Source organism: Hippocampus zosterae, chromosome 6 (genome assembly GCF_025434085.1).
Source record: "Hippocampus zosterae strain Florida chromosome 6, ASM2543408v3, whole genome shotgun sequence".
Classification (NCBI taxonomy): Eukaryota; Metazoa; Chordata; class Actinopteri; order Syngnathiformes; family Syngnathidae; genus Hippocampus; species Hippocampus zosterae.
Window position 1 is genome coordinate 19,239,042 of NC_067456.1, and position 72,089 is coordinate 19,311,130.

The 72,089-nt window shown below is 41.6% G+C and overlaps 2 protein-coding genes across 4 annotated transcripts; one reads left to right on the plus strand and one right to left on the minus strand.

The window, feature by feature from the left end:
• The first annotated feature begins 3,238 nt into the window (after nucleotides 1-3,238).
• Nucleotides 3,239-30,954, plus strand: gnb1l (guanine nucleotide binding protein (G protein), beta polypeptide 1-like). 2 transcript variants are annotated; one of them, XM_052067038.1, is made up of 7 exons: nucleotides 3,239-3,369; nucleotides 10,606-10,755; nucleotides 11,036-11,161; nucleotides 11,258-11,420; nucleotides 15,619-15,711; nucleotides 24,009-24,224; nucleotides 30,486-30,954. In XM_052067038.1, exons 2-7 carry the CDS (start codon nucleotides 10,646-10,648, stop codon nucleotides 30,762-30,764), a joined length of 987 nt encoding a protein of 328 aa, XP_051922998.1. In that variant the 5' UTR covers nucleotides 3,239-3,369; nucleotides 10,606-10,645; the 3' UTR covers nucleotides 30,765-30,954. The 2 variants fall into 2 exon arrangements, with proteins under 2 accessions (XP_051922998.1, XP_051922999.1); XM_052067039.1 differs by having other exon boundaries at nucleotides 3,282-3,479.
• Nucleotides 30,955-36,940: 5,986 nt separating this feature from the next.
• On the minus strand, nucleotides 36,941-44,550 carry tbx1 (T-box transcription factor 1). Of its 2 annotated transcripts, none has more exons than XM_052067010.1 (8): nucleotides 43,931-44,550; nucleotides 42,457-42,835; nucleotides 40,605-40,706; nucleotides 40,233-40,404; nucleotides 39,861-40,016; nucleotides 39,002-39,069; nucleotides 38,333-38,433; nucleotides 36,941-37,939 (listed from the first exon to the last, which is right to left on the minus strand). In XM_052067010.1, exons 1-8 carry the CDS (start codon nucleotides 44,112-44,114, stop codon nucleotides 37,557-37,559), a joined length of 1,545 nt encoding a protein of 514 aa, XP_051922970.1. In that variant the 5' UTR covers nucleotides 44,115-44,550; the 3' UTR covers nucleotides 36,941-37,556. The 2 variants fall into 2 exon arrangements, with proteins under 2 accessions (XP_051922970.1, XP_051922971.1); XM_052067011.1 differs by having other exon boundaries at nucleotides 42,457-42,784; nucleotides 43,931-44,549.
• Nucleotides 44,551-72,089: the final 27,539 nt, after the last annotated feature.

The window sequence follows — 72,089 nt, forward strand, 5'->3', positions numbered from 1 at the left end:
ATCAAGTCATCTGGCCATGAGAAAACGTTTCACCTTTTAAGAGGAGGGTTAAAAAAAAGCTGATAAGAATATTAACTGCAGTCTCTTGGTTGCCTCCCTCATTACCATTCCAAGGGAGGATGGTTGAGCCATGCTGATAGTGCTGCGCATAAGCTGCCTCTTTCAGCATGATACGTATTTATTAAAGTTGTGTGATGTACTCCTCCTCCTCAATGGGCAAGCCAGTCACTCCTCACTCTCGTCGGTCTCTTCATTCACACCTGAAAAGCTCCCCAAGGAAAACAGGAAGGGGAGTGAAAATCACGAGACGATACAATGCTCATCCAACACACACTCCAACACATGCTATCCTCTCTTCCCATTCTGATAGCACAACGCAGTGCTTGTCCGTGCACACATTACAAGTTTTAAAGGAAGGCAAAATGAAGGTTCGTGCAATGTATTTCAGTGTATTTAGCAGGGTAATTTAGAGTTACCGTGACTGGGATCCTTGTGACCTCACGTTACTTTCTCATTCCTTTGTTCTCTAGCAAATTCCATTAATGCAAAATGTCAAGCCCTAATTACTGCATCTGTTACCTGTGCAGAAATTCGCCAGCACAAGTCCTGTGCATGTGAGCGAAGAATGCGATGAATAATACCATCAAAATATTCAATATTCGGGTGTACAGAGCACAGTACTGTATTGCATTTTATTTTCAATTTGTCTAATGACTAAAACCAAGTCTTAATCTTCATCTGCCTCACATCCTCAGTCAAATTAAATTATGTGACATCTGAAGTTGACAAGCAGAGTATGCGATATTCTTCCTTGGGCTTGTTCCTTCACGGCAATTTAATGCTTCAATGCCAAGAGTTGAAATGTCGGTGGCCCATATACAATACCGTATTTTCCGCACTAAAAGGTGCATCTAAAAGCCTTTCATTTTCTTAAAAGCGCACAGCGCGCCTTAAAATCCGATGTGCCTTGTGTATAGTTATTACAGTAATATGTTGATCTAAAAATGCCTCCTTGCCAGAGACATGATACAACGCAGAGTTCAAGCTTAAGGCAATCGGGTTACGCAGTTGATCACGGAAATAGAGCAGCGGCAAGAGAGTTCAATGTTAACGAGTCAATGTTATAACTTGCTGTTCGTTAAGTGAACTGTGTCGCTACTTTATAAATAAGTTTAACTGACATTTGATCGTTCTGTAGCAACGCCACTCAACAGCTAAGTTATCTTAACTGTTGTCATTTGTTCAAAGCTTCCTTGATCTGTGATGTGGGTTGCATCGGCGCCGATTGGTTGAACCACGTGCGTACGTGCTCGCGGTTACGCACGCACAGCAGAGAGTAGTGGACTATGGACTACTGAGGTGCGCTTCACTCGAGCTGCGTTGCTACAGTTCTGTTGGCATTTCCTTGAGTGTAGCTCCATCTAGTGTATGCATTGTAGATTGCATCTTATAGTGTGATGCGTCCAATATATGAAAAGAAAATGACAAAACAGGCCATTCAGTGAAGCTGCGCCTCATAATCCAGTGCGCCTTTTAGTATGGAAAATACGGTATGTGTATCACACAGTGGTCCGGCTGTTACTCAGCCTTCTAATTCGGTGATGAGCTGTAAAGTGACCTGTGTGTCAGACTGTGTGACTTTGTGAAGGAGAGTGCCATTTCAGGGATTTCCTTACACACAGTCCCTTGGGTGAATATTTATACACAGCCCAATCTCTAAACCTCAACGTCACTGGCTCCTCAAGGGGGATCTGTCTCTCAAAGGCACAGTGACGTTGTCCCAAGTATCATCCTTGGCCTCGAGTAAACTGAGATGCCAGGAATAATTGATGATGATCTCGGCTAGGCTATCTGGCTATTTGTGCTCATGACAGGGCTGCCAACACTTCCTCCTATCTCCTGCTCAGGAGTTAAGGGCCTAACTCCATTTGCACTAATTGACTAGTGGTCCAAATCAACATCTCAATTTATGGGGCATGCTATTTTGCATGCATTATACTAACAACCATTCAAGTGAATCCCCTATTGCTCAACATCTATGAAATGATGAACTGAAATGGTTAGGGTTAGGGTTAGGGTGGATGTATTTGAGGCAGCTGGATTTTTGTTTCAACTTCACGTCTCCTGATTTTCAGTTATAATATACCAAATCACGCCTCTTCTAATTGCTTTTTATGCTTCTTGGGATAATACCTTCAGGTTTCCAGCTGTCCCTGCCTTGCATCATCTCCCACTGATCCACCATACCCTTTATTGTTTCATTTTGGAGTACAGGGACTGCCTGACTCTAATCCATGGCCACAGAAGAGGTTTAAAACACTCTGGTTTCATCTAATCTTCCAGCTCAAACCAATCCAAGCTTGAAACCTTCCTTTCTCTGTGATTGGAATGGACAAATAAAGGTCTCTCCCAGAACTCTTGTGAAAGGGTTCTGTGTGCTCTGTGGATTTAGGGCGGTGCATGTTTTCTCTCTCTCTCTTTCTCAATTAGACTGAAAAGAATGCAAAATTACTCACTTGTTCATATAGTGTGACTGTTACTGCTCTTCTCATTTCAAGAGCTTCTGTAGTTTTCAGGAATGATGGATTATAATGCCATAAAATGATCCAAGGAGTCAGTGGTCATTTCATGAGGCAATGAAAAAAGGCAATCAACAGAAAATGCAAGTCGGGCTTATAGTAAACATTTTCATTCTTACATTTCCATAAACCTTCAATTCGGTTTATCTGTGCAGGACTGCTGCAGCTTAACCCAGCTGACTTCTGGCGAGATGGGGGTACACCCTGGATTGGTCACCATCCAAACACACATTTACACATCTCACCTCACACTCACATTCACACAATTTTGTTTTAATATTCTTCATATGAATCAACCAGTCAAACTTTATTGATACAGAACTGTCTACATTTCAACTCAAAATTCTTGACATACAGTATTGTGGTTCTCTCTCTCATACTCTCTCACGATAACTCTTTCTCTCTCTCTCTCTCTCTCTCTCTCTCTCTCTCTCTCTCTCTCTCTCTCTCTCTCTCTCTCTCTCTCCAAACCACATTCTCTTGCACGCTCTCTCTCTCTCTAATCTCTCTCTCTCCCTCTCTCTCGCTCACTCGCTCTCTCTCACACACACACACACTTTCTCGCTGTCTCGCTTTCTAACACGTACGCACGCGCTTGTGCACAAGCACACAAACGTTGTGAACTGGAAAAACACTAAGAAGCGCGCGAGATAATTTTGTACAGGCATTCTAAGGACAGCTTACGTAATGTAAATAAGGGTCCTTTCAAACTGGCGCATGTTTTGTATTGAGCCTAGCTACGCTAAGCGGGTCCTGACAACTGTCAAAACAGCATTGTCGTCCAGAAATGGTAGAGTGCTAAAGTTTCTTTACTACCGTCATGTCTTTATTTCATCTAAAGGCATGCTGCGCTGTCTGTGCGTTGTTGTTGTTAGCTCATTCTGCGAGTTGTCTTGCAAGGTCGTGTCGGTGTTTCATATACACAGAATAATATGTGAAGTTTATGGACCGCTTTCTAACGTGACTTGTAATCTACGAACAGAATGGCAATAGAGATGTGTAAAAACCGAAAATGAATTGCTTGAAAATGCACGCGTTTTTTTTTTTGTGGTTATAAACGACCAAATACACTCCTCGACACCTGTCTTTGCCTTTGTCTCTGCCAATGTTTACATGATGTTTGTATTTTATTCATTTTTCTTAGTCACTGGTGTATATGATGCAGTCCTCCAGCATGGGTTAATACAGTGCAACTGTCTAATTTAAGTGTTCTGCCAATGCACATTTGCATGCACAGACATGCACGATGCAATATGGGCCTCTTGCTCTGGGAATGTGTGGTGCCTTTTTCAAGGGCACATCAATACTACCCAAGAAACAGACGAGCATATCATATTGTTTGGATCATTCTGTAATCATATTCAATGTGTTTATTTGTCATATGCACAATAGAAGCTCAGCAGTCGCGGCAAGCAATACAATTCGAACTCAGCTTGTCTCTGTCTACTGTGAGAGTAGTAGGGCTTTGCAATATATTGGAAAAAAATCATTTCGATATTGGCCCGTGCAATACGCATAGTGCAAAGACATACGTTCAGTTTCATTTGGAATTATATGCTTTTATGTGACTTTGACCAATCAGATGCAACCATAAATGCTGTTCACCATCTAGTCGGTGAACAGTATCAAGTGGCATTACTAATACGAAACTACTTAAATATCCGTCCGTCCATCCATTATCTGAACCGCACAAGGGTCAAATTAAATGAATGTCCTGTTTTTGACTAATAAATTCAAAGACATTTAATCAATGTTTTTTAAATCAGATCAATCAATTCATTAAAAAAAATCAACAGCTTCATTATTTAAGAAAAATCCATACTTGTAGCTCTAAAATAGAATATTCATTCATTCATTCATTCATCTTCCGAGCCGCTTGATCCTCACTAGGGTCGCGGGGGGTGCTGGAGCCTATCCCAGCTGTCTTCGGGCAGTAGGCGGGGGACACCCTGAATCGGTTGCCAGCCAATCGCAGGGCACACAGAAACGAACAACCATTCGCACTCACACTCACACCTAGGGACAATTCAGAGTGTTCAATCAGCCTGCCACGCATGTTTTTGGAATGTGGGAGGAAACCGGAGCACCCGGAGAAAACCCACGCAGACCCGGGGAGAACATGCAAACTCCACACAGGGAGGCCGGAGCTGGAATCGAACCCGGTACCTCTGCACTGTGAAGCCGACGTGCTAACCACTGGACTACCGGGCCGCCCTAAAATTGAATATTTTATACCAAATCCAAGTGATTTCTATCAGTACTGGCCGATCACACTCATGAATGATTGGTATTGGCAGCTTATAACCCTCATCGGAACAACCTATAAGTCTGCGGTGTTGATGAAGTTGAAAATTTGGGTGCACCTAACTTGTGCCGGTGCACCAAAGAAAAAAAGTTGGGCGCACTTGCGCAAAAAGTTAGTCTAGATCACTGCTTGACTGTGACCTCCCATTTCATTTCGCTGCATATCTCCATAGCAAAGCTAAGATATTTCTTCTTAGTGACTTACTGTCTCTGTACAATTCTGCCCACGTGCAAGCAATCGAGTGATTGGGAAATAAACTTGATTTGAAAGCTATTTTTGCAAATGCGGCAATATAAATTACGCTGATCAAATAGTCGCCTCTTTGGTTCAACCCGTCGAACACATTGGATTATTTTTTTTACTCACAAATCCCTGCTGATCCTCAGGCCATCACACTGAAATAAGTGTTGATGTATGACACTAAAGCTATTGACCCTCTTGTGTTCATCTACCCCATAGTGTCCAGGTAAATGACTTTATGGAGGAAATGGGTGATAATGCAAACAGATAAGCCCTCTGGTACCCGTTGACCACAGACGGGACCTGCTAAATCAGGACCCTGTGACATGGTACTCCATCAATTCTTGCCTCAATGACACCCACAAGGCATTGAGGCCTTATCTGCCATGGCCCCTGCTTAGCATTCACGCTATTCACGCAAACAATGCCACCTCTTCCCGTTCAGTGGATCTGTGACTGACAGTGGGTGTTGGTGCACTTGTGTCCGACTTCAGCATCTATCTGACGCGGGACTGTTTATCCAGTCCAGATCTCCCCACCAAGACACAATAATGGGTGTGTGGCTTCCGAACCACTTCCCACGTTGTTTGTCTAACTGGACTTTAATAATGGACCTGCCTCTACTTTCTGCAACTTGGTTTCCTCCTCAGAACTATCTATGGTGGGAGGTCAGGGCAAAAAAACTGCTCAACAACAGGACAACCTCTGCAGAAGTGCTCCCTGGTTGATTTACATGCATTGAAAAAAAAAACATTCACCCAATTGGAACCAGATTTTTTCAACCGTATTAACACACCCTGACAATTCGATTAGAAGGCACATTTCTTTCCACATGTTTACACTGGATGCAAGAAAACATACCTGTTAAAAAATATCTAAATATATTGCAAAAATATGTCCATTATAAAAAATAAAAATGAAGCCGGTAAGCAAGCAATATGTTCAATCGTGCCCCTCGATACCCAACTGAAAATTAGTATTAATAATATTTTAAGTGAGCATTATTCAAAAGATATGAGCAAGAAGGAGCATCGGACATTTTATTTGTTATTATAAACCAGAATATCCTCTGTAGATTATTGTGCAAAAATAAATCCTCGTCACTCATGTGGTAGTAGTACCGAGCTGTAGAGTTACCGATATACTTTAAACCACTTGACTTGTACCAGCTAGCAAGCAATAAGTCACTAAGTCAGCGAAACCTATGCGGCCAAACAAATGAGAAGGAGCATTTGGGTGCAGATTGAACTGCATCCTGTCAATGGATTGTAAACTGCTACATCACAGAGTAATGTGAAATAGTGAAGAGAATGAACTTTTTCAGTATCCCACTTAATATGTGCATGTAAACATATGCAAATTGAGGCACAGACTCCAACACAGAGTCACATAAGACGGTTGATGAATAGAAGAATGACTAATATTTGGACGTGATAAGATACCGTGTTTTCCGCACTAAAGGCGCACCTAAAAGCCTTCCATTTTCCTAAAAGGTCACAGCTCGCCTTAAAATCTGATGCGCCTTGTGTATGGTCATTACGGTAATATTTCGACCACCCAAAATGGCTCCTTGCTCGAGACATGCTGATCACACAGAGTTCAAACTTAAGGCGAGTTTAACGCAGTTGAACACGGAAATAGCGGAGCGGCCAGAGAGTTCAACGTTAACAAGTCAATGTTAAAACTGTTGCTGTTGGTTAAGTGAACTGTGAACTGCTTTATTAAATAAGTTTTACTGACATCTGATCGTTCTGTTGGTTTTTCCTCGAGTGTAGCTCCATCTAGTGGATGCATTGTAGATTGCGCCTTATAATGCGGTGCGCCCAATGTATGAAAACAATTTACAAAATAGGCCATTCATTGAAGGTGCGCCTCCTAATCCAATGCACCTTTTAGTGTGGCAAATACGGTATGCAACTGTTGCTCCTGCATTTGGGTCAGTGTGTCAATTAGCTTTATTTTCCTTTCTAGTATTTTATATTCCATTCAGCATTGCATGAACGGGTCATTGGGGTTACATTGTAAAGCACTTTAAGTGCCAAAAAGGCCGAGACAGCTGTGGCTCATTTGCAGTCCATGAATTAAATGATATTAGGTCATTTTTTTCTCCTGTCTTTCCATTCAAAGGGCAATATATAATGCATTTTTTTCAATGTTTATACAATCCCGTGTCATTTGTTCATCATGTCGCTCAAATCTGTTTGATTGAACTGATATCAGAGCAGAGGATCTCGGAATTCAATGCCTTCATAATGGTGCCTGTGAAGTAGGGCCAGAATGAAGCTTCTCTATTAAGGCCCTGTGATCAGCATAGGCCTCCTGCCCGCAGTTATTTATGATTGGCAGACAAGGCTTCAGCTCAGGTGGGGAGCTGATAATGACGGTGATACCAGCACCAGAGTAAAAAAAAAAAAGGAATGTGGATAGAACCCCCGCATCACTTCTACCTCCAAAACCCCAAAACTTGAGTGCCTGGCCTGGCATCATAACGCGACCTCCTCATGTGAGGAGAATAAAGGGTGGGGCAGGCGCACAGATAGTGGCAATGTTTGATCTGAAGGTCGCCAGCCCCTTACTGGCGTTGAGAGATTCTTGGCAGATGAGGTAGGCTCTTATTTAATAACATGAAGGGGAAGCAGGCCTTTTTCTCATAATTAGGCCTAATTACACAGTAGGTGTGGACAGACAGCCCAAGAAGAGACAAACTGCCTTTATCCACAGACTTAGACTCAGATTACCCAGAGCTGTTTTATCTGTTCGAGGCAGCAGAAGCTTCGACCGTCCTCTACTGCCTTCTGCCCCTTTCTGACATGTTCTTATTAGGACATCTTGAATGAGAGAACCAGACAGAACTTACGAAATACATATTTATTATGTAAGTAAATTATTATTGAGCTGCGGAATGATGGAGATCAATAAAGTAATTTCTCGGCCTCTGCTTACAATTATAGCTGTAAAGTTGCTTTGTTTTAATCCACTGGGGTCTGGTGTTATTGCTCAGGGGTCTTGATGTATAGATCTGAGTGACATCCAGCTGCCTTTTTATTCACCTTTGGATAGCTCCCCGCCAGAGCTGTTTGTATTTGGGTTTGTGGGTGACTGGAGCTGGCGCCACAACAGGGTCATTGGTCAGCGATGCTCAGCAAATGGAAATGCTGCCGCTTGGTTAAACCCGGGAAAGTGGCCATTGTACTCATCTTATAAACATGCTGCAATTTAGTTGGGCAGCCCACAGCCACTGCACAGTGACACCAACATCGCTGTCCCCTGCTGTTGTGTTTATGTGAGCCGGAATTGCCAGTGGAAAGTTGAACCCGAACGCCCACCCACCCTATGTCTTCCGACTGTGAAAACAAGCTACTCTGGCCATGAATAACAGCGACACATGGCCCTTCTACAAGGGGGACAATGAGTAAAGCCTAATCCACCTGTTATCAGGGTGAGCCTCCTCCTGCCACGCACTCACATAGACGCGAGCTCGGAATGCAGATTTAACCACCCATTGGCTTAAGCCATAGACCCTCACAAAAACACTCGTTGCTTTTTTCTATTTTCCTCATACCACACAAAAACCAGTTTGTACAGTTGTTGACCGAGACGTTTCTTATCAGTTTTGCAGAAAGAATTTTGTCGGTGTCCACCCACTTGTTTTGTGCATAGCTCATTGTGCTAATTGTGAAAAACCTCTCAATTAGAAAATGCCCCCAAAGACCGATGTAAAACTCCATCTCTGCTCTATGGCAATTCCCCTTTCAAATGAAAATGGGTCTTCCACTACAAGATTTTTTTTTTTTGAGAAAACAAAAGGTTTCCAAGGATTTGTGTGTGTGTGTGTGCGTGTGTGTGTGTGTGTGTGTGTGTGTGTGTGTGTGTGTGTGTGTGTGTGTGTGTGTGTGTGTGTGTGTGTGTGTGTGTGTGTGTGTGTGTGTGTGTGTGTGTGTGTGTGTGTGTGCGCGCGCAAAACTTCTGAATAAGAATGTAATTTTGGAAGGCAACCCTTTTTCAATGAAGGAGCTGTTATACTCTAAGTAAGAACAGGGCTTTCCATTGCATTGACAAATTCAAAGCCCGCTTCTAGCAAGAACGAAATTTAAACAGAACCTGATCACTTCTTACATGTCAGACTCACCGTTTGTAACGGTACTCACGGAGATGCAGTGACGCATTGTCAGACAACAGTGTCAAGATCTGTTCTTTGTGCATTGAGACTTGTACCATTAGAGATGTATATATTGCATTTTAAAAATTATATTTTGGTCCACATTAGCCCTCTTATCTAATTATTGAAAGGTGCTTATGTGATCCCACAGCAATGTATCGTTTTCTGGCAGCTTACCTGCAGTCAGATGGGTTTCCTCAGCTGCCCAGCTAACAGACGACATAAAAGCCTCAACTCTTACATGTGCCTCTAGGAGTAAGAACCCAGAATCTGTTTACTGTAATTAAGCTGTCTCAGGTTGTGATTTATGACGTATCGGGTAAAAGAGGTGTCATCCTCTAGACTGGAAGGAGGAAGTCAACAAGAACGAGAATCTCTGCAGCAAATTGCCGCAGGGTTTGTAGCCAGTAAAAATAGGGAAAATACAGACAGGACATGAGCGTGTCTGGTTTGACAAAAAGATGTTATATTGTTGTTGCAGTCTTTTCTGAAAATGCTAGCGAGTGATCTATTTGCACCACACTGTACGGGTTGCTTCATAATATGAAATGTTTTCAACTGTTTTCAAGGGTACCGTCTTAACTGACCCATGTTGTATGCGCATTTTCTCTGTCTCGAATACTCGTTTCACTGGTACAGTACCTCACGATTGGGGGTCGATAGGCTGCTCTCAGCTGATTCGCCAAGTTGCCCGTCGAGTGATGAGCATGCGATGAAATGGGAGGAAATAGGGACTTTCTGTATAGGCTTGGTAAATTACTTCCACACGTGATTCCCCATTTGAGTGTGGAATGTGTTTACCATTCAACGCTCTGGGCCTAATTTACTAAAATCACAACTTCCTAAATTGCATTGTCACTCACACCAATAAATTATGCATGGTGTTGACAGAAAGTGTAGAAGAATTTTGGAATTTTTTTGGTTTGTTTCTGAGGTTAAAGAAATGTTTACATGAGTAGAAACGTTTTCCCCACCGCCTCTTATTTTGCCCGTGCCATGTCAGCACTCCTGTAGCATGCCGATTTGCAGCTGCCTTTCAGATGTGATATTTCATGAAGCAAAAGGACCACTTCATCAATTCAATTCAGATTTGATGACTCACATTGCTCGTGCTAAATCATCCAAAACATGCAGAATGCACCGAAATGTTGTGCATTTTGTAAATGCATTTCTGAGTGCGCCTTGTTAGCTTATACATCTATCTGCACCCATTTCTACACTTGCAAGCCTGAAGTCAATCACGCCAGTTGTTGTTCTATTCAAACCACTTCACAATAATTTAACCGCAATATTACTTTCCGTTTTGCTTTTGCCTTTTTCAGTGAGCATCAAGATTTGGCTTTGTTGTGACTTCGTGAACTGATGTCTCGGCCAGCCCCGTCCCCAGTCTACACCCTGAGGGGTGCCAGTGGAGCCTTCAACGCCCTCCACTTCAGTTGCCATGAAGGGGACACTCCCCTCCTCTTCTCTGGGTAACACAGTACAGTAAATTTGTGTCTGGGCTAAACATTTTTAACCTTTTCTTCTTTAAATTATCCACTGAGCTCGACTTTACTACATTTTCTCGGCATCAGGTATTATAATGTGCTGCTTAATTAGGCCATGTTGAAACTCTTGGTCAGCAATTATTAGATAACCCCAATAAATGAAACACAGGTCGGAATCAAAATGTATGGAACATAACTGAACATTCATTGAAAATGTGTTTGGCTGTGACATGAAGGTGTATTTTTTTCCCCTCCGTTTTTGCAGCTCAGGAAAGGGTGTCATTCATCTGTGGAATTTGAACAACAGAAGGGCAGAAAGAATTATAGAAGGTCATTCTGGGAGTTCAGTCATCTGGGTCAATACACTTCACTCAGCAGATACACTCATTAGGTCAGTATGCTGTTGTTGGTTCTGTGCTCCTGGTTCCCTTCTATTAATTGACTAAACATCTGTCCCTTTAATATTTTTTTTTTCTGGATGGACAAGTCAGGGACGGGACATGAGGGTCTGTCTATGGAATCTCAGTCAAGGTCGTAGTGAGCTAATGGACTCTCTGAGTACAGAAAGTGTTGGATTCTGTCAGTGCTCCTTGCTGGAGACTGGAGAGAAGACCTGTTTGCTCGCCTTTGCAGGACAACAAACCGAGGAGGTGAGAACTCATGATATTGAACTACGAGATCACCTTCTCAACATGTACAGATTGATTGGCGTAGAACTTTTACAAGATGAATTTGAAGCAAGTGATCAGCGTTTCATTTTTATTTTCAGGCATTTACATTGGCTACATCATATCCACAACTTAGAAAATAGCATTATTTGTATTTTGTCATTTAATTTTTAAAAAGTGCGTGTCTGCAAAAGCAATGGAACAGATACTTAAAACATGTGCTACTAAATAAGACTTAAACAAGAAGACACTATGTAATTTTTTTTCTCCAGAGTTTAAATGGTTCCACGGTCTTTGAAGTTGTCATCAAAATATACCCCAAGCAATGTTTCCTCTCAGTGGCGTGCGTGCGCAATCATGCACTGCTCTCACCCGCTCATCACACAACAAATGTATACAGTGCATTATCAAAAAGAAGAAAAAAATGAAACTTGACCTGTATGGTGCCCAGTGTGGGACAAATAAAGGATATCTTATTGGCATTTTTTAATTTTCGTATTCCCCACATAAAATGAAATTTAAAAGTTGACTTGGCGCATGTGGTTGACAGAGCATGAAAGAAGGAAAATAGTTAACGTGTGGGAGCATTTTTAACCCACTTGGTTCATTTTACCTAGTCTGGGTTTCTGTACGTGGCTTCTTAACAGTTTTGATGTACCTTATTAGCACAACATTACCCCTGCGGAGGGCTTGGTCTCTACTAATTATATGACTGCAATCAAGTTATGGCTTGTTTATATTATTACCATGGTGCCGCACACACAAATGTTACCCCTGCAACACTTGTTGCATAGGTGAAACAGGTCGAAAAACAGTTGAAATGTGTTTGACATGTCGCGGCGTTGTCCAGCATTCGTGCTGTCCGCTCATCATTTCACCATTCCAGCATAGCCGACCGGAGAAAATTGAAGCATATTACTTTGAAGGACACATGAGCTGTCAATGGCCAATGTGTGGTGCAAATTGCTAAGTTCTTGCAGCACCCCTCTGCCTCACATCATCAATGAATGAGCTGCAAATGAGCACACTTTGACTGGCTCAGTCCAGGGCTGCGGCTAGTCCTTTGGGGGTCGGTCCTGAACAAGGAGGTGGTTATTTGGTGATCCACAAATCTCCCCCCCCCCCCAACCAAAACCATCACTTTTATTTTCAGTAATGCAGACATCAATGGTTGTGTTAGCTATGGTCATTAGGGGTGTTCACACAGCACACATTTGCTCCGGCGCTGCACCGATGTATTTTGTTGCGATATATTTTGCACCGCAGCAAATTGTGTGGAGCGTTCACATGTACCAAGCCCCTGAGTGTGTCAGCACCGGCACAGCGTCGGTGCAGCCCCACTTGCGTTCACACGGCAGTTTCTGCAGCGGAGCAAAACGACAGAAAACAAATGAGCTGTCGTGTTGGTTCTTTTTAAAACGTACTGTATATACACAACTCAAGCGACTACTGGACAGGCACGTCCTTCTCCTTCTCGGTCTCCGTGCCTTCTGCTCGAGAGTGACCACCCCCGAAAACGTAAATCAACGATGACTTCAATGAAACTCAGAAAAGCAAACACGTAATGCGCCAAACAGAAAATCAAGAGAGGAAATCACAAAATAAATTATATGGGGGCCGGGGGGTTGTGAACACACAACAAAGGAACAAACTACACAAACAACTCCGAGACAGTCCAGTCTCCTACAAAAGGAAAGATGTTACCAGCCAAGTGTTGTGTCGTTATTAAACAAACACATGACGGAAGTCCGACAGAGCACGAAAGCAACGCATTCTCGCCGTACGTACTCTTCACAAGCATTTGCTCTGGAGCAAATTTAACCCAGTTGCGTTCATGCGTGCAAATTTACACCGGTGCTGCTTCGCAAACAAGCATTTGCTCCGGAGCAAATTTTTAAACCACCTCCAAGAGGTGGATCAAATTTGGTCCGGTGTAAGCTGTTTTCTAGGGCTACGCCGCAGCTAATTTGCACGTGTGAACGCTCTACTGGGGCAGCCCCGGCGTAGCACCGGACCGAATTTTGCCGTGTGAACACCCCTAATGTTTGTGCAGTGGCTCTGAGAAGTACTTCTCAACTTGACAATTGCTCATTTTTTACCCATTCGCAGGTCTCGCAAGTCTCTGCTTTTCATGTTGGTTACACCAACGACCACTAGCGTATTAGTATAGTCTTTACAGGCTATGCCTAAATTTGTAGACCTTAAGCCACATTTTTGAATCAATGTAATGGGACTTATCTGGGTAACAGAACACATCTGCCGTTACATGTTCCGCTACTTTACTCACATTACAAGGGAGGGTTCACACAAAAGTTGTACGCACTCTATACAGAATGTCTGGAAATGAAAGCTGAGATGTTGAGCTCTTGTATTATACTCATCTTTTGACCAAGCAAGAAATAAGAATTCCAATGAAAGGAAGTGGCCTCACTGCTCCAAGAATTTTGGAGCGCTTCGTTTTTGATCGACTTGTGCGAATTGACATTCACCGGCTCGATGAGATTGTGTGCTCGATAAAATCATTGTCTCTGGCCATTTGTTTGGTCATGTGTCATGCTCAACACCCGCTGGCCTGTAATGTCTGGTACTGGGCCACTGTCAAAGTGAGTCCAGGGCAGCCTGTTATTCAGGCATCAATTATTGCCTTCAGATTCATGTTACTTGCTCTGCTGTAGCGGAGCCACACTTGAAAGGGACAGAATAGTCACCTGATCCAACCCAATGTGCCTCTGCTAACCCCCATCTAGGCACCAGGGCGCCTTTGACTCCCCAGCACCTCAATAATACCATTGTCCCAATAGACACAGCCAGAAACGCACACACACATGCATCATCCCAGACCAAGAAGGAGCCCACTGTTGATTTTGCCATTTTGTCTCTCCACTCAATTACACAGCCATAACTGGTGCAGACAGATGCTTATCATGCTCAAATATGAAACCCATGATTAGAAGCAATGATATAAAGACACTTGCCAGGATGCAGCAGCATTGTTTTCCACAGCCATTGACAAAAATGTAGTTTAGTCGTGTCAAAGTGAAACCAACACAATGAAATAACTTATTTGTTATTGCTTGTAATGACTTTGGTTTCTCGCCTGCTGATTGCGGCTGAGAGAAATTAATAGCTGGAGTGTTTTATTTATGGTCTCGGCCATGAAACGCATGAACAGCAGATATCCTGGGGCACTGACATGTCCTTTAAGGCCCACTTTATTAGGTATTTATGTAAACATGCTGGACAGAAAAACTGATTGATGGCCTCAAGGGCTATTGGCTGTGAAGCCTAATGAGAATGGATATACGCAAATCTTCAACACCAGATAAAGTAGGAAGGACGTTTTGGAGCAATCAGAGTTGGCCTACATTGCCACAAGCTTCACTCGAGCTAGTTCGAATCAGTATCAGTATGTGCAGGAAAAGACCATTCGTGGCACGTCATACGCCAGCTTCCCCTGGATTTATTGTAGACAATGCGGTGGCTGGTCTCTGATGATTGATTGTGCCACACTGCTTGTTGCAGGTCCTGAAACCACAGTGACAGCTTCAGGTTGCATTCTTTTTTTTGGTGGGGGCTCGGTCAAATTAAGCGGTTTACAAGATCTTTAATGTACATACACACAGGTGTGTATAAATGAGTCTGACTCTGATGAAAAGATCAAGTCAAGTACAAATTTGTCAAATGTGCTGTATGTACAACATACAGCACAGATGAAATGTCTTCCCTCTCAACCAGACAACAAGACAACAAGAGCAGCAGGTGCCCGCGCCGCCATCAAAAGAACAGTTAACATAAAATGACAAAATAATACAATGTAATAATACTTTAATACAAAATAATACAAATGCACGCACACTATGAAGGTATGAAGTTTGTGACCCACTGACGAGAGCAAAATTGTCTCCAGCTGTAAAGGAAAAAGCATGTGAAAGTTTTTTCACCCACACTTAAAATATTGTTCTCAACAGCTTTCTGTGTTTCCCTGAAGACGGACTGCTCATTAATCAATGTTCCCATTTGGAAGGCCTTTATAAAATGCTTTAAAATGTGAATTTCTGTTTGTGACATGAGTTGAAATATCCCTTAGAGTTATGTATCATTTCACCAGAGCTGCGTTGTTTTTTTTTTTTTTTGCCCCCTCATTAATTATGATGTTTCAACTGTCTCCTGTTTTCTGCAGCTTAAGATTATTGAGCTATCCAGTAAGGCTCTGTTGTGCAGCCTGATACCAGACTCCAAATTGGGGATGGTCATGTGTGTCAAGCTGTGGCAGGTAAGCACCAAAGGTGTCCACATGTAACGTTTCAGCACACTGTGAAGCATAAATTACGTCTTTTGGTGTGTACTGTAAATGTCTTTTGATTTTGCAAAATGAGAACTTACTTCCATCAGGTGACAGGTTTTTTTTTTAATTTGATGTCTTTATATCTGCTCCTATTTTTACATGTTATCAGCAGACATTGTTTGCATTTTGTCCTCTTACTGTTCCGAATGTGAACCGAATGATGAGCTTCATCCAAGGTATATACCGAGCCATGTATTACATTTCGACATTGAGAAAAAAATATTGATGCCAATATACCTTTTCTTGTCTATTTATGTAAGTGCATATTGGATTCAGGAGGTTCAGCCTGTCAAACTTTGAGGTGTAGTCCATTCTACCTTTTTTCCTATTTCCACGCTAGAGCTTTTTTATGCTTACTCTCTGCTTCACTCTGATTGGTTAGCAGCCCATAACAAGGGGCACCAACAGGAAAGTCAACAAAAATGCGCACGCAAGACGTGGCACATAATTTAGAGCCCGACAGCTCGTTCTGGGCCATTTTTCCAAGCGTTTCTTCTCAACTTGCACAGTCCCAGCACTGTAATTAGGGTGTTTGGAATGGCTCGGGGTTCTCAGTCATATATCAGCCTGCAGCTGTGCATCCGATCTGATCGCAGCACGAGTTTGCTTTCTGTTTTGTAAATTAACGAGTCCCTGTAATTATTGTCATGGTTAATAATTGATGTGCTGAGTTTCGAACTTTGTAGGGAGTTGTTTTGAACATTGTGTTCCAATAAACAAAACCAGATATCCTCAATTAGATTTTTTTTAATTGTTGTTGTTTTGTTTTTTTCTCTCAGCAAACGGCATTTGTGTTCCAGTATGTTGAGTTATGATTATCAACTGCTAGTTGCTTCAATACGGAATGCCAGGAAGTATAATGATCACTTATATCACAACATTGTCGTCAAGGACATGGCACCATTTAACTTCAAAGCTGAAAGATTCTGGTTCATTTCAGGTTGTTGCTTTGAAAAAAAATGTGGTATACAGTATTTCTTCTTTCTGCTGTCCCAGACAAAGCCTGTGGAATGTGTGTGCTCATTTGCAACACTTTTTGAACTTCATCTTTGTTTCTGGCCCTTCATACTCTGGACACGTATGTTTGGAATGTGTTCGCTGACGCCGTACAAAAAAAACAAAAAATCAAAACAAACATCTGTAGCCCCCCCCCCTCTCACTCTCTCTCTCTTTCTCTCGCACACTCTCTCTCTCCTTCTCGCTCTCTCACAATAACTCTCTCTCTCTACCACATTCTCTTGCACGCTCTCTCTCTCGCACTCTCTCGCATTACCTCTCTCACACTCTCTTTCTCTCTTTCTCTGCTTTCTCTTCACCACACACACACTCTATGTGAATTAGTTCTCTTCTTAATTAACTCGCCACCAAATTGACTGATTGTGTATATTGCATCCGTCAAGCAGCTTGGGTACTATTCCTGTGTGGTCTTCCTCCAAACCATTGGTCCTTGATTCTCGAATGAAAGGCACACTTTAAAAGATTACCTTGGACCACTGGCCAACAGTCCAATCCTTCTTCTCCTTGGCCCCGTTGAAAGGCTTCCGCAGGCTCAGAAGTGGCTTGACCCAAGTAATCCGACAGTTGCAACCCATTTCCCGGATGCATCTGAAATTGGTGGGCTTTGAAGCGGTGACGCTTGACCCATTCAGCTCTTTCCGGATATCTGGCAGACTCTTGAATCTTCTCAGTTTGATAATAAGCTGAAGCCCACAGTCAGCGCTTTTGCTGGTGCATCTTCTCCTGTCGCATTTTTCCCCTCCTCGAAACTTTCCACGGATATGCTTGGACTAATCACTCTGAGCAGCCAGCCTCCTTAGCTATGAACTTTTGTGGCTTACCCATCCTACGGAGGGTATCACTGATGGTCTGAGAAAATTGAACCAAACTAGAGCAATGTAATGCCACCTATGGCACTCAGTTTAAAACATTGATGTGATGCCCTCCAACATTTGGGCGAATGTGTCCACCTTATTCTGATTTTTCAAATTACTGTTTTTATGCGTTTTTACGAGCTGGAAGCCCAAATTTTGCTACAATCTCTGAAAGTTATTTTTTAAATGGAATTATGGAAATAAATCAACTTTTCTATGATATTCATATTTCTGGGAAAGGGTCTGTACACCTGTAAACATTGTAGTATGCATGTCACACATACGCGCACTTCTCAGAGCGTATGCTCATGTTTTGTTCCTATATAGTTTGTTGGCAGTGTGGATTTGGATGCAGGAGGGAGTTAAGGTCCTCTCAACAGAGATGAATTGCCTTAAAAAAGCCAAGTAACGGGGGTTGAGGGACCCCATTTCAGTGAAGTGTCATTTTAAATGACAAGAAATGTTTTATTTATTGAAAATGACAGTGTCAGGTCAACAATACTCAATCGCACTGTAATTATTTGAATACTCATAATATTTGCACTCGCATGACACACATCTCATTGGAATTGATGTTCTGGTTCACCTACAGTATATTGTAGACCTCTGCAGTAAAAGATTCATGAAGGCTTACTTTGTACTATTTTAAGGTAACATGGAAATCGCGCATTGATCTGCCTTCTATGATCCTTCAAAAAGGACCTTCCCAGCCTCATTGTAAAACTCTCAGTCTCATCGTGAAGCTGACAGAACTTACTCTTTACCTCTGATTTGCTGTGAAGGGGAGAGCTTTGAAAAGTGTGGGAAGAAAGTCCCGGCACATGTGGGTTTGACTTTACTTGTGATGTAGGGCTCAGCTCGGCCCGGGGAACAGTAATGATGTATGATCTGCAAGGCTGTTGTTACGAACACAGGCTGGTGAGTAAAAGGAAATATTCCTATACTGATATCCATCACTCTCAGCTCATCACCTTGATGCCGCCTAGCCAGGAACAACATAGTGGACACGATCCCAAGGAAAGGGATTAGTTCCTTATGCTGGAACAGTGCTACGCTGGGCCTCTACCCGCCACAATAGTACACAGGCTGCTGATCATTTAGCTCTTGATGATTCCTGACAGTAACAGCAGCAGCAGCAGGATAAAATGACGTCCGGGCCTTACCTGACTGATGTGTAAATGTCATGTATCAAACATTTATTTCATGAACAATGGAGACCAGCATGCATTCATAGTTTGGAGATATGCATGACTTTCATCGGCATAGATCTTGTGTAGAAATACAGGTCATATGCAAAACGCGATGGAGGAATCATGCAAAAAAAAAAAAAAACAGGAAATGGGATTGCGTTGTATAAATCAGTCAATTATTCATCAGAATTAAGGATTAATTCGACTTAAAAGATGGGTATAAATCAGTCAATAAAATCTCTCTCAATTGCTTGATCAACAATACATGGTTATGCCTATTGTCTAGAACTCATTGTTGACGAATCACATCTTGGCAGATGGAGTGCACTATTTGTCTCTAATCATGCACTCTTCATTCAGTCTCACCTATTTTGTATCAGACATCATGACGTCACCAAGTTGAGCTACAGCGACACAGACATCCACTAGAGCATAACATCTCTGGGCAGTATTATCCTGCTCAATACAAAATCGATCAGAATGGGATTTCAAAACATTCTGAGAGTTTTAGCTTCTTCTTGTGACTTGTACATTAGACGGGATTTGTGACCACATTTGAGAGCACAATGGAGGGGGAGATTATTATTGCGGTCTGTGGATACAAGTATTAACAACTTTGTCCTCCATGGCTCTTTGTAAAATGGCTGGCACAACTGCTATGGTCTAGCAAGCGAAGACCCTGCCCTGTTTTTCCGGTCGCTGCATCAACAGGAACTAGCGCGGTCAAACTGTAGCAAATGAAGTGAGGCAGAACGCACGTAGTGGATTTAGTGTGCATATATCATAAGTGTGTGTGTTGTGATAAGTTGTATTGTCACAGTTGAAAATGTCCTGGAAAAATCCTGAAAAATGTTGAGATGCATTTTAACACCAAAACTAAATTTTACATTTAAATAAAAATGAATACAGATAAATTCATGACAATTCAAAACTTATACTGGTAAACAAACACGATGGAATTAATATAAGCTTTAAATGTGCCTCTCGCTACTGTAATGAAAGTCAAGAAATTGGGTCTATTCAAAAATACCCTCAAGACGTGTAGTGTTGTTTAATTAAAAGTTTCAAATTCAAAGTTTTTTCAATTTAACACGGCACCAAATGCAGTAGACTAGACTAGACACAAAAATGAAATGACGCCTGTTTTGCGTATGCCATATGCCAAGCACATGGACACCAATCTACCAAAAGGGCAATCTGAATTTACGTTTATTATTACAGAGTGTAAACTCCCCCACTGAGTTTCTACCCTGGGGTATTTTGATGAAACTACTTTATGTAGCAGACACTATGTTTGGACCTCAGGAAACCATTTTAAATTGTATAATGCAGTATGTATAACAATGAAAAAAATGATAACATACATCCATTAAAACAATCTATCCCACCAGTTTTTCCATTCGCATGTAGTATTTATGTCACAAGTCTTCTGTACTTTGTTTTTTTTTTTTTATTTTGGGCCTTGGGCTATCATCAAAACTGCAAAAGCCAAAGTCGTTGTTTTTTGTGCCAAAAATACCTAAATTAGTACCACACTTATGAAACACAGCGATGAAGTTATCACATACAAGCCTTAACTCCGTAATTGCCTACATTGGAAGCAGCAATATCAAATGCCTCGGAAGACGAACTTGGAGTTCCAAACCATCATTGTGCACAGGTGTAAAACCACCTTCCTCATTCATAAAAAAGTAGGAGTTCGGATACGAAGGTAATAATCCAACACCTGTTGTCACATAACTATCTGTGGGATGATGTTGAAATGAACAGGTAGAGAAAGAGAGGATCAGAGCGGAGCAGAACTAATCACTAACTTAGAACAAGCCCGAGTCAGCTCTGAGTGAACACGGAAGACTGATTTTAGACATTTCGTCTGTTGAAAGGGCACTACTGGCTCTTTGAAGACAATGTTGCTTGACCCTTTAATGCTTTTTCATTTTTAAAGACACCTATTCGGTGAAGCAATTAAGAATACCTTTATTAGTCTCGCAATGGAGAAATTCCAGATTCACAGCAGCAAAGTTATGAAAGGAAGAAGTAGAACAACAATTCCTGTAAAAAAAAATATTTCATATTTTCCTAGCTCTGGTCAGTATTATTCAAGCAGCAGCATTTTGGACCAGTTAATTGAAAAAAAAGTCTAAAACCCTTTAGAGACTTGCTGGATCAGCATGTTAATGGAATGACCGCTATTAATTGTTAATCCCACTTTAAGGTCATAAAAGTACGGGATGGTTTTTCAGCATGAGGTAGTAGCAAGGATTTATCTTTCACCTTTCGCAAGTTTATGAAAAAATGATGTTCTTGGCATTGGATTCGGTGTGGGAGTTGAAGGACACTTTCGCATCCAATGTCAGGCCAAGGCTCCTTCAAGGAGCCAAAGATAATATTCACTGTTTTAAATTTTATTAGCAAAAAGTCATCCTTTTTTTTCTCTCTCTCTCTCCCTGGGAGTTCCGCTGCATGTCATTAATGTTCGGCAACATAATTATATATTTCAATATATTAAATAGATTGTAAACCATCAATACAATTAGCAACCTACTCCGGTTAATTTACACACAGCGGAAAGCTAAATGTATTTTGCCAATGTATTCCTATTATCAATCAGATTATGTATTTTTGGTTGTATTGAAGTAAATTTGATTATTGGTCTAACAAATGAATAATAGTGATAAATGGCTGAAGTATAATTGATCATCGGTACTCCAAGAGATGGATGGATTTGTATCCATGGGTACTACATGGAGACAAACATTTCGAGATGAATTGAACGAACAAAAGCAAATGATAAAGGAGCACACTTATTCAGTGGGGCATCATTTAGTTTGTCCGATAAAAGTTGCAGCAGCGTGATGTCATCGGCCAGCGCTTGCCTTCTAAACCGGAGGCTGACTGATTTGCGCTTGCTAGCCAACAGCCAATCAGATGATCCCCATTTAGCATACTGCAATCGATGGCCCATTCATTCAGATCAACAACACAATGATTCTTAATTGATCACAATTCTAAATGCTGACTTTTACTTAGGATTGTTCCTTGTGTATTTTGAATATTTTGGATTTGATGGAACCATGACTGTTAACGGTCTCACAATATCTTCACCGCCATCTTCTGTGCTGATTTGGTGTGATGTTCTCCCCAACACTGAACATTACAGAACATTTGAAAATAAATCACCATTTTATTTAAATTTAAATGTAAAATGTTATCCCGAGTTTCCTTGTTATAATTTGTGTGCACAATGTTGTGCACAATGTCCCATGTCGTCATTCTTCTTGCCATTCATACTGTCCACACATTCTTTGATGCATTTGCTCGTCCTTGCTCAGCATCGCAATAGGCACGCAGCTCAAAGTTGCGTGTCCTGTTTCCCTATGTTCATATCTGTGGTGCAAACGCTGCAGAGGTGCTTACCATTTGGTTTTGACATTATTGTATTGAGACAGACATGTGAAAGTTGCTCTTTTGCCTCTGTCATGGACGGAGAAATTCTGTTGTGTAGGTGGTTATTATGTTAATTAGCCCTACTGTTGGGAAACAGAGGGGCGGAAGTGCAGAATGGCTCCCTCACAGACAGATTTTTAGAACACACACTTTTCTATATGTGTGCTTCACTTTGATTTGGACACTAGCTGGCGAAAGCCCGAAAGACAGATCCTACGTGCAATGATCAGCTTCGAAGATAAGTCGCTTTTTACGCAATCCTGTCAACTACATAACTAAGGAATAAACCAACGAGCCAACACTCATCAATTCAAACAATTCATGCTTGGCACTTGGAAGAACTAATAAAGGGATCTCCAAATCATTTCTCAGTTGCTCAAAACAATGACACATTCTGCAAAGGCTCAGTTGTAGAAGTCCAATGTAACTTTGTTTTGCGTCTCGCACTAGTCAGCACCCATCCATCTTTCCAGCTGTTGTGCAGTGATGAATCATCTCCCATAGCCTCAGCCCCATTCCAGCAGAGAGCCCTCATGTAGAAAAGCCTGTGCAGGATATAATGAATTAGGTGTCTACCCAGGGTTCCCTGACCTCTGACCCATAAGATCGTCAATCAAGGAGGTCCTACGTTTAAGTGAAATGGTGGGCCCCAAGCCTGGAACGCTTAGCCCAGACCCTGGTGGCAAGCAGGGGCCACTGATTTTCACTTGTTTTTATTTGTTTTCTTAATCCCTTCGTGTTCATCCTGGTTGATGTGTTTGGAGGGAATACACGACTCTGTCTATAATTTGTTTAAAGGTTGAAGAAGAGAAATACATTGTGTTTAAGTGAGAGGAGGATTTGAAGATGGATGAAAATATCTTCCCCTTCTGGCTCATATGGAAAAAATTTGCTGCTCCGGGCCCGTGTTTGTGCTGCAAAGGAGTCGTACAATATGTCTCATATAGAGAGATGTAAAAATGTGTTTTTTGTGAGCTCTTTGTTTTGGTATTTTGGCAAAATAGGTTCTCAGTGAAACACTTGAAGTTGTACCTTCCTCCTTCTCTATCTCCGATTATTCCCCTTCCACTCCCTCATGTCCGCCCCCATAAGATAGATATGAAACTCTGCTTTCTATCAGCTCACCTGTATATTCTCTTTCACTGAAGTAATTTACAAGCTCCGTGCATTGGCAACGTTGCACCAGCCCCTGCCTGTCTCAGCCGACACACACTGTTAGTTTGTAAAAATAGGGAGGAGGCACTGAGAGGTTATCACTGACTGCCCAGGACATAGGGACAGCACTTCATCATCCTTTCAAGCTTTGTCCTAGTATGTGCCTCGTGGTTAGTTAGTGATAACTTGTAGGTTAAAATTAATATGTACTCATTCCTAATTGGCCAATAAACAAAATGTTTCAAGAAAAAAAGAACAGTATGTTTGAGAATTTAAAAAAAATTGTTAGTCAATAACACGGTCTAGGTCTCAGTAATATTTATGAGGAGTAAAGTGAGGAGTGGTGTAATGGAGTGGTGTTAAGACAGAACAGCAGCCTGATGAATGGCGCCCACGGCGACTCTGCGGGTGTCAGCAGAAGCTTCCAGGAAGATAACCTCTGCTCTGCTCAGCTTCCAGTGTCGCGTAGTGGTTGAGGCCATTTTTGGCAAGAAGGTTCTTTTAAGGCTGAATCCTCAATGACTTTCTCTCTCTCTGTGTTATCATCCTCTCTCACCTTCAGCCACAATCAGGCCGTGGACCCCTCTTGCTGGCCGGGTATGAGGACGGATCACTGTTGTTATGGGACATAACCCAGAGGTCCATATTGAGTAAAACCAAAGTCCACCTTGAGCCTGTCATGTGCCTGACCTTCGACCCAGAAAGTCTGAGGGGTATATCGGCTTCGTCGGAGAATAAGCTCTTCTCCTGGATCTTGGATGGACAGAATAACCTGCTGGTAAGCGGTGGCCAAGATAATCGGAAGTTCAGAGTTATCAGTTGTAATATTTCTTTTTGTTATTGTTCCCATATTGGTTCTCATAAAGGCACTAGAAGATGACTTATGTCAATCATTCTTAATACATCCATATTCTACAGCGATTATCGTCAGTAGGGTTGTGGGTTAGCTGTATCCTCTCCCATCTGACTTCGGGACAGAGGGATGTAGACCCTGGACCAATTGACAACGAGTCACATATGATTCTGAATCCTTTGATACATTTTAATGATTAGTTATTACAGGATATAATATAAAGCTGATGAAAAAAAGTGGAACTCAGTTTGTGTGAGGCCAGGAGCCACCCACATAAACTCAAATAGTCACTCTATAGGCATGCAACATATTATTTGAGGGCCACCCAATCTAAAAGCATAACCGGATTTAAAAAAAAAAGATCACTTTGCAATAATAAGAAATTCCTCTTTGGTCTACAGTATCGCATTTAAAAGGTAATGTCAACCTGAAGGGATACTGTACATTTTTTCATGGTGATGTCTTTCTTTCCAGCAGTTCAAATTTGCAAAGTCTCAACAATCATTGTGGCAGTCCATGCAGTCTAATGGCAAATTTTGTATGCCCATGCCTGTACATTTTGTCTTGATTTTGGTCTTTCTTCTTGTGTAACATTCATTTGCTACTGTAAACAATCACCAGGAATACGCTCCCTTGGGTGTACTAAGTTTTCTGGAAGTCTACGTAAATATCCTTTTTATGTGCATACCAAGAGTTATTTTTTGCCCAAAACACTGCAAGATGTTGCTCTACAATCTGGGATTCTTTGTATTTGAGTCCTTTTCAGGCATCACTTCCGTGAATAGTGGACACGCCCACTCGATCGAAAATTTTGCCATGAAAGTTCAACAAATTACAGAGGTGTATTTTTCTGCATCTCGGCAAGTTTCCCAGCTAAACTAATGAATTACTATCAATCAAGCCATATGTGATAATTTGGCCAGCATCCATTTAAATAAAATCTTTATCTTGAAAAAATACACCCTTACCGTGATTTCACACCGCCGCAAACATTTTTCACGAACGCGGAACCATCACTTGAGCTCATAATTTATTTTACATAACCGTCAACACCGCAGAGACCTAACGCCTCATGAGAAGCCGTATATTCTCTCAATTTCACGAGCAAAAGGGAATGCTTCCATTTTAAAGCCAGCCCCCATGAATCAGAGGAACCTGAAGCTGATCGAATACACCCCGAATGAGTGCAGGGTGTTTTTTTTCCCAGGGCTTTTCACCAATTTGCAACCCCTTGTTTTGTTTTGTTTTTTTCCCCACCCTTAAAATATGTCTGTAAATATTCTATTGTGGATTTTATTTGCTATATACCGACGGAGAAAGAATGATCAGGTTGTTTATTTTTGCTTGAGCAATAAAATATTGATTCAGTATGTAATCCAGGATGAAGATGACAGGAAAAAAGCACACGGAGAGCAAAAGCATCCACCAGGGGCTTTTAAATAACCTCTAAGTGCAGCTCAGTGTGAAGTCCAGACAGCAACGCTCAGTTCCTCCCACAGAAGTATTTTTGTGTGGCAGTAGTTGGAGGGTGGGCAGCCCGGGAACTGCTGGGTGGCGCACCCGGGCCTCAGGTCCTGACGGACGACCCCTGAGAGGTAATAAAAATATCAAAACCTTGGAGGCCCCTTAACCAAACAAAAAACACATCTGCAGTAAAGGGAACAGTAGACTCAGTGGGAAGCTGCAATAAAGGTTGACGAGGCTGTAAGTGCCACAGTATCTCAACTCCCCATGAATTACGACTTCAACATGGCCTCTGTTGTGGAGTTGGGCTGGCAGGGCGGATAGATGTTCCTCGTGAAATGAAGAGAAAACTTAATGAGACAAAACACAGCGCCGTTATGATTTAGTGAAGCTGAAAGTTTCTTCTTTTTTTTTCCTTTAAGAAGTAACCTTATCAGGCCAGAAAAAGACAGATATCTTCAGGAATTGAGGTTAATGCGATGCACATGGCGCTCAACTGCCTTTATCTGCTGTATGACCTGCCCGCTCCGTGCTTGTACTAATGAAGCATCATCTGCGGCTGTTTTTTATTTTGTATTTTTTTTTAACTGTCCATGTGAGCTTACGTTTGTTGAACTACTCGATGCAGGTGTGGATTTCAGGATTTACAAGCTGTTAAGTTGGATGGACATATATTGAGGCGGTCACTCAAATGCGCTGACAGAGCAGTGAGAGGCTCCTCCTGGAGGGATGACATCGAAAAAGGTTGCCAGCTCAATGCAAATAACCGGAAGCAATGGGGGGAAGATTAGCAGCATAAATCAAGTATGACTGTAACAGTAAGCATTCTTTTGAACGCTTAGTGGAGGAAGGCAGCCCATGCCCTCGTTGTCACGTAAATGTAAAAATATTGCGCTTCTATATTTAATTGAGATTTTGTCTAATAACTGAATAATTTCCCACGCCACAGCTGTTGTAATCTCTTGCAGCACAATGTGTAGTTGGGAGTCACGGTCGAGCGTCCTGTGTGAAATTGAAGTTCATTTCCCTGACAATGGATCGGGGGAGGCCTGTCATAAAAAATTACAGGTCTTATTGAGAAGCATTCTATCTTTTTTTTTTTTCTGAATGGAACCGCTCAGCTCTTTGACACGTCCATCTCTTGTCAGCCGGAGCCAAGCTCTGACAGGCAAGGTGACAAAAGGCTGTAATCTCCTCCTTCGTGAGCGTGATTCAGGGCCAGGGTGTGTCAGAAATGCCTGTGAAAAGCCTTCCAGTCGATAGGCTCGAGTGAGTGAGCGATGATGACATGTTTCAGTGGATCGGCATGAACGGCAAGACCGAAGCAAAGATGAGGGAGGAAAGTGGAGCAAGGTTCGCGGGATGGTTGCCAACCGGACGCTCCTGAATATTTCTTATGTCCCTGAGATGCTACAGAGAGATCATGAAGTGTGAGTTTATGTTGGATGTTTTAGTGCTTAAGGAATGTCTCCGAGCGTGGCCGCAGAGCAGAACTGGAAGCCCCAAAACAAGCGAGGGAGCCAACATTTCAGCTGCATGCAGAAAGTCGGCGAGACGAGGGTGCTTATAACAATGATGAAGTCCAAACTTTCTCTCAGCAATGACACTAGAAGTCAAAAGAAAGAAAACTTGGACTAAAGAAGCAATTGTTGGCCGAAGCGTTGTCTTTCTTAATGCAGCTAACACATCATACCTTGATATATTAAGTGGAGCAGTAATCGATTTTTGTATTTGTGTCTGGATCAAATATGCTTTATTCAAGTAGAAGTTGGGATCTAGTGAGCTCTTTTGATGAGCTGCACGGTTAAGAGAACAACCGCCACATTCTTTCGGGATAAATGTTATGCTAATTGTTCAAATTTCTATTTTGCAATGACGACAGCACATTGATTCAAACTGCACTGGAAATCCAGTGAACCTGAAACCAACTCGGCTACTTTTTGACTCTTGTGTCTGCTCAACAGAAATCTCGGATGATTTGGGGTGACTCTCCTCTGCCAAATAGTGTTCGATTCCTCCGTCGTATATTTGCCTTAACCTTTGTTATGCTGTTAAAAAAAGAACAACAAAAAAATCTTGAACGCAGCTGTAAATTGATTCGCCATTCACACTGAAAATGACATTGAATTAAAGGCCATTAGTGCATCATTAATATTTACTGCTTACAATTGACCCTTTAATAAAGTAAATGTCCTTTCGCGACGCAAATTTTGGGATGGAAAACAAACACAAACAGACACTTTAACCCATCATTATCAGGCCTCTAATTCAAACCAGATGGAGAGAGGTTGTGGCATACCAACTTCTTGAGGTAATAACAAAGCTCCAAACAATCTGTCACCCCAAAGTTTTCTCTGCATCAGTGTGACTTGGCTTGTTTGGTCTAAGCAGCCACACACTGACACTGTTGGTACCAGCGATGATGGCTTGATTAATATCAAAAAAGAATATAATATTATATATATATATATAATATAATAAGAAGAAGAAAAAAAAGGAAAATCCCCCTTATGAGCAAAGCGTGCTCTTTCTGATCAATGACATTCCTCTCTGCTCTCTTTCACTTGCATTCCTCTTTATCCGCTTGGGCAGTGAGTACCTGGCTTATATCTTCCACATGCAGCTTGTGTATAGTTCCAGCCCGGAACAGGAGCAGATAAATTCGGCAACATATCTTGCTATGCAAGCCCATTAGTCTCCTTAGACACAACCCATGAAGTCAATTTTACGCTGTCCAGTTGGATTTCAGACCCCCCCCCCCCCGATCCAGATGTGTGCGCCGCATGGAGCGATCCTGCCACGATCCCCAGCTAGCAGGAAGAGCACGTTTCTCTTCCAAGGAATGCCCACCTCCAAAAGGTCCTTCAGATTGGTCTCATTTATTATAGGATGTCAGCGTGGTGCCCCTTTAGCCAGACGTCTTGAAACACCGTCACACGTGGAGGGGAAAAAAAAAAAACGCTGTGGCTAATCTTTAGCAGGCAAACGTTGCAACAAAATGTGTATTAATCAGAGCTCTTCTTTTGCTGACCAGACCTTTCAGTGCAAATATAATTCATCAGAGGCGCTTAAAGCAACAACTCGTCTGCAAACAAGCTTTTCACCGAGAAGGCTTCTCTCTTGCTTGTGACAAGGGAAACTCAAACCCAGGCCTTGTTTCCAGTGTGCTCCCCCCCCCCTCTTACTCCAAACCAAATAGAGCGACGCGGAGAGATTTGGTCATGGCCCTCATGCTGTAATGTTTTATGCCTGATGATTGAGACTCAGGAGTTTACAGGCCATGATCAGCAGAAATGTGGACCTCTGTCATCAGAACACCTGATAATCTCCCTGTCATTATTTGTGTTGGTTATAGTTGGCTGGAAATGGTGTCATAAATTTATTACTTACCTACAACCTATTTACAAAAGAATAAGTATATCTTTTTCCTAATGTTTTAATTGATCGTATGCATCTTTTTTTCCCTTTTCCGTGGCAAGACAAGTATGCGTCTTGAGGAGTGTTGTCACAATCCCAACATTTTGACTTTGACACTGTACCCCTGCATAGAGTACCTTTGTTGGTACTGACATTATACCACAATTATTAAAAGGATATTTTTGATCCCAAAAATATATTTTAGAGCAATTCAAGAAATTTTCTTTATATCTGTCCAGTACTGTACAATGTCTTGAGTCTTAGGGCAGTATAAAACCTCATTGAATATTATTGTGAACATGCCACCCACTAGACTGGATGATGCCTACCCATTGAATTATGGTCTGTATATGAAGTGTATTTTGATTAATATTAGAGGAAAATTTGACAACCAGTTGACAAAAACCTCCCAGAGTTCGACATTAACAATGGCTCGGGGCCACTTCATGACTGTGGGACCAACCAAAGTAATCCAACCTATACAAATAAATAGGATGAGAGAAACATGTTCTTGCTTTTTTAAAAATATGTATTCATTTTGGTTCAATATTTCTGAGTTTTATCCACTTCAAAGGATCAATCATTGGGCTTTTTAACGCACTATGTACTTTAAAATGTGTGGTCAACAGGTTAAATTCTTCCACAAGCAATGGCTTGAACCAGCTGAAAATGTCAAATGTTAAATATTCAGTTCGATTTTATGCTGTAAAAGAAGTAACCACACACGAGTAATATTTTCTGCACCGTGTAAATTCCCCAATATAAATATGCTGAATATAAAGTAATCATTGTAACTTATTGCATTATAACATGAATAAACAGTGGACTCACACTATTGACGGACCAGATAGGGACCAGACCGACCTGCAATCATCCTATAATTGACAGCCATTCTAACAACACACGAAAATCTTGAAGAAACACTGCATGTTTCCACGAAAAACGGGGTTTGACCCCACCCTATTTATATATATATCACTCTTTTCAATGACTAATAATTGCATGCAGTGTTTTCAGAGAGTTTTATTTAATGTTATAGCAAAAAAAAATAAAACATTAAAGAGCTCATCCTGTCTTCTATGAGAAAGCAGTTCTTAAAGATGTTTTTTTTTAATGTTGCGGTACAGATAATGGATGCATGGATAAATCATTGAAGAGAAAAAAAAATCACAGAAAAAAGGTTTACAAAATACTAATAGATGGAAACAAGCACACATTTATTTTCCAGTTTTCTCATATTTATGAAATTATTTTTATATTGAAAAAACTTGAGATTGATTTATTTCTTCTCCTTCCTCCTTGTAGCTACGAGACTGCGTGACTCTAACCAACCCTGGTGTTTCCCAGCTGAGTATCAGAGGAGATGGTAAACTGTTAGCATCCGCAGGCTGGGACCACCGGGTACGGGTATTTGGCTGGAAGAAACTGCGACCTCTTGCAGTGTTGCAGTACCACCGTGACATGGTGCTGAGCGTTGCATTCTCTGACCACAAGGACCCCAGGCAAAGACTTCTGGCTGCTGGATCCAAAGACCAACGCATCAGCCTCTGGTCAATATATAATGAGGTACCTGACACTGGCTGACCCTCCGTAATGCTAATGCTAATGCTCAGTGGAAGGGGTGAATGCAGGAGAGGGTTCCGCAGGCACCCTGCCTCCCCCAAGGACCACAAAATAGCTCACCAGTGATGGACATTGTGACTTCTGAAGGATGTTCAAGAAGTACTTATTTCAAAATGTAAATACTCGCAGATAGCAATAAAGTGTTGCACATTGATATTGATCTGTTTATTAAATCATTGTTCGATTGTCAGAAATCGTGGAATTGGATACACAAATGGTATTCATGAATTAATTATCATAGCATATAGATACAATTTGAGAAAAGTTAGCAGTGTTTATCAACTGGTAGCCCTCCACATTAGCCAGCACGCAAAAAATAGCTCTGTTTCAAAAAGTTTGGGAACCCTAATCTAAAATCATGTGACCATATTCAAAAGGGGGCCTTGGCCCCTAATTACAATGTCTAGTGTACCATACATTGCAAATTTGTCACCAAGATAACAGTACTCATTTTAAAAACCTTTGGGAAAAAAATAAGTTTAAATCCACAATTATATTACTGGCGGCCCGGTAGTCCAGTGGTTAGCACGTCGGCTTCACAGTGCAGAGGTACCGGGTTCGATTCCAGCTCCGGCCTCCCTGTGTGGAGTTTGCATGTTCTCCCCAGGCCTGCGTGGGTTTTCTCCGGGTACTCCGGTTTCCTCCCACATTCCAAAAACATGTGTGGTAGGCTGATTGAACACTCTAAATTGTCCCTAGGTGTGAGTGTGAGTGCGAATGGTTGTTCGTTTCTGTGTGCCCTGCGATTGGCTGGCAACCGATTCAGGGTGTCCCCCGCCTACTGCCCGGAGACAGCTGGGATAGGCTCCAGCACCCCCCGCGACCCTAGTGAGGATCAAGCGGTTAGGAAGATGAATGAATGAATGAATGAATTATATTACTAAGAAAATAGCGCATCGTGCTGCTTGCCAAAAGTCTGCAACTTTTTCCCTCCCGAAAACTGATTCTGTCAGTTACAAGTTAAAGTGTGACTTTTATCCTTTATCCTGAATTGGGTAGGAGTTGAAAATATTATGATAGCGGTTAAGTGGCAGACAACCAGGCCTCAGGAGCACTATTAACTTCAAATATGATATAACGCAAATAAGCCTGCGTAATATAATTGTGCACTTCTTCAGTGGACTTTTGAAAGTACTTGATGAGGAGGCCCTTGAACTCCCTTCTCCAACAACTTTTTTAACAACCTGTGTGTGTGTGTGTGTGTGTGTGTGTGTGTGTGTGTGTGTGTGTGTGTGTGTGTGTGTGTATATATTAACAACCTATTTTTGTTCTACATATCTAAGGAACCAGAAATTGTCTTGGGGGGGGGGGGGGGGGGCTGCATGTATGTACAGAAATTACATGCAGTCATGAAAAATGACATTGGCCATAAACACAGGCGAGGAATCCTGCTATAGGAATGTGTCAAGATAAATTAAACAGGATGAGATTCGATCCGATTCAGATTAAAAGATTCTGACGCTCATTCAATTCACAATTTGAGTCAATGCGGTATCATGCACAGAGCTGGTGATCAGTAAATTGAAATATGTAACACACAAATATGAAATGCACGTACATGACTGTGGTAAATTTCAGTGTGTGGCGAGGGGGTGAAAAAAGACAGACACCTGTGAACTACAAGCTGCCTCAACCCATTTCATGAAGAATTGCACAGTCGGAGGTGAGGTTAAGCTTGTCACTGCTGCTCTTTGCATCTCAACCATGTAGATAAACGTGAAATATGTAAATGCTCCAATTTTGATGATGAAATAATGACCATGGGTTCAAAAAGGAAATCAATACAAAGCACAGAGCAGAGAAGTAAAACGTAAAAGAATTTGATATACCGTATTTTCCGGAGGTTTTTTTTCATAGTTTGGCCAGTGGTGCAATTTATACTCTGGAGTGAGTTATGTGTGAAATTATTAACACATGATTATGCCATTTCAGATGCGATTTATAATCCGAATAATATGGTAGTATTTTTTGGGGGGGGTTGTTTTTTTTTTTTGTTTTTTTTGGTACTCATCATCATGCAGGTGAAACTCAACCTCCCCTGAGTGCACCTCCGAGGAGTAGTTTGCCTAATCTGTGGAAACTATGCTTAGTAACCTGACATGATTTGCTACAGTGGACTTGAATATAAGTTTACGACGCACCAGCGCACCAACGTAATGCTGGGTTGTTATTTCAGCAGGGCTTTACCTCACAGAGACTTTGTCAAACACAGCTTTGTTAATCACTGCAGGCCCGGAGAGCAGAGGGCCTTCGATTTAGGATATCAGCGGTTACGGTTTTTGGTCATTATTACCTGTTCACAAGTGGGTGACATTTTTTTTCCAAGGACCTTTATCACAAAGAATTGGTCACAGATAGGCAAGTGTCCACAGTCCAAGAACAGTTGATGTGCAGCTTAGGAGCTGATGTGTGTCGAGCATCACACAAAGACGACAATTGCCGGGACTTCAAACGCAGGACATTCTCTTTGCAAAGAATTTGTCTCCTGGCATGACGTGATGTTCATCATGCTGTACAGGAAAGGCCTACTCACCCCAAAAGAGCCACACCCGCATAACAACCATAGATGATTACGGAGGCTGAGAGAAGACAAGGTTGATAGACAAGCTGCCACGTTCCATAGCATTACTTTTACTGTACTGCAAAACTGCATTTGTATGTGTTTAACCTTTTAATCAAATCTGATTGTCAACATTTTATCTGTGCACCATCAACCGATGTCAAGACAAGCATTTTCGACAAATTTAAAACTCTCAGAGAGATGTTTAAAAACATCTCATTTGAGAGAGTATGGGATAATTTGCAGTGATGTAACTGACATATGTTTGTAGTATTTGCACCTTTTGTTTAGTAAAATATGGTAATCAAACTGCTTTTACATTTAAGTACCTCAGCCTGCGTAAATATTATAACGGATATGTGACCTTCAAACCCCCGCATGGTTTTCAGGACATGTTTTCCTTGTACCCCGCAGAGGTCTGTCTCTGCCTTTTGTCCCTGACCTCTCTGCTGACATCTCCCATTCATAATAGCTTCCTAAGTCTCATGTTGTTGGCTTTGAACAAACACCAGCGGCGGCGTGGGCCAGCTTCCGTCCTACGGCGGATAAATCAAATCCCGGGTCCATTGGTGCAGATGTCTTCTGAATGGAACAGACAGCAACCCGCTGGTTGGTCGGACCGCTGGCTGGTGAACGTCGTAAATCACTTCATAATGGATCTTTTAGGAAGTCAATAAATGGACAAGGACACCCCCAACTACAATAGACCCCGTGCTTCACTTATCACCCAATGTATGTCCTCTTTGGTTTTGAGGGTCAAAGTTCATCTTGACTTTGGAGGAGGACGTACTCACGTAGGAGGTGTTGGCATTCGTGTGCACCAAATGCTTTGTTTATTTAGATGTCATAAATGTATTTTGTGTGTGTGTGTGTGTGTGTGTGTGTGTGTGTGTGTGTGTGTGTGTGTGTGTGTGCGCGCGCGCGCGTATTATGTGATAGTTTATGTTAGACTTTAATTACACCAAATTTATTGACATTCACTTTTCGGGTTTTATTTTCTCTTTTTTGGACTTTATTAAAGACACAACAAAATGTGGTGTGTGATGGATCGGTACTATGAATAGCTAAATAGATGGAAAAAGAAATATTTACACTTGAAACAAATACATTTATTGACATTTTTATTACTGTGTAATGGAAAAGATTGGAAGTGCATCATTGACTTCATGGGTTGTGTCTAAGGACACACATACACATATAGAGCATCCTCATCCCCAAATATATATATGTATATATAAATCTATATATACACACACACACACACACACACACACACACACACACACACACACACACACACACACACAAAGAATACTTACTTGACAAGTGTTTAAGTCAAGGTCCCCATGCAGCAGACGTTCCACATGCATCTAAGTGTGATATGATGCTCCTGGTTGCGTTGTCATCCATCATCAATCTCCTCATATTTCAATTGAACATCCGTGGCATCCCATCACTTGGAATTCCAGATCGTTTGACTCGTTTGTAGTTCATATTTCCCCGATTGATTCATAATATGCAGCACTTTAAATCATGGAGCTACAAATGCAGTTTATCTGAACAATTTCTTGAAGAGCTAAATAATGCACCTATATTTATTTTGTTTTTTGTTTGAAGTCAATGTGTTATTATTGCTTTTTAAAGAAGGGTTTTAAGCGGGCACACTGAGTTGCACCTCATACTGTTTTTCATTATTTTTGGGAGACTGCAATGTTATTTCAAGTTCACGAACAATGCAACAAGCTCAGTTGTTTTTCATTTCCTTGTGATATTATTTATAACTCAAACTGTTTTTCATGTAACTGATGATGTAATTATGATTTATACATTTAATAGACCGTGGTGCCTATCCAGCTCTTTGTTGCATTGTATGAATGCTTTTTATGTTAATTTTAAACATTTGGAAAAACATTGAGATTTCTTTCAGATTTAGTGTATTACAAATGTACTGTTTTTGTTAACGTTGTTGTTTCAGTATATATATTCTAACGATCTTATGCAAAACTAAATTGCTTGGTTGCTTTCTGTTGACTGAACTGAAGTAAAGAGTAACCTTTACTAGCAAGTGCCCCAACTTACAAATTTTGTTATGAGCCTGAGTCGTGTTTTTCTCTTTTTGCCAGGGTGTTTGTGTGTGTGTGTGCGTGTGCGTGTGCGTGTGCGTGTGCGTGCGCGTGCGCGTGTGTGTGTGTGTGTGTGTGTGTGTGTGTGCGCGTGCGTGCGTGTGTTGGTAGGGCAGGGTTGTAGGGATCTACGTCATGATGCATATTCAAACATTTATTATTATCAAGGACAACAGTCAAAAGGATGCGTGTGCGTATGTGATAGTTTATGTGAGACTTTAATTACACCAAGTTTATTTACATTCCTTTTGGGGGGGTTCTTTTTTTGGGGCTTTATTAAATATTTAAAAAATGTGCTGCTTCTTGGGGTGTGGAACTGATTAATAGCATTTATTAGACAAAAACATTTCATAACTAAGAATCAACGGTGACAATCTTTTTTTTTTGTTGGGACGAACGTCAAAGAAGCCGGTAGCTTGGGTCACTTAACTGCCAAGAGGAAAGATATTTCAAGAATATTTCAAATTGTCATGGATCGTGACACACATTTGACAATAGTTATACTTGATAAATAAGTGGTTTACCTGATAAATCCATCTCCTGAAAGCCATCCCTTTGTCACTGTTGACCGTTCTGTTCTGTCCGTGTGACCAGCACCATGCGGTTACGCAAGACTCAGCATGAGCTGCAGGCCGGCGTCACAAAGCACTAGGCGGCCAACACAACTCCAGACTGCCGCTTCCTGACCAGACAAAATAGGTTAGATAAGTTGCGTTGAGAAACGTGTGGCCTGCAAAGTGACACTGACGACGATGAATCCAAGCAATCAAATTGGTTGCTCAGTGATGGGGGGGGAAAAAAGGACAAAAAATGTAATAGGTCATCTTCAAAAAAATAAATAAAGGGTTTTTTGTTGTATTTTTTGATAATTCATGTGAAGTGATGAAGTAATTGATGGTGGCATTGATTCAATTAAAAGTAATTGGATGATAGCCTTTGGAAGCAACCCCAAACAAAACAGAAAATGATACAAACAATTAGTCCGACTTAAAATGAGTGGAAACATTATTTAACCTCTGACACCTTTACAAGCCATTAAACAGTCAGAGGTCAGGCGCCCTCAGGCATCCTTTTCCCCTGCTTCCCCCACATTAGCAGCTGCTATATATATATATATATATATATATATATATATATATATATATATGTATGCATGTATATATGTATGTATATATATGACAATATGTAGGTGGATAGGTATTCGTGCTATTCTGGAAATATCACCAAACTTGAGGGATCCTTTGAAGGCATATATGTAATCACAGGAGAGCATGTTGCCTTTGGTGGAAGGACTGATACAGGCTCGTACAACTGCATCAACTATTATGCTTTTGTATTCATCACTTGTTGAATCATTGTTGTATTCGCAGGTGTGTGTGTGTGTAGGTGTTGAATATTTTAAAAATCAACTTATTTAGTTCTGTGTGATACGGAGGCGCCACACAAAAACATGGTTAGATTACTTTCGAATTTAATGTTCACTTTACAGACACATAGCAGTCATTCTGCTTCATTTATTTACTTTGAATTGCTGCAAGTCAGTGCCATGGTACAAGCTTCTCAGAACGGCTCAAAATGTTCGTGTTCGATGATTCAACCTTTTTTTCCCTCCTCAGACACAAGAAAAAACATTTCAATGTGGTTCCACCGCCTCTCCGATGAGCTCAGCATGCAAACATGTCGTCTACCTACAAGGTTGAGGGATTATATAACATATGGCTTTTTTGAAAGCTTTAGAAACAAGGCAAATCAAAAAGTGCATTCAACACAAAAAAAAAAAAAATTCAATTCCAGTCCGTGATCAAACGTGTTCTTCTCAGCCTGCTGGTTCAGCGACTGAACTGCTCAAGTTGGCTGATGCGGAGCAATTGCCATTGAGTTCACAGGTCACAGAAGACCTCTTTCGGGCCTTCACACAGGCGTCCATGTTTCCTCCAGAGATTCTTTTAATAAATACAGCAGGGTTTATTTCACAGAAAGGAGTTTCAGTCTGTGAATTCACCCTGTAGGTTGCATTTAAAGTTTCAAGGCTGGCTCCATTCCCACAATGCAGTGCACCATTAGCAGTCATTATCTGGGCCCGTAGTCATAATTTGCCGGCCCGCTGGTAGCCGAGTACATGTTAGCTGTGGCAGGGTTCATGTGATGGTGGTACGTGTGTCCTCTGATGCTGGGTAAAGGGTAAGGGGACGGCCTGGTCTTGGCTCCCAGGTAGTGTTCGTAGGTGGTGGGGTACTTGTAGGGATGGTGGTGAAGGGTTTCCGGGGGGAGAGTGTGAGGGTCCGGCCGGAGGTCGTGCGGGGGGCTCGGGCGGCCGCCGGTGAGCGGGACAGCGTGGAGGCCTCCCGGGACGGGCAGGGCGGGACTGAGGACGCGGGACATCAGCTGGTGAGCCGGGTCAGCGTGTATGGGTGTGCCGCCGGGCTCTCGCTCATATTCCCGCCTGCTGTCATCTGAAGGAGATTAAACAGCGTGTCACCAGAGGTACAACCATGCACTGTTTATTCATATGTGATGTGCAATTTTTATTAAATTTGCTTTATGAAAGTTGGAAATACAAATCAAGGTGGTGAAAATAAGAGCGCTGTGGTTATGTGAAAGGTATTAGTAACTGGTACAAAGGACCTTTTCTTTATTTGTAGTAAGCAACGATCAATTTGCTTAAATAAAGGGAAGCAGTGGCTCAATCCATCAAATGCACCACTTTTTATGACGGAAATGGTACAAAACATGGCCCACATTGACAGAAAGCCGGTTGTCAGGAAGACAGAAGCCGACTTGGTTTGATGTTGGCCACCAGACTTGTCAGATGAAGCTGAAGTTGGAATAAAGAGGGAGTTGCAGACCTTTCTCCGTGCCGTTCTGCTGAGGAGGAGATGACATCGGGTTTCTTGTTCTGGCGAAAGCACTCATTATTGGCAGGGAGCCTGGCCTATGATTCCTGGGCCTGCGGGAAGGAAGACAAGAGTCTTTTAATGAACGCCAAGGCCACAATTTCCTTAGCCTGTATTCAAACGCTGTATGGAAGTGGGTTAGAACTGCAGTGCGTGTTTTGAGTCCTTGCCCAATAGCCAATCTTCCATTTAGATGGATAAAAGCAGAAAGTAAGTCAGTCAGATGGTCCTATTCATTGATTAATAAGGCTACGCTTCAGAGTAATCTGTTTAGTTAAAGCTTGAAAGGGGAAAAATGGACAGCATTTGGAAGAAATTGAGTCACTTGTTTCCGTACCAGATGTGCAGACTTTTGTGTGGGGAGAAATTTTGCTAATCTATCAATGACTGAAAAGCAGACGATAATCTTTGAAACAATATCCAATGTTTCCCAAAGATCACGGCCTTCATTGTGTACTTTTAACCTGCGAGTTCTACCCATCTGGCACCGACGTATCGTTCAAACAAACTACTAACCTATTTTCCTAATGTTTGCAAATGCCCCCTTTCTTTTGTTGCACCTCGTCTCATGTACAAACATGTCAAAAAGACTTTTTGTATTAAGTGTAAATATAAACTCACCAATCCTCTGGGTCACAGTCTCGGAAGCCTTTTGCAAAGGGGTTACTGGCTATCTTCAGCTGGGTGATCTAAAGTCACAACAAGAAAGCCAAAACAATCGACTTAATGCAATGACGTTCAGTTGGAATCATATAGAGAAGGGAGTATGAAATTGTGGAGGAGCTAAACGTAATAGCTGCAACTCTTGCAGAATTAGCACTTTTTTTTACAAGATTTGGATAGATTATAAGAATACAGTCTTAGCTTTTTATACATTGGCTAAACGCACTTCATGTTACGTCTGGATTTATTTATTTTTTTAGGACACAACCTAGGTACCCTTAATTTAACTTTAACTGTATTGGTAAGGAAGAAAGAGAGAAAAAAAGAAAAAAGAAAATTATGCTCATCACCTGATGTCTTTTAATATACAGTAGTTACACTTACTGGCCACTTTATTAGGTACACTCTGTAAATAATTTCTACAACAGGCATAACGCCGGATTTTGGCGGGAAAAAAATATATTTTTATAGGACATAGTCATAAATAGAAACTTTCAGGAAACCCACGCAATGTAACAAGGTCATATATGAGTCGAATTATGCGCTGACATTTTTATTATTATTTACAGGTCAAAAGAAGCAATATTATCCGATTCGTTTCAATACAGCTCGCAGGATCACAAATCGCGATTGCGTCGCCCCAGAAATTGAAACTATTTTATCCAGCTGTTGTCAAAGCATTATACAAATAAAGGTGTGTTGCATTGCGTTGTATCGTGATTTATTTTCTTTTTTTTAATCAGCAGAGCTCACAATTTAATAGGGTTAACTTAATAATCGATCACAGATGCGCGTTTTTCCCGAGTGACTTGCTTACCCGGTGGTTCTGGTACGCCGTGACCGCCGTGAAGCGAGTTTCCTCGAACACAAACGTTTTGTAATTCTCTTCTGCGTACTTCTCGCTGTCCTTGCGAGGATCCACATAGACCACGTGGAATCTGGGCTGGTAGCGGTGCATTGAGTTGAGAATGATCTGGGGGTCAGGACGGGAGGAGGGAGGGAGGGAGGGGGACATTCGCCGCTTTTATTACTTTTTATTTCTCAAAGTGGCTTATTGTAATTACGAATCCACGAATAAAATACATTGTATTTTATGATGCTGATATCACATGCGCGCATCAGGTTAAGATGACCAAAATAAAAAAAATGTAGCAGAGATGATACGAATAAATGAATTAATTGCACTTACGTGCCCGTTATCGTCCAGGAGGTTGTTGGTGAGTTTGAGTTTGTCAAAAGAAACGATCTGCTTCATCCACTGGGCGCCCTTAGCCGGAGAGTCCGGGTGGTAGTGGACCCTCCCCGGGGTCGCCGGGTCAGCTTTGCCCGCCACAAGCCACGAGGAGCTGTGGAACGCATACCTGCGGGGATCACTGGGGTCATTTATCACTCAGTTTGTTTGAATACAAATTGAAATATATTTCGATTCATGGCTTCAGGAATTTAGAAAAGTTACCTCGTGTTTTTGCATCCATATTCGTCACATTTTCTCTCACATTGAATCTAATGCAATTCATGTGCACATTTCTTTTTCAAACTATGCTGGACTGAGGTAGCCTACCTGTAACGTTTGTCGTCTACTGGCAGGAAGTCCATTAGGAGCATGTAGTCCGCCATTGGATCCATCCCGAATATTTTCACTTGGAATGTTGGAAACATTCGTCTGGAAAGAATATGGATGTAAACATTAAATTCTCAAGTTATTTACTTGCCTCAAGTGTAAAAAGAATTCGTTAAAAAAATGAAGGCAACAAATAAATCAATCTTTCCGTGCTTGCACAAGTGCATTTATAGAGGAAAACGTAGGAGAAAACTCCCCAAAACATCGAAGTATAGAGAGAATGACGTGATCGTTTGTTGTTTTTTAATTTGCTCTGCGTGCTCTTAAGATTTAAATTACATGGGGGTTTTTTTAGTTCTGATATTTTCCAGACGCGAGTAGCCTGCGCAAAACAGGCCAACTTTTCACTTTGTGGCATTTACATTTTATTCTTTCCACATCCGACCAAGTATAACTTTATGACCGCACATGTACATTTATAACAATTCACCGAAAGTAAGCAGCCTGAAGTGCACGTTACGCCGCGAGTGCATTGAGTTGATTTTGTACTTGAAATGCAATTGTTCCCTTCTCCCCCTCGACGTCTCCCGTGCTTGCTTGAGCGGTTGAGCTGACTAATGTCCATGTCAGTGAAAGGGATGCCGAAATCACCGCTCAATTAACGTCAGTGTTTAGGCTTGCTCGCAGGCTGGAGGAGCCGCTAAAGTGCTACTTGTCACACTGCACCAGAGGAGCCTCGCTTTCAAGATTATTCTTTTACCAGGCGATGCCCCCCTCTGTACGATCACGTTACAATATACACTATTCTGTTCTCCTTTTAAAAACTAATAATACGCTCTATGTATGTATAATTGCCCGTGAAGTTCAGGTGTCGGAGCTGAAGGGGGAGTAAACCCTCACTCTTTATCAGATGTCACCAACTTTTTGATGCGCACCTTTATTCATGTTTTTTATTATATGGTATTATTAATAATTCATGATATTCATCCATATGAAAGGTACCGATCCCTCACAATAATTAGGAACTAGATAAATATCAATATGCAAACTCTATATTTCTGTACTGCAAGCTGCAAGTACACTGGATACATTCTCCAGTATACTTGCAGCTTGCAGTACAGAAATATTGCATATTATTGAGCAAAATAATAATAATAAAAATAATAATAAATACTACAGCAACGAACGAAATTAAATGTACTTAATTTGGAAGTATAATCAAAAGAAATGAATGGAACGTTATCAAGTTTGGGGAAAAAATCCAAATGAAACAACAATTTATAATTGATGTAAACTATATTGAAGTAGTGAGCTACAACCGTGCGTAAAATTGAGAGGGTTGCCGCCTGTGTTACTGCAAAGCACACACGCACACACACACACACACGCACGCACACGCAATGTTTGCAGTTAAAGCACAAGACGCCGCACAATTTACACGCACTCGCGAGCTCAAATCTGCCAAGGGTTGACATGTATTCTGCATAGATTTCAATCAAATAAACGCTAGTCACCGATTAGGAGTGGGGGCGGTGTGGGGGGGGGGTCGTTAAATACCACACATGTAAATAAACATCGCAAGGAAAAACGACGAATGTTATTTTAGATAAAGAACAGCGTTTTATTGTTTTTAAATGCAAGAACACTAACTGTTGACACCTGGATTTTAGAACAAGAAATCACTACGGGAAAGGCAGAAGAAGGAGCAATTTTGTACTCAGCCAATAAAAAGGCCACATTATTCCTCAATAAAAAAAACGTGGTGATCATATAAAACGGATTTGACGCTGCAGGCTCACATCCAAGAATTGTCAGCCTATAAATTGATTTGATGTGAGTATCGCGGCCTCACCTCCCCGCCTTGGTGACGATCATCTCGGTGCCCAGTTGATTAAACTCGTCCCACAAGGCCTTCATCTCCAGCTGGACGTTAATGTTGGCCACTTTGGGGTTCTTCTTGACTATGCTCTTGCTGTTCGGTGTGGAGTTGGACGAGGACGACGAGCAAGGGGTCCCGACAGGGTCGCTCGGCGGGGCCTGGCCCGCATAACTGTAGTTTGGTTGAGCGGCCGGGCAGGGCTCAAAGTGGGCCTCGTGTTGGGTGTAAGGGTCCCCGGGGGAGGGGGAGAGGTGGTATCCCCCCGGGGTGTTGAGGCTGCTCAGGCTGCTGGTCGTGAAGGCTGCAACATCGCAAAAATGGGACAGCTGCGTCAGCCACGGGCTGGATATGGCTGAAATCATTCCAAAAAGACTGGATTTACTAATAGGTCAAAGAAAGAAAAAAAAAGAATAAATGCGTCCCAAACGTCTCGTTTGAAAAGTTTGCGTCTCGGTTTGTCCTAAATCCCTGAGGTATAGCATCCGAATGTTAAAAAAAAAAGTTTAAAACGTGTCCAAAGTCGAGCGAGTCCATGCATTGTTTTCTCCTTTGTGTCGATTGTGCGCGTCGGTTTTGTTGCGCGCTGCTGCTGAGCGTGTTTGTGAGCATGTGTGTGTGTGTGTGTGTGTGTGTGTGTGTGTGTGTGTGTGCGTGTTGTCGAATGCACGGCAGCCCGCTTCTCTTATCTGCCGCGGAGGGCCTCCCCTTTGCGATAAAACCGGTTCTTATTTCTATTTAGATAAGGAACTGCAGGTAATGTGCCTTTTCCTCGCCTTGTGAAGAGACTGATTGACACAGAAGTGCGCCCCTTCTCTTTAATGGGCTCTCAGGCACCCAATCCTGTTTCGAATGGGGCCCGCATCACCCCCGTTGACGCAAAACAATTGGGGGATGAGCAGTGTCAACGAGTGAGTGCGTAAACATATCCCCATTTACATGAATCAACAAATATGCGCCGGCCAAATAAACGAAACGAGATAACACGCGTAGGTGAGTTTTTCGCCATGACGCACAGCGTAGACGTTTTCTGTCTTTGTTTCCATTTTATGACGGATTTTTAATTGTAGCTAAATTTGAAGGTACTTGAGAGCGAAAGTTGAGCTTTATTTTTCGCGGATATTTAACACCGCGAGACTTAAAAGCTTATGTTGTTGTTTAATGACTTTCCACAATGAAAAAAAATGCTGTACGTAAAACGTGCCAGATTTTTATTTATTTTCATGAGTTGTCCCTAAATTTGAGCGCTTAAGTGCCAATCGCACGTTCCAAGTAGGTTTCTGTGAATGAGCGTGGCTTTTTCAACCGTCTTCGGAGTGCAACGAAATCGAATGCCCATCTAACAGCAGTCCGACAGAGGTTGCGGAATCAAAACAAGTTTGGGCTCAAACCGAGAATATGAATGCCACGTTTCGTCATGCGTGAGCAGATCATCAACAAACTCGTTTACCTTCCATTTCCCGGGTCACGGTGCTATAATGCATTGTGCAGCAGCTGTGGTTGTTCCCGTCTGGCTTGTCCAGGCCGGCGCTCCGCTTGTCAAACGCCGCGTTTCCTGCTTGTTCTGCAGCGCAAATCAGAGAGGCAATACTAAAAGCATTTGCCCTGGGAGACAGGGGACCACCGTCGTCCATAGGCAGGGGGCTCGAGTTAGGGGAAAGTCGTGCCTACTCCTCCTCATGCACCGCCTCCCCCTTCTCCAGACAGCGGGAGAAGGCTGCGCAGAAAGCCGAAGAACATGCGCGAAAAACGCCTTCTCACATGCCCGCACTGGCCAATATGTCTGCTTGGAAAGTATTCCCCGCTGCTACGGTGAAGACGCCCAAACTTCCGTGGTCGGGAGGTTCATCGAAAGAACCTCGGGTTGGGGGTTAGGTGGGGTGGGGGGGAGAAGCGGTCCCGCCGCTGTCAAAGCATAGTCGATCCGCCGAGAGGAGGGCGAGCGCGCGTTCCGTGTTTGTGCTCGGGGTGTGCGGTGGCGGCTGTTGTCATGCGAAGGCTGCCTTGCCCGCCTGCCTCCGGCAGAAAGTGCAGCTGATACGAGATTGTCAGAAGGCAGCCACATCCACATCCACGCCTCCCGCTCTCGAACCGCGCGCCTGTGCGTGCGTGCGTGCGTGCGTGCGCACGGTGCGCGCTGCTCGGCGTGTTTTATTTTAATAAGACTTTGTCACTGGCTCATTTGGATGGCGTCCACGTCATTGCAACTGTCCGACTAAGCTCCTGTACATTGTGCGCCCCGTTTTAAGAATAGAAACAAACGGCATTTTGAAACAGCCAAATGTTGTTGGGACTAAAACGATCCGTATAATTTGACATTATATTCGTATATTTTACATTATATTTTGATTTTTTTAAATTATGATAATAATAATAATAATAATAAAATTCATTTTAGGGTCCCTCGTTAAAATATTAATGTTTCATCTTTTCCTTACATAATTTTTTATTTTGTATTCATTCTTATTATTTTTTGTTATACATATAAAATTCTAGTGCGGCGTGTGGCATTATTTGCACATACATACTATTATTGTTTGAGTTTAATTTTGACTTTAATCTTATTCAATCAATGTTATCTTCTGTCCCTATTTTTAATACACTCTGACAGAAGTTTTGTTGTACAGTTGTTGAGGGTTTTTTTTTCCCACTGGATGAATGTATTTAATTTCTTTTTTTAAATTTTAACTGTGCGTCTTTTATTAACCCATGAGTTTGAAAGTAACAACCGAATTGAAATTGCTAAATGGCTACTTTGACGTTTCATAGCCTACACGCCTGAATTTTATCATGAGCATTTTTCTGCATTATTCACGGAAAAAATGTTATATCAGCAGTCGAGGCTGCTATGTTAGAAAAATAATTATAAAACGTCATATTTTATGTCACTTCTCCACAAAGAGAAGAGATCAATGACGTATAAACTCATTGTTAATACTTCCAGGTGACTCAAACAGATTCTGATGTACAATGTAATAGAACAAACACATAACCAATCGTTATTCGAAAAATAATTTCACCGAAACACCGTCGGAAAGTGATGCTCAAACTCTTTGGTATATGATGATGATTCTCTTTCAATTCAAGAACAATATAGCTGAGATTTACGCGTCACTCATTTCTACTCGACAAACATTTATTCCTTTATTTTTTAACACGCGTGAGACACCTTGGAGGTTGCTGGACTTGACCTCTTGCACCCCTTGCGTCGCCTTGTGGCTTCCCAGCTCCTCTGTGTTCGGCCTTGGTGTCGAACCCGAAATGTGTTTTGTTGGATATTAACCGGATAGAGTCCAATTTACACATGAGGTCACCGAATGAAGAGGGGAGGCAACAGCGGGGGTCTAATGGGATAAAGCAGTTAGAGGATTAGCTCTATTTATTTTGGATGTTTCTCCATAGGAGGCAGGGAGCATCAACAAATACTACACAGCTGTAGATAGATAGATAGATAGATAGATAGATAGATAGATAGATAGATAGATAGATAGATAGATAGATAGATAGATAGATAGATAGATAGATAGATAGATAGATAGATAGATAGATAGATAGATAGATAGATAGATAGATAGATAGATAGATAGATAGATAGATAGATAGATAGATAGATAGACAGATAGATAGATAGATAGATAGATAGATAGATAGATAGATAGATAGATAGATAGATAGATAGATAGATAGATAGATAGATAGATAGATAGATAGATAGATAGATAGATAGATAGATAGATAGATAGATAGATAGATTTTTTTGTTTTTGTTGTTCTGCAAGCAAGACGTCTCCTTTTATTTTTTGTAAACATCAATTGCAACAATAATAATAGTAATAATATAATAATAATAATAATAAAATAACGATAATAGTAATAATAATAATAATAACAATAATAATATAAACACCGAATATTAAAGTTCACACAATTATTACGCCTGAGCAAATACGTATTTTATATGGGAGACTGATATGATGCTTTGAATGTCCATATTTGAATTTGTTTTCGCCTTGGCCACGTTTGGCGTTGGCGTGACGATCTTTTTCAAGCTAATAGACGTCGGGGCACGGATAACAAGTCGGTTCGGAATGAACATTTTTGGTTACATTTTCGGTTGAGATGGTACCACTCGTTGCTGAACACATTTTGTAACTCTACCGTGGTCAAACAAGAACAAGTCGGTAAAAGTGAACCAAAACAAAAACAAAAAGGGCCATGATCCTTATCCGTTTCCAAATCTGACAACGCATTAATTTCAACCATTTAAATCTCTGATAATGAAATAACAGGCGTAACAATGATAATTCACTACCACACCACTTAGTTAAGTATTGTTACAAAACCACTTGACATGTCCCACCCCCTCCCTAATTTTTTTTCGCACCATAATAATTCAAGTATATTTCACTCAAATCTGCAACAACAGCAGTTTTGGATTACCCCCCCCCCCCCCACCCCTCGCCTTAAAAAAATTAACTGTGGGAAGCCGTTGCATTTCCTCGTGTTTTTTTTTAAATAAAAGATGACGGGCAGGCACGCAGGCTGTGCGTCGTGTTGTGCTAACATAACAGATCCAATTCATGCCTCATTAAATGGCACCTACCTCGTAAACTTCAAGCCTCATTGGCTGCTTGTTTTTGTATTCCTTTTTTATTAAACTGAAATACCGTTTGAAAGACACCCACTGGGAGGTCCTTGTTTTGACTTCTGTCAGTCTACCACTTTTCTCGAACAATAAAGTCAATCTCTAAATATTTACCTGATATATGTAGCCTATATTCTTCACCTCTTTAATTTACTGTCTGTCATTTTGGAGCCTGTCAAATAATCAAGGCTCCAATTTTCACATTGACGATGCCCCAATTGACATAAACCTCGGCGACGTGCTCCACATATCACCCTACCCTATCCAAATATTAGTCCACATCCCAGAATTAGCAGGAGAGGAAGTGAACAGTTGACCGCTGACGGAAGAGGTCCTAGGGTGTCCCCTCTCTCCGCGGGGATGCTGCGTAGAAATATCGGCGCCCCCATTTGGTGATCATCTTGGAAATAAACTAAATAAGCAATAATTAGTTCAAGTGACAGGACAATTCATTTCAACCAACCGAATGTTAACGCCCCAAAATGCAACTGTTGGAAAACATAATCTTATAGTTTCATTCAGGGTCTTCTTGGTTTTCATCGGCTCAGAAAAAGGAATCTCACTGTCTTATTTATTGTTTATTCCGACATGAACCGTTTTAAGAAAAAAAAATCATCATCAAAATAAATGGAGTGGGAAACGGGAAAACAGAGAAATAAGAGGTAATAAAAAAAGCTCAAAATCTTCTACAACGAAAAAAAAAGAGGTCGAATAAAATAACCACATTTTCACTATTGGGTTCACACTGGTCAATAAGCCAAATTTTTCACCCTTATCTGCAATTATTTTTGGAAAAATCTCAACGTATCAAATTGCCCAATTAAGCTATGCTCTTCTTGTAGCCAAATAACAGCACATATAAATCAAATGATTGTTTTTTTTTTAATGTTGAAAAGCAAATTAATGCAGGCTTTTGTGTGAATAAAGATTTACAGTAAAAATACTGTTTTCACAAAGGCAATATTTTCAATTTGAAAAATCACTGATCATATTCTAATTCGAGCAGTTGTGGGAACACTTTAGGCTGCACCCATCCTGTTGGCAAGAACCAATTCTCGTCATTGCTGTGGAAAAAAGAGGACAAAAATGACACGGGGAAAATGGCCCAAAACACATTTCCTTTTTGGCATATCAAGGTGGCTTTCCTGTCCGGCTCGTTCTCTGTGTATTTCTCAGGGGTCATCATAAAAGGACACGTGCATAAAAACACAATGGAAATGAGCACAATGGCTGAGCAATGGTGAAAATCATCACTCCCTGGCGCCGTTCCATGCAAATTCCATCGTATATTCCCACACATATGAGATATGATAAGGACACTATTGATTTTATGTTTTAATTAAAATATCAATACACTGAGAGCTAGGGTCTAGTCCGGAGGCCGGCAACACGCGGCTCCAGAGCCGAATGAGGGTCTTTACCACCATCTAGTGGCTCCTTGGAGCTTTGTAAAAATGTTTGAAAATGGAAAAAAAAGTGGAAGGGAAATTCTGTTTTTTTTGTTTTAAATATGGTTTCTGTGGGAATAAAAACATGACACAAACATTCCTAACGTTTCCCAATGCCATAAAAATGTGTAGAATAAATATTATATTTCAATGTGTCTGTCAATGAAGATTTGGGTCATAGGCTGCGACACTCGTTCGATTAGCAGGGCAGGGATGCAAGGCAGGTGACCGTTGCAAAAAAAAACAACAACAACAAAAAACATGCGTTTCATGTACAATTCACAGAGGATACTGGCAAAGAGAATCTGGAGGGCCGTGAAAAGCATTTTTAAAACGGTACACGTGTGATAGTCAAAAACGCTGCAAAAGTGCTTCCCATGCCTTAGCGTCAGATCTCGACGAAGGTAGCTAGGCATGCGTCTCTAAGTCTGTTGTGTCTGCGGGGGTTGATCACGGTAGCTTGGTTGAACGAAAAGTAGATCTTCGGTCAAAAAAGGTTGGGCAACCCTGCTCCACAGAATGCACTGCACGGAAAATCATTTAATCATGAAGGCTCATCGTGTGATTGTAGCAAACTTATTCACTTTGATAGTTGGCTCATATAGATATAGATACATGTTGCTGCTCCGAAAAAAGGAGAGCTGTGGTATCGTTTTTTTTTTTAAACGTACACTTTATTTATGCTTTTAACAGTCTCGACAAACACAGACAGGTCTGCGTCGGTGCCTTCTCTCCTCTCTTTCCACTCGAGAGGCGTTCAAAAATAGCCCGTGAAAAACGGAAATGAATTTTCACTTCAATGACACTAAGAAAAGCGGACAGACAGACTGCACTAAAACTGAAAATCAAGCGAGGAAATCACAAAATTAATTCATTGGGGGCGTTTGTGAACGACACAACAAAACAATGAATAACAAAACAATTCTCAGACAGTCCAGTCTCCTACATACATACAGCATGTGTTTCCTTCATTGTAAGTTTTAGAGAAGGCTTTTATTTTTTTCAGCTCCAGACATATTTGTTTTTTGTTTTTTTTCTCCAATATTGCTCTTTCAACATTTTGGGTTGCCGACCCCTGTACTCATTCATACTGTATTGATTTACAACACGCTCTGATGATAGCCTGTTCCAAAACAAGAAATAAATCATATTTTCCCTATGTCTTGTAGTAAATAAACCCTTTATGAAATGTAAGCCTTATGGCAGTTTCGTCTATTTAATCACACAGCAAAATGAATTAAAAAATGTGCAAAATGCTAACAGTCCCATTTGCAAATAACTGGCGGTGCAATTGTGTGTTTTTTTTGTTTTGTTTTTGTTTTTGGGGGTGGGGGGGTTCTCTTTCCACATGTAAGCGTGCCTGACAGCTGCCAACGGTGCTGTTCAACAGGCTTCAAACTGGGCCCCTGCTGCTGCCATAATCTATTCCAACGCTTTATGTATGTCCATCTAGGACAGCAGGCTGACGTTAGAAAAACTATATGAGTGATTCAGGCTAAGGCATTTTCTGTGGTGTTTTTTTTTTTCATTGAGACAGAGAATTGCACATCTTCATAAGAACAGCAGGTTGTCTGTGTGTGTGTGGGGGGGGGTGCCTTGAGTGAGATCACTTTTCAAAATCAGTCCTTCTCTTCTCCTTTCCTCTTTGTTTTAAAACTGGGAAGCTTTTAGCTTTTGAAAAGTATCCTTTTCCTATCTGCTTCAGAAGCAGCCCCAGACGTCATCACCTCACGTCTTTCCGCAGCCCGTTTGGAACGCCGGTAAATAGCTGGCATTCCTGCCACAAAGGACCGATGATGTAGGCCTGGGGCCTCCGTGATCTCCCCAAATTAATTAGGGGCTTTCTTCTGCCTAAACAGGATCCGGGGGCCTTTGTCTCTCTAATCCGTCTTAAACCTGGTATGAAACCAAGGGCAGAGTTTCTGCTCTTTTTTATAAATATGACTGCTTTGCCATTTCTTGCTCGTGCCTGTGATCCCAAAGAGAGGTCAGCGGAGGAGAGAAGCCAACCTCCAGTCTTGATCTCGCCCCTTATACCTCCTCCTTATCTGCTCCCCACTGGCCTGGTATTTATTTGAATATGAGAAGGCCCGCTTGTTGTTTCTGGCCGAGGGGGCTTAGGGCTGAGAAACGTCCCGTTTTCCACCTCCCCCTCATGTCTCTCAACTCCCGTCAAGTTCTTTCATTCCGGATCGCTCGCTCCATCTATCCTTCCTGGGCCATCCTGGCTTGTTCACTCCACACCAGCCTCTCCCTTCGTGAACTTGAACTACAGACCTCTGGTCAAACGCCAGCACAGGGTGGCGGACTGCGCCTATGTACGAGTACATACCCTATTCTGAGCTGTCCCTCCCCGGCTGAAGCTAATAACCGCGTTAGATGGAGCCAAGCCAGAAAGGTGGCCAGCGCTTGCGAGTTTCCTTCCAAATACTTTGGCCAGTGAGTGAATATTTCCTTAAAAACCACTCCAGCCTCTAGATGTGTCTTTCAAGAACAAACCGTAGTTGCCTGCTCACTGGATTCTTTTGGCCTCTATGAATGGAGGCTTAGGATTCCCCCAGTAAATCTCCACTTGGAACCACTGAAGGTGTTCTAACATGAGATTTTTCTTCCTGAAATCCGTCGAAGCAGCAGGAAGTGGCTAACATGTCCATTAGAGCGGGCCCCCAAGCCCAGACAGTGAAATTCGGGGATCAGTAGCGTGCAGAGATTTGACTGTGTGGAATGCCAACACCACAACCCCGGGTAGAAACGCAGAGCAGAGGCGACAGGAAAGTCAGCTAGAATGCAACTTTTTGTTTGGGCATACAGAAGATTTCAGTTGCGAGGGGGTTGGAGTGGCAGTGTTGGTACTTTTTCGTGGCTCCTCTTCTTAACAGGAAGTCTCAGAGGAGGCAAACAATGTGCAGGATGGAGTCAGTACCAAACCCTGGAATGTACACCCCTCATAATGATACGAAGCTCAGCCCTTGATGATAACGTACAAGGACACCCTGCTTCCTTCGGAAGAAACGATACACTGCATTGTTTGATGGGCGAAAGCATCGTGGAGGTCTGAAATTTTTTTGAAGCAGTGATTAGATCACCGCTTGGCCTTGAGCACGTAGTTATGCATGCATATGATGAAAAAAACAACAAATAACTACTTTGTACTGTACATGGGGCTGCCATGATTGACGATCCGTTAGAGCACGGATTCACTTTGCTATTCTTGTGTCCAAACATGATTCTTCAATGGACTAAAAGTGGACTTTTTCAAGTTGTAACAGACAATGGGGTCTTGCAGTTTGTTTGACATTTTGGGTGAAATAATTTCATTCCATGATAGAAGGGAACAGGTGGGAGCAAATTGCAGAAATAGACCACAGAATAAGAAACAGACAAACACATGCACACACTGTGCCTTTTTGCTCTCTGATCACCATGCACTACCCTCTGTTCCAGCAGTTTTATTAACCTCCTTGTTACCAAAGTCCGCACAGCTTTTGGTGGATCTTTTTTTCAATTTTCTGCCCCACGCGACTGGAACAGTTTGTAACAAATAATGAAACTCATTTCATTCATCCCGATATCATCATTTAAACCGTTGGGGAAGGATTCTGTGAATTATGAAACTTTTATTCACCACATCCTTCGATGCAGTGTTCTCTTCAAACATACCTACCAAATTGTACAATTTGTTGTAGATATATTTATATCTGGTTTGATTTGGTGGAGACTTTTACTCTGCTGCCTGTAGAAAAAGAAAATATGTTCTCAATTGCTTTACCAGGACAAATGAGGGTTAGAGAAAAAACATACAAATTATGTACACACCGTAGACGTTTCCAAGCGATTATTCACTAATATTGGAAAGTGTTGCATGCAGACTGGTTTCGTTCATCTGAGGTGTTTAACAACAGATTGACAACTTTCCCATTTTAATCTGTCCTGTGTATTAAGTCTTGTGGCCTTAGAAATAGTTTTTATTCATCGTAGGTATGAGAAAATCAAAGACCTTTGTTTTAGTTACAGCGGCTTTTACGGCTGCTTTAGTTCGCGCAAATGTCGTTGTACGGTATGTGTTTTGTCCTCGTTCAACCAATCAGAGTGCATTCTGGGCTGCCTGATGCTGATTACTGCGATTCATCATGTTAGTCACTCCCTGCCACCACATGTTTGTTTTGATCTCTTCCTGTCCAGCTCAGTGACAGTGAAAGATGAGGGAGCATGTGGCCAAGAAGGCACACTGCCATGGAGACCAAACACTCCGAGAAGCCTTTGGTAGTCCCAGCATGGATGTAAGCACAATGGATCCGGCCCGGCTCGCGGCTCCATGTCAGGGCTACGAAAGAGGGGCGTGGGGGAGACTAGGCTTAGCTAATTGTAGACCCAAAAGTGTAACTCTAGGTGATGCGGGGATTAAGGCATGTTGACTTGTGTTCACTGGGGGACTCAACTGACACTCAGTTCCCCCAGAGCGGACAGTTCCTGAAACCTCCTGGAGTTGGCTGGGGGAAGGGGGAGGGGCTGGGTCACATTCGGGGGCCAGACCACATGACCAGCTCCTCTAAAACAAGCACTGCTGTGTCCGCAATGTCAAACACTTCCTCCATCGGCATCCATTAGCCCGCTCTCGAGGTGGCGAGGAACATTTGAGAAAAACCAAGGAAAACAAAGGGTTCGGAGATTAGGTGGCCTTTGCATAATGAAAACATTCCCTTGCCGATCACTCTCTTGACTGCAAAAAATACTCAAGGAATCCATTAGCGGATGTTGAATGTGTTCATAGTAAGCATAAATGACGAATGATTAGAAAAAAAAAAGATTAGGATACTTTGATTTAAAAAAAACATTCGTCGTAATTCTGTACGATATTTGATGTTCTGGATATTTTTCAGTTGTGCATATTTTTCCTGTTTGCATATTGAATGAATTAAAAAGGCTTACAATAATTGTGTCCTGCATGTAAGGGGGGAAAAAAGTTACTGTTTAACCATTTGAAGCAATTCAAGGTCAGATATTTCAACAATTTAAAAGATCTTTATTGCCACATTATTATTATTATGATTATGATTATTATTGCCAAATCCCATATTTACAACCGGCAGACCATCTATTGCAAGCAAAAAAAAAAAACTTTGAAAATGAACTGACTGAAATCAACAGTACGTTCGAGTCCTGCACCTTTTCCAAAACAGACAAAATATTTGGTATGAAAAAATATGTACCACTTGAAGATGTACAGTCAATTATTTTCTCCTCTTCATGCGTTTTCCATTGAGGTATTGCACAGGCGCCAACATTTCTACAGATCATCTGAGAAATGAAGCCAGCGATGCAGACAAGCAGCACTCTCACTCAGCCTCACATCTGCAGCAACCTCCTGTGTTGCTTTACACCGACAGGAGAGAAATTCAAGTTCAACATTTTTTTTCATCTTATCTTGAACGAATCTCACAGGCTCCAATATAATTGCACCGGTCAACAGCAAATTTTAATCAAAGATGGCTTTATTCATCCCGAAATGTAATTTTCATGCTCATTTTAAAAATGTATTTACAGTACTTTTTCTCCAGGCAGCACATCAGGTTTTGGAGACTTTTTCAGTTTTTGTTTGACCTATTGTGCAATACGGATTCTACCATGTGTTGTAATCGATAGCTGTTACATTTCAGAAACACATTTTCACCTTTTGCTCGCCTTGTTGAACCTGACACTTATTTCACAAAATTACTAATTAAATATATTATTACACAACATTTGATTATTTTTATAATATTCACATTATTATTATCATCATTGTCACAAATACATTCTTAATGTATGAATATCCGAAAAAGGCTTTCAATTGGATTCATTACAATCTAAACATGGATATAATAATGCCATGTAATAACCTATGTGGTAAAATAATGAATTTAAAAAAAAATCTGAACCTGCTCATCGGGTGAGCCAATCCAGATTAAAATAGAGAGAAAGCATGGGACAATGATTATGCAGATAGACTACATTTTAATGCATGCAAACATTTAGGATGACTGAAGGGAGCGTGTGCGCGCGTGTGTTTGTGCGTGTGTGTGTGTGCGTGTGTGTGCGCGCGTGTGTCTGTGCGTGTGTGTGTGCGTGTGTGTGTGTGTGTGTGTGTGTGTGTGTGTGTGTGTGTGTGTGTGTGCAGGTTTTGCAAGTAGCTGTAGCTCCACTGTGTGGTGTGCTGGTGTAAAAGCAGGGGCGAGAGGTGGGCACAAGGGCACAAAAAAACCCATTGGCCCATTATTAGGAAGGACTAACTTTTCAAAGTGCTAATCTCGCCCGAATCACAGAACACTCGAACCGCATACACGACTCTTCCCCGCTTTCCCTCACTTTATGTATGAGATGTGGAGAAGAATGAGAGAGGAGAACATATGACTAACCTAAATGGTGAAACATTTGGCTGGATGCTCATTGGTGAAAGCTTGTGTTTTGGGTGAACTGTGAGGGTGTGTCGCTTCAGAGGCTGCCTAATGCAGGATCAGGTGTCTGCGTCCATAACAAATGCTTGCATGGAGAGCTTCACATGGCATGTGCCCCCCTCTGGACACTTCATCGCTCCTCTCCCTTGAAATATTTAACTGACATTTCTCTGTGGGTGGTAGCGCATTTAGAGGAACATGAACACATGCAATCAAATTGATGGGATTCATCGCAGACAGGATACCATGTTGGGAACACTTTCCCAAATGAGATTCACTGCAATCGTAGTTCCAGAAGTGATTCAAGAAAATAATACTAGTCAGCATCATCATTATCGGAGAGGGATTCATTTAAGATGATGTTTTTACCGTGGGGATATGCATGCAAGCATTTTGATTGCTCATCAGGTATTTTTGGTGTTTACTTTGAAGCTGTCACTACTTGTTTACAGATACAAATTGGAAGGGAACCTTCAAAGGAGAAGAGAGTGGAGAAGTCTATGGAGCAGGCGGGGTCTCAACTTGTCTCTCTCCCTCCTCACTCCTGCGCATTCAGGTACAAGGGAGGAATGCCTTCAGTCAAAGTCACCTTTTGTCATGTTATTAGCAGGACATGTCTGAAGCAGCTGAAGAACACAAGATTTTTCATGCATTTGTTTATGACCACAAGCAATTTTCATTAGGTGCCCCTTCACAATTGAATGAGAGTCTGGACAATGTGTGCTTCCAAAATTCTGCCAAATCCAATGTGCACTTTCACCAAGGCTAAATCTTGTCATTCTACAACCACCGGCAATAATTCAGGACTAGTTTCAGAGGATGTTAATGTTTCTGTTTTATCGACAAAAAAAAAAAAAAAAAGCAGATCACAGACGTGTGTGAAGCAAAAGTAATTTCTAATGACACATTTCTGCCTTAGCCCCCCCCCCAAAAAAAACAAATCAAGAAAAAAATGCAATTGTCAATTACATTTTTAGATCAAGTAGAGAATAGAAAAACATGGAATCGCTCAATTCTAAGGATCAATTACAGAATCACCCTGAAATTTCCGTTCTCAAAAGTGACACCTGCATCAAATTCTGCAATTTGAATTAATCAAATCAATTAAACAGCAGCGATCACACCTTGGGGAGCTGTTGCACAAAGTGGACAAACATGAATCATGTCTTACGAGAGATGACCACTGAAACAAAAAAGAGGATTATCAAACTGCTCCAACCATCCATTTTCCGACCCGCTTTATCCTCACAAGTGTCACAGAGCCTATACCAGCCGTCTTCGGGCAGTCGGCGGGGTACACCCTGAACCGGTTGCCAGCCAATAGCAGGGCACACAGAGATGAACAACTAGGGACAATTTTGAGTGTTCAATCAGCCTGCCATGCATGGTTTTGGAATGTGAGAGGAAACCGCAGTACCCGGAGAAAACCCATGCAGACCCGAACATGCAAACTCCACACAGGAAAGCCAGAGCCGGGATCGAACCCATGACCTCTGCACTGTGAGGTCGACGTGCTAACCACTGGACCACTGGCCTCGGGTTTGAAGGAACTGATTCTAGTCCCAAACTGTTCCATTGAGAGTTGTGAATTGCATCTTGATGAAGTCAACAGAACTAATCCGTCAAAGGCAGCGACATTGTACCAAGGCCACCAAATCCGACCTCCTCAATCTCTCAATTACGCCTAGAAAATTTGTCCATTAGCATTATTGACAGATGCTGACACACAGCCGAGTTCAACCTTCGCTGGAAACGAATCTGATTCCCTGTTGACACTGGTTATGCAGACATTGAACGCCCCATGTTCGGGGTTTCTTCAGGCTGGGAGGCCAGAGAGCAGTCGCCGCTGAGCCGCAACTTTAGGTTTGGTTCCAGCGGAAAAACGTGATCCAGTGGTTTCATTCATCATGAGGGGTTTCTGAGCCATGCTTTGTCTGGTCCCACACCAAAGAGCCATTTGCACTTGGTGACCCTAGCAGGGGCATGAAGCCTCACTGGGATGTGCAAAGCCCTCCACCGGGATAAGGTAACAGTTAAGGGAAGAGCTACTGTATACAGTATTTAAAATTCAAATTCAAATCTCTACTGCGAGCTTGTGGGTACGAAACAATGAAATTAGCTATTATTTGATTTTCTTTTCCAAAATTGAATGCACAGAGAATGTTTTAGTGACTCCAATGAACAAATCCATGCAGGAGGAACACTTTTCATTTAAAGGGGCTGCGTGGCCTGTGAATGAGGCTCCTACACCATCAATTGGTTGAACAGTTTATGGGATAAGGAACACCCACACACACACATATATATATACTGTGTATATATATATATATATATATATATATATATATATATATATATATATATATATATATATATATATATGTATGCATGTCTATATCACTTTATGAGAGGATCCGCAAAACACACACAGTTGGCTACCGTGTATATATATATATATATATATATATATATATATATATATATATATATATATATATATATATGGTTTTTCACTTTTCTCACACACCTGTGGGGTAACAGTTTGTCATGACAAGTGCTGATTTGATATTTGATGTCTTTATATTCTTAGGCCAATCAATGTAAACTTAATACGGACCCTCAACCACAGGTGAATGCGCTCCATCGTTGTGTTTGTTTGCATTTTCATTTATTTTTAGCTTCAGGGGTGTGTAGTAATCCTTCTCGGAATCAAGGAGGGTGTGAAAATGTCAACTCCTTGGTTGAGGTAAAAATTTGTAGCGCTATTCTAAAGCCAGCTGATACTATTACATTTAAAGTTTAAAGATGTGTGGCCAAAGTGGTTGAGATTTTACTTTGAAGCTTTGGAAGCAGCTCATTACTGCATAACTGTGGACATGGATTATGGTACCAAAGTTACCCACCCTCACTGGACACCATACCCCCCCCATTTCCTTCTAACAGCCGTGAGTGTCACTCACGGCTAAAATTTGTGTGTGTATGTGTGTGCGTGGACCTGTGTGTGTGTGTGTGTGTGTGTGTGTGTGTGTGCGCGTGTTTGTGACTGTTTGCATTAGGGCAAGTAAACAGGGTTCAGGTTACCTCTGAAGGCTTATGCATGATATTCTTTTCAATTTAAAAGGGCAAAAATGCCATTTAGATGACAAATACTTGGCAACAAAACAATAGTTAGTTTTCATGTACAGTGAGGAGTCAGTTCATATTTCGTTAGATGATAATGCTCAGAATGCTCCATGCGCATTTAATGTGTCTTTGTGTAGTTTGGTCTTTTATCAGGCATTGAAGCATGGAGCATTTGCGCCTAAAATATAATCATGTGTGCCTAAAATGGACCCTACGTGATTTGTTTTAACCTCCAAAAGGAAAAATAAAGTAAATGTTATGGAATCAATATTTTTTCCATATTAACCAAACCAAACAATTTGCCATTTTGTATTTCTTAAGATTAGAGGAGTTTTATCTGGGTTGAATCTTTATACTGCGTCTCATAAATATTTGAAAATGTACATTGACAGACAGATTTCCATATCTGTTACTTGATCTGGTGAAATTTACTCAAGCCATTGCTTCCAACTGAAAAGAAAATAAATAAATAATAATAGATAAATAATGTATCCCGTGTATCCTACAACATAAAACACATTAATCACTTTACTGATGTTGCTATTGAAAATGAAGGACACATACACATTTTGCATTTCTATAGATAACATATGAACAATTGATTTGCCATTGAGCCTCTGTATGATGGACTGTGCCGTACCAGTTTGACAACACAGTCGACAATATACGATAATCATGACTAGTTTTTGACCTTTAAACTCCTTTTCAAACATATTTTTTGATGCGGAGATAGATAGTTGAGGGGCTGCTATGTCAATATTCAGGCTACTCATAATTTTATTTTATTTTCAAAAAGAACGCTCAGTTTTTGGCATTTCGTTCCCCTACTCCCCCGCTTCGTTGATTTATCCCATGTTCTGTTTTCCCTGGCCCACTTGGCTCGGCAGTTTGCCCTAGTTGCAGTCACCCAGAGCTGAAGTCATACAGATCCAGCGAAAAAGGGCTCTGCGCATTCACTCCAATAATAATCCAGAAGGCGGGAATGTGGGTTAAAACATCATCTGGGCAAGGGCAGTGAAAATCCATGCAAACCTTACAATGTGGACAACTGGAGCTGGTCTGAGAACGTGTGGCTCCTGAGCGGAAGAACGAGGTTGAGTACACGTGCGTCTGCGTGGAGGGTGTCGGGAGTGGGGGTGGAGCTGTCATAGAGAAGGATGCAGAGGAGTTGGATTCCAGGCTGCTGTCTGTCTCTACCTGGAACGAGACCTTGGGGACACTTTAGGTCAGCCCACCCAGAGGCAGAGACACCAGTCAGGCCTCTGTCAAAACCAGCTAAATCACGTCTAACGTGTTGCATGCATGTCTGTATCACTTCATGAGAGGATCCGCAAAACACACACAGTTGGCTACCGTGTATAAGCAGTTTTTAAATGGGGCAATTTGTGATTCTGTCATCACAAGGAGGCACTGAGAGTTTAGACTAGTTACGACTCGGAATATCATTTTAGAAAAAGAAACATACCCATGGGTGGTTGATCGTGTGGATAAAAAAGATACAGACAGGAAATGTGTTGTCACATCACAGCAAAGCATGTCCTTAATCCCCCAATCAGATTGCGGAGAAGTCACTCATATGCAACCACACACTTGCAACCCCCAACGGGAGCCCTTTGCACTGGAAACTAGTATGGAGTTATTTTGTGATTGTTCAATTTCTTAGTTGTTCAAGGCTGTTGTTTTTTATACATGCATTGAGGAATTTACAATGAAAAATAAAATGCATTAAGAGTACGTAATTTGAACATTGAACAAAGAAATGTGTGGTCCTGCATTCCCTCTCCAGTAATGCCGATGAAAAAAATTGTGGCTCCCTCCACCAGTTAAGTTGCCCATCCCGGATATATTTCTACACAAAATTGCTGCATTCCGCACATAACACTAATCTACAGCAAACTTTTACCAGAGATGGCTTCATGTTTTTTAAGATGATTTAAAAAAAATGTTTAGACTTTTTGTCGAGCACATCCGGTTTTTGAGATATTTTCATTTTTCGTTGACGAAGTTTGACAAATTTTACCATGCATTGTAATTTATAGCTATGACGATTCAGAAAAAAAAGTCTTCCTGTTGTTGAACCTAACCCTTAATTCATGTTATGTAATATCCTTATGTACTGTAATTTGTCTATTATAACTATTATTGTAGGGTGGCCCGGTAGTCCAGTGGTTAGCACGATGGCTTCACAGTGCAGAGGTATTGGGTTCGATTCCAGCTCCGGGCTCCCTGTGTGGAGTTTGCATGTTCTCCCCGGGCCTGCGTGGGTTTTCTCCTGGTGCTCCGGTTTCCTCCCACATTCCAAAAACATGCTTGGCAATCTGATTGAACACTCTAAATTGTCCCTAGGTGTGAGTGTGAGCGTGGATGGTTGTTCGTCTCTGTGTGCCCTATGATTGGCTGGCAACAGATTCAGGGTGTCCCCTGCCTACTGCCTGGAGACAGCTGGGATAGGCTCCAGCGACCCTGGTGAGGATAACGTAGTTCGGAAGATGAATGAATGAATAATTATTATTGTGAAAAAAAGAGAGCAGTTTTGGAATCAAAACAAAAAAAAAATAAGTGTGAAAAATGTACTTGCATCTGTGATTAAAACATTCTGGTATTGCCCAGTGAAATTATACAGTCATTTAAACACATGATCGAGATAGCCCGATAATGGTTACATCGAGAAGCAACGAGGCAGCGCATATTCTGTAGCCCAGTTCACACAGCAACACAATTAGCCATTTTTTGGCACCAAATCTCTTCTCCGACAATCGTACGGATGCTCTGATTAATGGAATGCCACCCACTTTTGGAAACTGAGAGTTGCATCCTGGCTCGTGATAAATTGAAAGGGGTACTAGTTTGATATACACTTTTTAAATACCTTGTGGGGCTATATCTCCTCATTGTTTTCTCCCTCTAGCTTTTCTCCAAACGCTATAATTTTGTTATGCACTGCAATGCTGACTTCCGACTTGTGCTTTTTTTCTCCATTATCACCACATTTACATAAGTCCAAGTGTGATTTAAAAACATTAGCAACAAAATATAATTGATACATCTGACTGGTGAGTGGATTTTTTTTTCAACGGAGATCTACTGTATATGGGTGTGCAGAGCAACGAATGAAGTGGGAGGAGTTGAGTGGCACAATGGAGTAGTGGCGGGCTGAGTGGAAAGCCTACAGTTGAACAATGGTATTGAATTGTGACAATTTGTATTCCCCACAATGCATTTGTTTTTTTTTTTTTATATTTTATTTTTGGGGGTGGAGAGGGTGTACGGGGGCGTGAGGGAGTGTTATTTTTTGGCATTTTTGACCCCTGACAAAAATGGGGCATTTTAACATATTTGTCACAAATAACACACATCATTCAAAAAACGATCGCGTATACAAGCATTAAGTCATATAAAAGAGGTATGTCACAGGAAGCTTGCACACAACATTCAAACAGCATTAAAGCTTCAGTGCCACGGTAAGCACAAAAACAGTCACATGAGCCCACACACACACGTACATTCACTCGCCCACCTACGCACATACATACACATTTACAAAATGAAGCGTTATAAAACAAGTACCATATTTTCCACACTAAAAAGTGCACTGGATTATGAGGCGCACCTTCAATGAATGGCCTATTTTGTAAATGTTTTCATACCTTGGACGCACAGCGTTATAAGATGCAATCTACAATGCATCCACTAGATGGAGCTACACTCAAGGTAACACCAACAGAACGATCCGACGTCAGTAAAACATATTTAATAAAGCAGCGACACAGTTCACTTCACCAACAGCAAGTTATAATATTGACTCGTGAATGTTGAACTCTCTTGCCACTGCTCTATTTCCGAGTTCAACTGCGTAACCCTTAAGTTTGAACTCTGCGTTGTCAGCATGTCTCGAGCAAGGAGCCATATTGGCGTCTAAATATTACCGTAATGACCATACACAAGGCGCATCAGATTTTAAGGCGCGCGGTGAGCTTTTAAGAAAATGGAAGGCTTTTAGGTGCACCTTTTAGTGCCAATAATACGACATTCCAAGGTGGTTGTTGGTTCAAATAAGGTTAGCTTTAAAAGAGTTGAGGTGGCGCGTTGCCAGTTTTCTGCATAAGTGATGGCTGTGTACATCATTCCACATTTTCTGGTGATGGCCATCAAACACAAACTCAACACACTGTGCTTTTTATTCTGTGGAGCATTGTGCGCCCGTGGTCTGAAAACATTTCTCAGTGAAAAGAAATTCCCGTGTATTGCTGTGGCAGCGCCAAATGCTCAAGCTACGTTTGAAACCAACCAAACAGCCGAGTTTACTATCAAACAAAAATGCCCACAGCGGCATCAAGTAGATACTTTTTCAGAAAAGGAGCCGGAGGGAATTCCCACAGTGGTTCAAAAGCAATGTTGTAACTGTGTCAAGCAGTAAAATGTTTGACTCTCTGCCCTATCCGAATCCATTTCCTCTAACCTGACCATTTTCTAAGCCGAGTGACTGGACCAGTGTGCAATACTACTGACACAAAACCATTTTAATCGCTGCCCCCGTTTGCCATGTCTTACCTCCACTCCTCCACCTCACTGCCTCATCACATCACCAAAACTCTTGTTGGTTCCTGGGTAAAAGGATGACAAATCACCTGCTGGCCATGCTCCCAGCCTCATCTGTTAACAGACCCCCCTGCCATAACACCCTCAATTTATGAGAGCCACGTCTTATATCTCGAAGTTTATCAAACCTGCCTGCAAACATAAACACTGTTTGAGTGTCATTGTTGACAGTGAGAGAAATGTGACCGTTGGACATGATGGTTATATAATTGTGAATTTGTAACGAGTACACTGGATCTAGTTTCTGAGTGTGTTATGTCACAGTCCTGTTGCATGAAATAGTTCATCTGAACATGTGTGCTTGCATGTGTGTAATTGCTTGTGGCTTGTGTTTGCATACCTGAAGCATGAATTGGTCTATTTGTATTTGTGTGTGTGTGTATGTATGTGTGTTGTGTGTGTGTATGTATGTGCCCTCACTACAGAACTGCCTGCGTGCCTGTGAGGCAGTAAATCTATCATTCATAGTGCGTTTACCTACCACTTCACAGAGTTGTATGTCCAGGGTAAACAACGTTTATCATTGCATGCAAATGAGGCTGTATGCCACAACTTCGACAAAGAGCTCATTCACTGCGCGGATGGCCTTTAACCAGCACGCTGAATTTGATACTTTAGATTACAAGCTTATTCCCAGGCATTATGCTCCACTTTACAATCCCAGACACACATATTTCATTCACAGCCTCATTCTGTGGAATTTTCATAAGCCATTTGTGTCCGCCGCCCCCTCAATTCAAGTAAAAAAAAGGTTCTGATCTTTACTTCTTTAGTTGTGTTTATCTCCTCCTGTATAATCGACATGCATTTCTAGAGAAACATGATCGCAATGCAGATTCACCACAGAAATGGCAAAGACACCAAGAAACAGTGAGGAGTCTGGACTTTACCGGCCTGAGTAAATAGTTTCTCCACTTTGTGCAAAATCTTTTAATGACTTACTGTGAAGTTTGAGACAAAAAGGCAATCCTCCCCCCATCTTTAAACCCTGCGCTGAAACAATGATGTGACTTATTTGGGGATTTTCCCAATCCTAGGAGTGTCAAATTCACATCTATTTTTAGCTCCTTTTTAATTACATTAATCTTGTTTACTGTTTATCGATATTTAAATGAGCTCTATGTTCAAGTGTTTTTTTTTTTGTGTCAAGTCAAGTCAAGTCAACAGTATTTATAGAGCACTTTCAAACAGCCATCGCTGCATACAAAGTGCTGTACATGGAGCGATTTAACATACAGAATAAACAGTAAGACGAAATGGTAATAAAGGCGGTAGAAAGCACCAAGCGGTAAAATCATGCTGAGTCGAACGTCATTTTTTTAGATCAAGTCTGCACATACTGAATGAAGTAGGTGTATTGTATACTGCTGTGCACAAGCGCAGGCCTTCATCGTGCTGAAAACTTGACACGATGGCGATGGTGCAGCCTTTAAGAGGAAGGCGACTGACCTGGTCATTAAAGAAGGCAGTTGAGCTGCTACACATGAGCTTGGAATAGATCGTTGATGATCATTTTTGTTATTTTTTGTGGTTTAGTATGGAATATTATGATTAGCCGCTCAATAAACAGAATTTTATGGTGCTGTTGAATTCTGCACAACAACAAAGCACACAAAGTCACTCTTGCAATATTTATTTATATATTACCAGATTCGGTTATATAAGGCATATAAAGGGTAACTGAATTATAGTTGGCGGCCCGGTAGTCCAGTGGTTAGCACGTCGGCTTCATAGTGCAGAGGTACCGGGTTCGATTCCAGCTCCGGCCTCCCTGTGTGGTGTTTGCATGTTCTGCGTGGGTTTTCTCCGGGTGCTCCGGTTTCCTCCCACATTCCAAAAACATGCGTGACAGGCTGATTGAACACTCTAAATTGTCCCTAGGTGTGAGTGCGAATGATGATGATGATGATGATGAATTATAGTTTGTTGCTCCCCGACCTGCCCAAGCAGGATTTTTTTTTCTTTAGAAAAGGAAGATGACAATGTTAAATAAACCTCCGGGCACTCTCTTATTTTGAAACACGTCCCTGCAGCTACCTAAGTTTCATGCGGTGACAAAATGTCAACAAAAAACACTTTGCCCATTTAAAAAGCAACATGTGATTATATAAATGAGCAGAAGTCGGCATTCCGTAGTCCATCAGTGATGGAATACCGATTTGCTGATGATTGACAAATGACAAGAGACTGATGGAGGATGGTTTTCGCTCGTAAGTGTTAAAGTCAGTAACCCCTTCATGTACCGGCGGACCATTCAATCTGTCACTGACGGATGCCCATTTTGTGGACGACCGACAGAAAAACGCCCAGTCTGTGTCGTGGGTTTGTTCATGGGGCTGAATAGAAGCAGTGTTGCTTCCATTGACTATATGTGCCCCTTGATCTATCTCGTATCACTTTTAAATACCAGTACCTAGTACAGAGTAGATGTGAGTGACATCTCATTAGGTGTGTCTCTATGAGGAATAGATGAGATAATTCGGCACAACAAATCAACACTCACACAATAAGCGAGTGGAGCCACAAATGTGTTGAATAAAAAGAACGTATTTACAGAAATGGTAAAATATTTTAAAGCCCTACCTTTCTAAAGTTGTCTTCCTAGCGCACAACATGCTTACCTTGAGCCCCAAAATAATTAAAATAAACTAAATAAGCGTTCCTGCCAATGGGAAATATCATTGTTCTCAATCTTCCAGTGTCCACGTCCAAGTCAAGATTATTTGGAGATTCGTCCAAATGCACTTCTGTTCTGTCGAGTCTACTGTGACTCACGGGGACGAGTAGAAAAGGGGGCACGTCCCACTAAAATCCTCATTGTTTAATAACAGGCTTGGTTTGAAGACAAATCAGACCAATCAGAGAATCTAATGGTATCAACTGGTCTCATTTTATCCAAGGAAAAAAGACAATGTCAAAATAGGATAAGGCTCAAGGCTTACAAGAGTCAGTGCTACGAAGATAAGTACTGGGATGTGAGATTCAACAAACAGGAAAGAATGATACAAAAAGTTACATTCATGAGGTAATCACGGATAACGATACACTGGTGAGGAAGAATAAAGAACAACTCCTTTCGTTCGTGAACACAAAAGGAGTAGGGAGGGGCAGGACACAAACAACACAGAAACAGACATGACAAGGCCGGCCTGGCCCCAATTGCTCATGCATGAAAGCCCAAACTGGATTTGTTAGAGTGGTGGTGATGTTCTTGATAGAAAAACATGTGGTTTTTTTTTGCATTTCCCATGAGGGTCAGCTGGTCAGAAAAAAAACATTCACCAAGTTGTGAAGATTTTCTGTACCGAAGAACCTGCTGGGGAAGTTGCTGCTAAAATCACGTGTTTCTGAAGGATTAGGATGTGCTGCCTGTCAGTAACACTTTTGGTTTTACATTTAGCGACCAATGACGGAGCCACAATAGCATTAAAGTGGAAATAGTATCATTTCTTTTTTGCAGTAATATATGTGCTGCAATTTAAATGGGACTAATTTCTAGTGTGTTTGTGGAATAAGATTTAAATGGATTTGTGCATTAAATACGAAAGTCTGAAAGATGCCATCGCCCAGCAGTGCAGCGACATCTCACCGAGATCCTAGCATTAAGCCCCTGACCATTATCTTCCTAGCTAATTGTTAGGTAATCTCAATGCTAACAAGGCGTGTGAAGTATAGCTCTGGAAATTTAGAGAGAACTCAATGAAAAAACATTTGATTTCTTTTGAAGCATTCTCTGAGCAGAGTGCAGTTCAGAAGAAAGAAGCACAAATGCTGGGAAGAGGAAGCATTTCTCACAGAAACAATGAATAAATGAATGACATCAAACAAGCAAAAATAGACAGTGAGCACCTAAACCCAATTTTCCATGCTCCAACGGAAGAAGGGAGATGTCTAGACTGATCAAATCCCACCCCTTCGCCATAGTTTCTTCTAATTTCTATTTGTAGTCTTTGTCCATGGTTAGAATAATACAAAAGATAATTATAGTTATAATGTTAATGAACCACTATGTCGTGATAATATAAAATAATAAATACACTCAGAGAAATATACCATAATTATAAATCCAAAAGTTGTGCAAACACGCCAGATGGCGAGCTCAGCTGAAGGCCAACAAGCAACCGATACCATCACTCTTCCTACCCCACGTTCGCTCATTGGACAATAACATGTTCATGATTACTTCACCAGCGGTTGGGTGGTTCCAGTGAGATGAGGAATTGGTTTCACTCTAAGCACCCAGAGGCATTTTATGCAGTATATTTTATGCATACGGGCAGGAAGGGCTTATAGATATCCGATTCTAGCAACTTCAAACGTAAATATGCTGTGCCGTGCAAAGGAGTGGATGCAGTGTTTTAAGCATACTTTTCAAAGAAATACTTTGCAGAGTTCGCTAAGAAGCATCAGATAAAGAGCATATGCACATCTTGAGTTGAGTTCCCATTGATGTCAAATGAAGAGCTCACACAGTGACTGACTGAGTGTGTTACTGCGTGTTTGGAAAGGCACATGCAAGCCCATATTTGCTTTTATTTGTTGCACGTGTGTGTCTCTGTCTGGTAGTGTGTGTCCACCTGCAACTCAGGCTATTCATCAAGGTGAAGTGAGCTCATGAGGGTGGGTCTGACAGGGATTCATGAATCTATGGGCTTCTTGTCCATTTCAAATCCAAGTTAAATCCATTGAACCATGGATGACACATCCCCAATCACTTTTGATTCCTAGAAATTTTCCAAAGCTGTTGGTGAGATCAAAGATGCTGCACATATGATCTTGCACACAAATCTGAATTCCCCAGCATTCATCACGCATTTGCTAGCTAGGAAAATAGAACCCTGAAAGTGAAAGACTTGTACAAAGTCTTGAGCTGGGGTGTGACGCTACCTCTAGAATAGAATCTCTCCTGCAGCGTTTTTTTTTTCCTTGGGGGCGCTGAAGAGGCATGGAGAAGCAGAGGCGCACTGTTACACAGGAGTTAAGTTGAGTTAAGTGCCTGAGCTTCTCCATGCCTTTTTAGTATTTTTTTCCCCAGCCAAGTTTGAAGAGCACTTGATATATGTTTCTACATTTAATGGTTGGAGTACGTCTTCAACTTCCCAATTTTTTCCTTATGACTATTTCTTTCTCAGTTTGCAATAGGACTCAAACTCGTGTTATTTGACTACAAAGTCAAAAGTACTTCCAGACTGAGGTACTGCCACTCCTAAGCTGGTAACAGTGAACCAACCCATGTTCACCTACTTCCTGTGATTCAACAAGAGGAAATCCAAACACCAAGTTACAGGGTTGTGCGGATCAGATCCAAACAATGCTGCTACTTGGGTGCACTTGGTGGACTCTGGTGCCTCAGAGTGGGCATGTGCCCCATCCACCGTTTACCATATTCAGGGTGTGAGGAACACCACAGTGAAATGGAGCCACTATCTCGGGAGTGACTTTAAAGTAGACCACATTTAAAATCCAGTTTTAAATTAGCCAACAAGGCATGTATGATGCAAGGAAAATCAGCCTCCACTCAAAACCGTGACATTAGGATCCATCGTAATTTTTGTGTTTTGCAAGAATTCCAGTCAGATAATCAAGAAATCTTGATCCCCCAAACAAACATAAGCAAAATTCAACAGCCCTTGATCAAGCACACATGCTTAACGTTGATTAGGAGAGCAATAAACATGGCTCTCTAAGAAACAGAGGCGATAATGATGTCATGATTGGGTTCACACACCAACATCCTTCCGAGATGTGCGAGAGGCACGCAAAAACACCGGTACAGTGCTTGAAATGTCATGTTTGTTGATGATTTATATTTCCCCAAAAAACTCATCAGGGTACATATCTGGAAGGATAAGAGAGTGAATGAAGTGTGGGAATTTGTTCTCAACTCATTTCCCTATTTACTGTCAGCGTTATGCCGCAATATTTTAAATTGTTTTGTAAAGGTACAGTTTATGTCAACATGCGAATATGACCACAACTGGCTTTTTACCATCTTCGCAACATTGCAAAGATCCATCCCATTCTATCCACCAGTGACACAGAGATCATAATTACGTTTATTACGTCTCACCTTGACTGTGGTAATAAGTTGCTTTTTGGCCTTCCCACGTCTAGTATTTAAAAGCCTATAGTTAGTACAAAATGCTGCAGCAAGACTCGTGACGAGAACAACAAAGTTTGATCATATGACCCCAATACTTGCCAACTTACACTGCTCCCAGTCCACATGAGATGTGATTTCGAGGTTTTATTATTTACTATTTATTTATTATTATTTATTATTTACTAAAATAAATTAAAAAAAAGGCTCAGCACCTTCGTATCTTGCTGACTTAGTGGTTCTGTATGTTCCATCCTGAAACCTCCAGAACACCACACACATAAATCCATCACTGGTGTAGTATCCAGTCCTCTGTGACAGAGCTTTCGGATGATCACACGGGATCTCACATACACGAAGATGAGCAGATACCTCTGGGTATACGCCAATGCTTGTCAAGTGTTTCTGAAAAACACCGGAGGCGGGAGTGTTGTAAAATGACGATGTTGGCAATAAAAGACTTGAGAAATATTTCCTGCCTCCGAGACAACCCACATTTATAGAAAAAAAAACATTGGAAGGACAGATTTTGTTTTATTGACTCCCTGCTTCTTGTTCATCAGTCAGGGTGCTTCTTTGATTGGCTATATTCCATTCACGTGGAGTCAAATAGCTTGAGACTACTTTCTACACACATCCTTGGTTGGGAAGAGGCAAAATCGGTGCAACAACAACCTGATTGTCTTTAACCGGAGTGTGAAGTTTAAAAAACAATACTCACAACCCAGGCCCTTTCTGATTAATGCAATGGTAGGTTTCATTTCTCCAGGTTTTATTTGACAACTAGCATTGTCACCGATAAAATCTAATCTCACTTCAAGATCATACATGCAAAAAAAAGTTACCGTAATCATGGATTTTGTTGTATTTTGTTATAATTGTCAAACTTATAAGATTCACATTAGCGAACAAAATGCCAACTAATTTGAAAGTAATTTCAGCAAAAGGACATTTCAGTATGGCATTCACATGCATCACGAGTTAGAGCAGCAGATTCTGGGTGAGGCGTCACCAACTCCAGTTTTCAAGGGCCCCTAAAATGCATGTTTTAGACGTGATTCTAATGATCAGCTCATCAGCAAGCTTTGCAGTAGCCCGATCCTGATCCTGATCATTTGAATCAGGTGTGTTGGAAGAGGGCAGCAATGGGCACCAGTCCAGCCACAATGGATGTCGATTGATCGCACGGCAGACACATCGACATGTTTAACTGATGTATCGTTTCGCCCCGAGTTAAATCGACTGCAAAATGACATGTTCTCCTAGGTTTAGCTGTGAAGTGACAGAGATGGCATTGAAAACGACCTTTCTATATACTTTTTGTGCATCTCACTGCAAATAGATTTCTTTAACTTGCTGAATTAATTCACAGTTATCTGGAGTCACCCATTTTGGGATAAGGGGAGTAATTGCAGACAATTAAACTCTGATCACAAGAATGTGGATGTGAAAGTAGGTCGGCAGTGTTTTCTGGTTTTAAAAAAAAGGGGTCCCATTTTCCTGCAATGGAATCTTCTTGAGTATCTGCATTTGAGATTTACTGGCCCGCTGGGTCTTGTCTGGTTTCCTGTAGGTTAAACTGGTGTCCTGTACAAGCCCAGAGGGTTCAGGGGAAGCCTGTTGGCAGGAGCTCCCTCGATGTGTTCTACTTCCAACTCCCCCTCCATCTGGCCCTCAACATCTCAGGAGGTCCGTACAGGCCTGGCAGTCCGTCAAAGACACCCTTCTTCTGCCTCATGTCCCTCGGGAGGCAGGCCCCCCATTTATGCAAAGTTAAGTCCTAATTGTGGGATCAGCTTACAGGCTAAATTCTACTTGAGCCCATTAACAACTGCAGTTAATTGTAAGTCAAGCAGAGGTTAGTGTGATACGGGAACCCAGGGGGATAGCGAGGAGTGAACCGTCACGAGGCCAGCTATCATGCGCAAATATATTGTATGTGGCCCTCCAACGCAACATTACATCTCATCTTTGTTGCGCTTTGTGTCAGGGATTTTTGTTGGTACAGCAGAAGATTACTTGTGAAGATCAATTGTGCACTGCCTGTCAATTTTCCTCCAGCAAAGCGCAAAGTGTGTCAGTTTTGGAATTCTCAGTTTGCATTTGAATAGCACGTGTTGACTTCAAACTGATAAGGAACCAAGTCGTCAGGTGGCAAACACATGCAGCCCAGTTATTGGTTGAACGCTGGCTGGTTTTGAAGGTGGCTTTTGTATCTGCAGGATGAAATATTCACATGACGTTAATGAATAAGAAGGGATGAAAGGTGACATGGGTAGGCTGAAAAGAGATTGCGTCTGGTCTTGTGGCACTAAGCTTGCTTTTATTGAATTGTCTGTTTTCTTTCGGAGGCTCAGGCTAAGATGGGGCAGACAGGTGGTAGTCTGAAGTGAGATGATCATTAGGACTTTCCCTTTGACCTGGGAGGAAGCTTGGACAGCTGCAATGTCTTTGAGTGGATGAGGGCTCAGTGGATGGACAGGGTTCGTCTGGTCACTAACAGGTTGGTAGAGGCAATGGGTGGCCCAAAAGATAAGAGGTTTGCTCGCACATACCATCGTGAATAACTGCAAAACTCAGTGGAAAACAGTTTTATAAACAAGAGGCAGAACAGACATAGAATGATGCCATGCCTCTAATTTACCATATTCAGCATCCGCAAACTGGAGAACATCCTTGCAAATTCTTGCTTCATGAAAACATTTATTGTGCATCACCAATATGGTGTAGCGTAGCCCGGATAAACCGTCACTCTGAAATGATTTGCGTAACCTTAATGGACCAGTGCTAAGTTTTGATAGTATATCATAGTAATATGTTATTCGGCTCTAAAAATCTAATCCAATAACTGAGAATGAGGGATCTTTGTTTTTAATTCAGCTCTTGTTTTAGTCGAGCATTCGTATGATGTCATTGGAGAGTTTGCGTATGTCTAAAAACTTCTGAACAGAAGGTCTTCCACATTTTATAACGTGTAATGTATACCTCGTACTGACAAATTGTTCGTTTTTCTTTCAGTGATGTCACCTAAAATTCAGACTAAACAAGATCCTGCAGATTATGAATGTTGCGCTCCATGATCTCATGTTTTGAAACATCGCAACATTGACAAGAACTGATTTGATCATGTTTCTCCTGTAAGGAAATCGTCTGCATTGGCTACCTGTAAAACGATGACAACGACACGAATCAAGAGCAAATTTTAAAGAGATGTAGTTTAAGATGTCCCTAAACATATTTTTGCTACAAAAAAAATGTCTT

Bases quoted from the DNA above. Each gene is read 5' to 3' on its own strand.
- gnb1l (XM_052067038.1), top strand. From the start codon at position 10,646: ATGTCTCGGCCAGCCCCGTCCCCAGTCTACACCCTGAGGGGTGCCAGT. The intron at 10,756-11,035 runs GTAACACAGTAC...CCGTTTTTGCAG, and splicing joins ACTCCCCTCCTCTTCTCTGG to CTCAGGAAAGGGTGTCATTC. The intron at 11,421-15,618 runs GTGAGAACTCAT...TGTTTTCTGCAG, and splicing joins CAGGACAACAAACCGAGGAG to CTTAAGATTATTGAGCTATC.
- tbx1 (XM_052067010.1), bottom strand. From the start codon at position 44,114: ATGGACGACGGTGGTCCCCTGTCTCCCAGGGCAAATGCTTTTAGTATT. The intron at 42,836-43,930 runs GTAAACGAGTTT...GAATGATTTCAG, and splicing joins CGTGACCCGGGAAATGGAAG to CCATATCCAGCCCGTGGCTG. The intron at 39,070-39,860 runs GTAAGCAAGTCA...TTGTGACTTTAG, and splicing joins CGGCGTACCAGAACCACCGG to ATCACCCAGCTGAAGATAGC.